Source organism: Anoplopoma fimbria, chromosome 13 (assembly GCF_027596085.1).
Source record: "Anoplopoma fimbria isolate UVic2021 breed Golden Eagle Sablefish chromosome 13, Afim_UVic_2022, whole genome shotgun sequence".
In the NCBI taxonomy this organism is placed as follows: Eukaryota; Metazoa; Chordata; class Actinopteri; order Perciformes; family Anoplopomatidae; genus Anoplopoma; species Anoplopoma fimbria.
The window spans coordinates 18594822-18665723 of NC_072461.1; the positions used below are offsets into that span (position 1 = coordinate 18594822).

At 39.0% G+C, this 70902-nt stretch overlaps 6 protein-coding genes across 7 annotated transcripts in view; 3 read left to right on the top strand and 3 right to left on the bottom strand.

Annotated features, from left to right (window-relative positions):
* Positions 1-3936: 3936 nt before the first annotated feature.
* On the top strand, positions 3937-11271 carry LOC129100681 (potassium voltage-gated channel subfamily V member 2-like). The gene is made up of 5 exons (XM_054610121.1): positions 3937-5133; positions 7081-7296; positions 10409-10463; positions 10875-10973; positions 11246-11271. The coding sequence occupies exons 1-5, from the start codon at positions 3949-3951 to the stop codon at positions 11269-11271; spliced, it is 1581 nt and encodes a 526-aa protein (XP_054466096.1). The 5' UTR covers positions 3937-3948.
* A 3265-nt stretch (positions 11272-14536) lies between these two features.
* LOC129100682 (purpurin-like) lies at positions 14537-16017 on the top strand. Its single transcript, XM_054610122.1, has 5 exons — positions 14537-14650; positions 15043-15179; positions 15298-15410; positions 15496-15708; positions 16007-16017. The coding sequence occupies exons 1-5, from the start codon at positions 14537-14539 to the stop codon at positions 16015-16017; spliced, it is 588 nt and encodes a 195-aa protein (XP_054466097.1).
* Positions 16018-16444: 427 nt separating this feature from the next.
* Positions 16445-23654, bottom strand: idua (alpha-L-iduronidase). Of its 2 annotated transcripts, XM_054611038.1 has the most exons (15): positions 23352-23654; positions 22854-22994; positions 22622-22704; positions 22170-22277; positions 21611-21706; positions 21048-21250; positions 20605-20784; positions 19910-20126; positions 19471-19680; positions 19216-19337; positions 18629-18754; positions 18252-18328; positions 17953-18053; positions 17750-17831; positions 16445-16635 (listed from the first exon to the last, which is right to left on the bottom strand). In XM_054611038.1, the coding sequence occupies exons 1-15, from the start codon at positions 23486-23488 to the stop codon at positions 16626-16628; spliced, it is 1893 nt and encodes a 630-aa protein (XP_054467013.1). In that variant the 5' UTR covers positions 23489-23654; the 3' UTR covers positions 16445-16625. The 2 variants fall into 2 exon arrangements, with proteins under 2 accessions (XP_054467013.1, XP_054467012.1); XM_054611037.1 differs by having other exon boundaries at positions 16445-17831.
* A 684-nt stretch (positions 23655-24338) lies between these two features.
* Positions 24339-38238, bottom strand: LOC129101071 (poly [ADP-ribose] polymerase tankyrase-1-like). The gene is made up of 28 exons (XM_054610685.1): positions 37752-38238; positions 36793-37017; positions 36447-36542; positions 35972-36008; positions 35647-35722; positions 34155-34175; positions 32470-32564; positions 32319-32385; positions 31874-32060; positions 31588-31709; positions 31288-31379; positions 31024-31102; positions 30725-30896; positions 30478-30557; positions 30014-30159; positions 29635-29800; positions 29240-29459; positions 28866-28975; positions 28508-28696; positions 27990-28236; positions 27765-27847; positions 27394-27514; positions 27100-27197; positions 26710-26784; positions 26392-26497; positions 26101-26287; positions 25759-25915; positions 24339-25643 (listed from the first exon to the last, which is right to left on the bottom strand). The coding sequence occupies exons 1-28, from the start codon at positions 38227-38229 to the stop codon at positions 25557-25559; spliced, it is 3819 nt and encodes a 1272-aa protein (XP_054466660.1). The 5' UTR covers positions 38230-38238; the 3' UTR covers positions 24339-25556.
* A 2813-nt stretch (positions 38239-41051) lies between these two features.
* On the bottom strand, positions 41052-56778 carry piwil2 (piwi-like RNA-mediated gene silencing 2). The gene is made up of 24 exons (XM_054610294.1): positions 56727-56778; positions 55146-55495; positions 54582-54687; positions 54156-54264; positions 53178-53353; positions 52902-52989; positions 51470-51580; positions 51047-51164; positions 50702-50826; positions 49368-49448; positions 49165-49278; positions 48420-48608; positions 48179-48263; positions 47637-47729; positions 47392-47532; positions 46711-46824; positions 46273-46461; positions 45868-45969; positions 45635-45751; positions 45241-45329; positions 44898-45003; positions 43866-44119; positions 43260-43367; positions 41052-41779 (listed from the first exon to the last, which is right to left on the bottom strand). The coding sequence occupies exons 2-24, from the start codon at positions 55482-55484 to the stop codon at positions 41623-41625; spliced, it is 3111 nt and encodes a 1036-aa protein (XP_054466269.1). The 5' UTR covers positions 55485-55495; positions 56727-56778; the 3' UTR covers positions 41052-41622.
* A 6946-nt stretch (positions 56779-63724) lies between these two features.
* The window catches only part of htr7c (5-hydroxytryptamine (serotonin) receptor 7c), a 21691-nt gene continuing 14513 nt past the window's right edge, over positions 63725-70902 (top strand). Inside the window, exon 1 of the mRNA XM_054611330.1 lies at positions 63725-64227. Coding sequence (XP_054467305.1) covers positions 63761-64227 — 467 coding nt within the window. The 5' untranslated portion in view covers positions 63725-63760. The remainder of the gene's footprint in view (positions 64228-70902) is intronic.

Below are 70902 nucleotides of genomic sequence, written 5' to 3' on the forward strand. Positions count from 1 at the left end.
ACTCCTTCTGTGCCAGCTGGAATAAAACCACTTTACACGGCAGATTAATTTACATTTACAGTTCAATCTGGTTTATCTTGATATGATTATTTTTTTATAGGAATATGAGGCTTTTATTTTTAGCAAAATCTCTGGTCCTATTTTGGTGTAATTACCTTGATGCCTCTTTATTGTCAGGCCCTGCTGTGCAACACCCCTGTAGTTTTTCATGAGAATGTCCATTGAGATGTTTAATTTATAACACCTAAGAGGAACATGGTTACACATGTTTCTCTTACACTTTTTTAAATTATGTTTTTAAAAAAATTAAACATGTGTATAGGACAACATGTTTGGAATAAGATTTAAAATATCTTTTACTTTCATAAAATTTTGCAAAAAACAAATTATACAAAACATTTTTAAAAAAATCAGTGACTGTACCGCACTCTGTAACACCTGGCCGGTACCAAACCACATTTATAATCAGAGAAGTACACATTTAACCCTGGAAATATCCACTGCAGTCATCTAGTCATGTCAAAGCAGGGCAGCACAGGTGCAATTAATGGCAGTAATTAGCTCTGACAAAAGATTCCCACCCACACATAACAGCTGTCCAATCAAAGCTTCAGCTGCTCTTCTGAAGGTTAGACTTCATGTAGTAGAAAACAAATTAAGACTGAGATCGAATATGTTATGTATGTAAAATGTTTTTAGGAAAATGCATCTAGTTGAGATAACAGAAAAGGGTACGCCAAGTGGCTGCTTATTTTGAGCCAATCCTGTATGTGTGTAATCACATCAGCAAAGGTCATGTTCAACACAAGCATTTTTTGTAACTGAACATTCTGTGTTTAAAATTCCGGGCTGTGAATAACGAAGAATTTCTAAATCAATGTATTCATTGCTTAAAACTACATTATCTATGATTATTCCAGTGGCAAGAAAATGCAAGCATGTTTTATTCTTTCTTTTATTCTCGACACATTTTTAAAATTAGTTTGTAAAAGCTTATGATAGTATTTTGGACTCGCTTGCCTGTAGAGCCACCCGCTGTAACAAATTACAATGACTTAACTTGGAGGGGATGACGGTAATGGAACCTTGACATTTTACTTTGTTGGAAAAGCACAGGTGTCAGTGGCTCTGCTCTATTCAAGTGCCCCAGTAAGCAATGACTGTGACAGCTAGCCTACATGACAAACCATGCCTGTGGTACCTCAGTTGTATCTGAGATTGCTACCTTTCTACACCAACATCTAAAAGTATGATCAATGCTATATTCAACGCTCTATTTAACTAACGCGACTAGAACCTTTTTTTAAAGGCTTGATCTTGATGGAGCATAAGAAACATTGGATGCAGTAATATACAGGACATCACCTGAGTCATGTACAATTTTCCAATCTCAACAATATTACATTGTTGGTCTGTCACTCAACACAATGACAAAGAGAGCTGTGAGGTTTGGATTATCGTTTTGCCAGTGATATCACCATCTGCTGGAGAGATCAGACACTGCTCTCTCTCTCCCATTCATTAATTTGTTCACAACAACAGATACATTTCCATTGATTTCTACAACGTGCTAATGTGAGGCACATTTACCAAACCTGAAAATGTAGTTGTGAACAGTTCATCCATCATTCAGAGCAATAAATCATTTTTGCTTCTCTTGAATGCTGTCACCATCACAGTTTAAGTCATTTAAATTGTCAACATCTGTCAGGTGAATCTAATACACAATGACACATGTGGTCACGCCGAGCTCACAGGTGCAACTTCTGAACAGTCAGTACCAATTCATTTATACTGCAAGGGTATAAATTCACAATGCTGGTGGCAAAGGAGCAGTCAAATTGATTGTAAGACCTTATTTCAATTGTGATCAGCTGATTTGCACACCAAACTGTTTGTTTTTCATAACTCATGTACCTGGATGTGGTAAAAAATATGTCCATTGGGGCATTACACAGCTGTTATGGTGTAATGCTACAAACTGTTGGGGAGTTTGCACTTGCAATTTCGAAAAATGTTTTCAGGAAATCCATTTAGTTGAGAAAACAGAAAAGGGATGCCCAGTGGCTGCTTTTTTTGAGCAAACCCTGTATGTGTGTAATCACATCAGCAAAGGTCAGGTTTTACACTAGCATTTATTGTAACTGAACACTCTGTGTTTTGATTTCCGGGCTGTAAATAACTGAGAATGTATGTAAGGCTTTATAAACCTACATCAGGGATTATAACCTACGTTCTTGTTTTACTATAACTAGCTTTGAAGGGACTTTGCAAAATTTGATCCATAATCTTGCGAACAACATAGTGAGTGACAGGAAACGTTAGACCTCAAGAGCAGATGCTATTTATCCTAGAAAAGAGATTTCATTTGATGCTTTTCTTTACAATCCTTCCTTCTGGACTGGATCAATAAGGGGAAAAAATGTTGAATCAAAATCAAAATGTATTTATATCTTCTGCATAATAATAATTGGAGTAAGACTTACACACGCCAACTGAACGGCTTGCTTCCCCTCTCTAGTAAATGTAAATCACCATGAGGTGATTGTTTTTATCCACCCATAACTGTAATTTTGCTTGTTAGAAACAAACTTCTTTATTTGATTTCTATCATGTGTGTCTTAAAACCCAAAAGCTAAGACCTGGTGTGAACCTGTGGCTTGCATGACAAATCCAGTTCACCTCTGGTTCTCTTGACACACTACACAAACAAGACTAGCTTAAGTCTTACAGCTCTATTTAAATGTCCTTGCTTTAACAACTTAAATCCTTAATTGTTTTAACTAGTCAGCGGTGGTTGGCAGCAGAAAAGTAAATAAAGACTAATACTGCATGGTTCATAACGTCTTCAGCCAGTTGCCGTGCAGAACGCCATTTCTGGTCAGGTGTCACTGTCAGCAGGACAATATTCTGATATCCAATAAGAGGATTCAGTTGCAAGCAAAGTTATTTTACATCTCCCATCTGATTAAATCACTATGACTGTTAGTTAAGATAATGTTTTTAATGAAATACCACACCTTTATTGATATATAGGTTTTATCTAAAACCTAAATATTATTTCCTGGAGTCTGTGGCCTTGATTCACTTCAACATCTGAAGAATCCTGCACCCCTACCGAATCAGGAAGTAGGCTAATTATTAAATCCTTTATCCCCTTATATGTATCTACCAGCATTCCTTTGTTACCCTGCCTGAAGTATCTGTATTTTAAAGTACTGATCAATAATAACCAAGATCAACAATTTATTGTAAATTTTAAAAAGGACACTTCAATCTTAGATAAAAAAAGATTGCAGAGTTTTCCTAGATAAAAAAAAATAAGACTCAAAACACGCAATAATATTCTCCAATGATAGCCTTCCAGTATGACTTACTTGAGTAATCTGTGGGGATTGCAAAAAGATTAATTTATGGCACAGTGCCTATGCATTCATAAATAAATGTGACAAAAACTATACTGATTCTTAGTCTATTCTGTCTTTAAATTACCCAAATCAGCTGTAGGTACTATAAACTCACATGATGTAACATTTATCAACTAAAAGGGGGTGAATTCATGATGGGTATTTGTAGAAATATGCCACACAGCCAACGTCATGTCAGCCAGGCAGCTCAGCTGGGGATAATGGTATTTAGATGTCCTGTAAGCACACGGATCCTCTCAGTCAGCAACATTAATGGGGCCATGAGGCATCCTGCTCATGTCCTCCATGCTTAGGTAAAGGGGGTATTAGACAGCAGTAATGCTGGCTGGTCAGAGCGCTCTGTCTGTTGTGTAGTCTTGGGGACATCATCATGGGGAGCAAAAGCAAGGTGGCTAACTTGTGGAATCGGAGGCAGAGTCTCTTCCCCCACTTCAAAGTAGCAGATTCTGACATTAATAGAAGACCCTCGGAAATTGCTTATCCACTCGCCAAGGAAAGCTGCGTGAAGACATGGAACTCCATGCAGGAGCTGAGCAGGGACATCTACGACATTTATGCAGAATATGAAGATGAAGAGGATGACAATATTCTGTACGGCTTCCTCAAGCAGAATTCACCCTCTAAGAAGAACTACATGATCAACATCAATGTAGGGGGGAAGCCATACCAGATAGCCTACAAGACGGCCGCCAAGTATCCCAAGACCAGAATAGGACGACTGGCCACCTCCACAGACCACAACATGAAGCTGGAGCTGTGCGATGACTACACTGTGACTAACAATGAGTACTTCTTTGACAGGGACCCAGACGTCTTCCACAATATCTTTAACTTCTACAGGACTGGTGTGCTGTGGATCAAGGATGAGTTGTGTCCCCGCAACTTCCTGGAGGAGATCAACTACTGGGGCGTGAGGATCAAGAACACCCACCGCTGCTGCCGCATCTCCTTTGAGGAGAGGCAGGATGACCTGAACGAGCAGCTAAAGATCCAGCGGGAGCTGGAGGCAGAGGTGGAGATCGAGGAGAACGAGGAGCTCTTTCATGACATGTTCATAGGCCAACAGCGCAGGGCAATCTGGAACTTGATGGAGAAGCCGTTCTCATCTATCAAGGCCAAGCTGATGGCGGTGGCCTCCAGCCTGTTTGTCCTGGTCTCCCTGGTGGCCATGACTCTTAACACAGTAGAGGAGATGCAATACAGAACTCCTAAAGGTCAGCTCAGTGGTAAGACATACTGGGAATTCGTGGAATCCATGTGCATCGCCTTCTTCACCATGGAGTACCTGCTCCGTCTGGTGTCCACTCCGGACATCAAATCCTTCGGCAGGAGTATGCTCAACACCGTGGACCTGATTGCCATCCTGCCTCAGTATGTGCAGGCCACCGTGGAGTTCTTTGACAACGAGGAAAACTACATGAAGCACGAGGCCGACATGCAGGCGGTGGGGCAGGTGGGAAAGGTGGGCCAAGTGTTGCGGATCATGAGACTGATGCGAATCTTTCGTATCTTGAAACTGGCGCGACACTCCACAGGTCTGCGGGCGTTTGGCTTCACTCTGCGTCAGTGCTACCAGCAAGTGGGCTGTCTCTTCCTTTTCATCGCCATGGGCATCTTCAGCTTCTCCGCCATGGTTTACACTGTGGAGCATGACATGCCACACACAAACTTCACCAGCATTCCTCATGCATGGTGGTGGGCAGCTGTAAGTACATCATTGAAAAATGTAATAGTGTAAAAGACCAGCAGGGCAGGACTCTGAAGTTAACTTAGAGGGAAGATACCCAGTAGAGTGGAAGATATATGGAAAGCACACACATTTTAAAATGATAAAACTTAAATAAATCCCTTTATAACAGACCTAAGAAACCTATTTAGGTAAGTGAAAGGAAGTGCCCTCTCCTTGAATTACTTTAAGTCCCTCAATGGTGTGTTAACTGTGTAATGTTATTAGATTACACTCCAGCACTACCTGGCTTACTAAACACAATGAGGTCAGCTCTACTGCAGGATGTCTCACCTAATGCCTTGGTATGTGTGGCTTGTGTGGTCAATGGGAACATTCAACCAAAATATTGTATATTTACTGATTTATTCACAGTGCCTGATCAGTTTTGAAGGGTAAACTAACCTGGTTAATGTATTGAGTTAAGGTCTTTTTTTGAGTTACAAACCTTTGATTTGCTGCCTGTGGCCATAAATAAACCCATTAAACAGATCCTTCCCCCTCCCTCTTTCAAAGAGTGGAAGAATCTTACTTCTAATCCAGGGACGGGAAATGATAATCCTCTGAATGATAGTAATGCTTATGTTGAAGGCATCTGTGAGCTCTGTTTACTGCAACATATTCCTGCTGTATTCATATGAACAGATGCAGGAGAATTGTGTGCCATCTTTGAGTCATTGGTGCACCTACTTCTGGGTCAGTTTTACTGGATTTTCACAAAAGCTTTTGGAAAGGTTATTTTCATTATAGATTTATATAACTTGGGCGGCTGTGGCACATGAGGTAGAGCGCTTGTCCCGTAACCACAAGGTTGGTGGTTCAAACACCTCTACCGGCAACATGCCGAGGTGTCCTTGAGCAAGACACCTAACCCCAAGTTGCTCCCCGGGCGCTTCATTGCAGCCCACTGCTCCTCCGGGATGGGTTAAATGCAGAGAAATAATTTCCCCATTGTGGGACTAATAAAGGATTGATTATTATTATTATTATTAACTTTGGCATGGCCTCTCACTAAAAGTAACTCTCTGAACAGTTTTGTACAACTCAGTCAGACTGTGTGGGAATCAGCAGAAAGAAAAAGTACATTATAATTTTTCCAAAGGCTTAAGGGCAAGGCCTCTTCTATTGTAACAATTCTGAGGTGTGGAGAATTTAACAGGCAATTTTAATTTAAATTAAGCACTTTCTTCTCCTGATGTGAAAAACTGTTGGTAATAATAAAGTTAAGTTATTTTAGTGGAGGTGTGGGTCCTAATGAATGCCTAGTAGGCCCAATTATATGAGTTTCAAACTTACCATCAACAAACTACAGTTGGTCATTCTTTCATCACTTTATAATACCAACAATTTACAACACTAAGTGTGAGGTATGGACGCTGTTTCTTGATCCACATGATATGGCTAAAAACAATTTTCTCCAATTGGTAGCAGTAAATCCAATATTACGTAAAACAGTATCAGCTAACTTTACTGGGTCTTTCATAGTCTTTTATATCAGTGCAGAGTATAGACTCACAAGTTGATCTCCAAATGTTTTGCTCAACTAGAACTTGAAGATCTCTGATTGTCTGCTATCTTGAGACTATAGTGCAGAGGGGCTCCAGAATTAGGACTGGTTGATAGCCACAGCATTACAGTGTGTTCTGTTTGTTTCTTTTTTGACTTTGTATACTTGTTCTTTTTAGTACTAACCTGTTTCAGTGGGTCACGAATAAATCATTGGGGATATCCTGGCTTCCAATTAGAATTTGATCCCCCTGCCTACCTTGCTGTCTAATCCAGGCAAAATGCAATGTTTTTATAAAGGTGCAAAATGCCCAAATTGGCCACATGGATCAGCACAGGTCTGTAAAATAATACACTAACAGCTGGTAAGGTTTGTGAGTCATGTTTCTCCATCACCACTGACTGCGCTCTCCGTTGCAGGTCAGCATCTCCACTGTTGGTTACGGAGACATCTACCCAGAGACCATACTCGGCCGTCTCTTCGCTTTCATCTGCATCTCTTTTGGAATCATCCTCAACGGTCTCCCCATATCCATCCTCTTCAATAAATTCTCAGACTATTACGCTAAACTCAAGTCCAATGAGTACACAGCCTCCTCGAAGAATCGAGGGAAGGTGAGATTTGCCAAGAGGACAGTGAACAAGTTCAACCGCTGTTTTGGAAGCCGCGAATGTCCCGAACATTGATTTCTTATGGGACTTTTTCAGAAAAAAAAATAAAAAAATGTCACTGTAAAACTGTGCAAACGAAATGTTATATGATGGAGGACAATTAGCTGGGGCTGGGACAAAAGATAAGGGTTCAATCCCCAGTAGAGGCACATCTGACCACGTATTTGGTAGCTGATTTGGTTGGGAATTTGGGGAAAACTACTATAAAATTATGCAAAACACAATACAACACACAGTGTTTCCATTTGATGTAATGGTGCAGCTTTTTTCCCTATAATTATCATGTGACTTCAGTGAAGTTGGAACAAGCAGGAATATGCTTATTTTTTATATTGTCACCCAGTGAGGGAAGATGTTTTTGGTACTTAAAATCAAATCAAATGTACAATATATTTTAACTTAATATGTTTTAAAAGCAGTTCCCACAGTGAAAATGGGCAATAATGTCAATACACTATTAGGATGAAGAGATGGAACTTTGGTAGTTTGGTCTTGGGCACTAGGGATTGAATAAAAAAAGCTTTTATTATTACCATAGCAGCTCTCTGGCCATTTCACTTTTTGTTCATCATAACCCTATGTTCGACTGATTTTGGAAGATATACTTTTCAGAGACAGCTTTACCAGGAATAAGTATATCTGAGCAATGACTTTCTTTCTTTTTGCAGATGGCATATTTTAAAATCTGTATATACAAACAGCAGATCTGCAGGTGCTTGCCAAGTGTACTAAAATTTAAAATGCTGGTGCTGCTTTTCATGTGTTTTCAATGTAGTATAGTTCAATGTACTATAGTTCTGCCTATAGAGAAAGCAGTTTGATTTACTTGCATTGCATGCAACTAAGTCAAACCATCCAGTCTGATAAACACTGTCCTGTAAATAAACACTGTACTGCTCCTGATACTAATTTCCTCATTGACTAAATACTACACCTTCACAATGACTGCTTCTCAACAACATTTTGTCTCCCATGGGCGAGTAGTAGCAAAAATACTGTTCAAATATTCAATCTTATATTCAAATTATGGTAAAAATGCTGAAGTCCCTCCAGTGAAACTGTGTATCACAGAACTGACACATTGCACCTAAAGGGAAATAGATTAATCTTGAATGATAAGCTTCAGCAATTTTTGAAAATAAGGCCACAATTTATTTATTTTCTCGAGCAACAATCAAATTGCATAAAACTCAAATCACAAGTAGTGATTGGCGGGCGGGTGAATGGGTGTTGTCTTTTTTCCTTTCTCTCTGTCCTTTCTATTTTATTTAGTAAATTTAATTTAATAATGTAAAAAATGAAGCAATTCCCTTAATTGTACGAATGCCAAAAATCTTGCACAAATGCTTTAACAAAGTCTTTATATAAGTCTCAGGCTACGCAGACATGTTAAACTGCATACATCTCTACTGACCTCTTCTGGATGACCTTTGCTATTGCAGTGGCAATTTATAGATGGTTCCACTGGTAATGTAAAAGGAAAATGTTACAATTATATATATATATATATATATATAATTGTACATACATATATACATAATTGTAACATTTTCCTTTTAAAAGGAAAATGTTACAATTATGTTACAAGGAAAATGTTACAATTATATATATAAGAGATAAGAGAGAGATAAGATAATCCTTTATTAGTCCCGCAGCGGGGACATTTGCAGGCTTACAGCAGCGTAGAGTAAAGTGCACACAAGAGACATAGTAAAAGAAGACAAGATAAAAAATAAAAAATGAAAATAAAAAAAACCAAGTATTATAAATAAGCAATAAAAAAAAAACAGTGGAAAAACAACAATAACTGAAATATTATATTTACAGACAGAAAAAAACTATTTTAACTTTTTTAACTATTATTGCACAGTGTAATGTGTAATGTATTGCACATATATATATAATTGTAACATTTTCCTTTTACATTACATTGTACATTACATTACAGTGGAACCATCTATAAACTGCCACTGAAATGTATATATATATATATATATATATTGTAACATTTTCCTTTTACATTACATTGTACATTACATTATAGTGGAACCATCTATAAATTGCCACTGAAATGGATGCTTTTCTCCAGAAGAGGGCAGTAGTTCAACCAGGATATCTGCTCCAGTGAAACCACAGAAGAAGTCCAGATCTCTCTCAGTCCTCTGGTGGTAAAGTGACCTCTGCTAGTTGTTAGCCTGCTGTGAAACTATGGCTCCTCCGGTTGCAGTGTCGCCTTTGATTAAGGTTTGTGTTTGTGGTACTTGTTGTGTAAAGAGGTAACTCGTGTTTTACTGTAAATGATCTTTGTTTTAAATGACTACACAGGGCACGAGAACCTGCTAACTGTTAGCTGGGAAGAATGCTATCTTACAAATGACGTCAGAGCCAGTTATCAACCTGTGCAATATCATCTGTGCTGCATTATAGATGTGTCTTATCAATGCTTTTGTTGAATGTTAGTTTTTGCTGCAAAGTGCATCATTAACGTTGCTTATAGCTAAGATAGTAGCACTCAGTGTCTCCATTTAATCATGTAGCACCTGCACTGGTTGTTATAAATAGAAATGTCCTTGGATAAATGGACATTAATCAACTTAATATGAAGATATTGCATTGATTATATCACATCCTTTATCTTGGTGAAAACAAAGATTACCATTTGTTATTGTGTTTGGCTTATTCAGCCTTAACTCATGTTTTTAGGAACAATTTGTCCTCCCCGTTGTCGCCCCCTGCTGGTTATTTTGTGGTGGTGACAGACTTTAACTCTAACATTACTTTTCGGTGTTTTTGTTTATGCCGAATTAAAGTTTGGGACAAAACAGCTCTGGGAACTCAATCAATTGAACCCTGTTAGATGTGTAGTTGGTGACCATGACCAAGGTCTCAATACATTCTTGCAGCTCTGAATAGAGTTCAGTGAGTGAAGCAACATTAGACCTTCTAAAGTAAATGTCATTTCCATTTCTGTAGTACTGATGAATAACAGAACGTCTTTTGCCTTAATACTTGATTGGGAATGTGAAGAGACTGCACCACTGGCATTCATTTTTCATGTTTTTCTTTCCTTTTACAGACAGCAAGGTATTCAGCTTTAATTGCTGGGATCATCTATGGCAAAAAGAGATATGGTGAGTTACCCTTATAAGTGATCACTTAACTGGAACAGTGCACTCAGAAAAAAAGACACCGTAATACATAAATATTAGTAATTTGTACTGCATAGGGGAGTAAATTTGACACTTAAACATTATGTCTAAAACCTGATTTTCTTACAAAAGGCATACAAGGTCATTAGCTTGATACATGATATTATAAACTCCAGTTGGGTTAAAGGTTGAAGTGCCAAACGATGACGGCTCTCCACTCAGTTCCTGCTGCATTTGATTAAGGATGATGTGACAATGAAGGACCTTTTTATATAGGGCATTCTTGATTGGTGCAATCTTAAAACGTTGTGCCCTTCAGTTAATATAACTAAATGTAATTTTGAATTTATGGTGCTTTTAAAAAAAATAAAATCAACCTCTTCATTTTCTTAGATAACTTGAAGCCTATTGCAGCTGAGGAGAGGAAGATCGAGGAGGAGGAGAAAAAGGTTCGCGAGGAACAGGAGCGCATCGCCAAGCAGCTAGCAGAAGGTAGCCTCATCAGCTTCAATCATCTGTCAAATATTTAGTCTACAGATTTCAATTGCATAAACCTGCATGCTGCAGTGTTTACAGGGAGCAGATGCAATAATATCAACACCAGTGTGTTCAGTATAATGCAGTTGGTGTTGCATTACACAAAGTCGTCAAACGGCCATTCAATGTAAAGCATTTTATATTAATAACTGTAAACCATATTTAGTCTGTAAAATCCAGAATGTACTAATCCCGCTTTTTTTTTTTTTTTTACTTTTTCCTTACAGCAAGTGAAGAATCTATTCTGAAGTAAAGCTGGTTTGCCGTGTGAAGATGTCCATGTGCAATTCCCAACCTCTTCCTCCTTTTTTCCCGGAGTAACGATGGCAAAGTCGGGTCCAGACCAGTCGACCACTACTGTGTTATGGATGTATTCACTTTTACCTTGTATATTACAACACCTCTCTGGAATCCCATAGACAATGATTTTTTTAGTGAGTTACATGATAAAAAATATAGCTCTTGAACAAAGCATTGTAATACTGCAAATACAGATGCAATCATAAGTTATAAAGCTCATGTTTGTAATGAAACAAATTCATAAATACATAAGTACATGATCACCGTAGTCTTTGTTTTGTTTACAGACGTGTGTCCTTCTGTTATAATCGTTTTTCTCCATCAGCCACTGTTACAGGACAGGTATTACAAACGTTATATTAAAATTAATAATGAACATTATTTTGCATTCAAGAATTTTGTTTACATTAGTTATCATATTAAATGCAGAAAGTTTTAGTATGTTGCTTTTGGATCATGTTCAGTTGCTTCCTATTTGCCAACACCTTTTTTGACCACTGGTTCCCCTTTACTATCTACTTTAATTATATTTTCTTTTAATCATGTGAAAACTTGGCATTAGAAACTTGCTGGGTCTTATTGTGTTGATCTTATTAAATGAAAAAGGTGCGTAAATGTCTTAAGAATAATTTCCAGAGGAAGCTGTTAAGTAAAAGTCTTATTTAATTATCTTATGGAGTATATACTGTAGCTTTGTTTGTTTACGTAAATTGAGATTGGCTTTCTAAAATGCACATTTAATTAGTTTGAGAAACATGAGTTGCAAACGTATCATTTACTGTGTAGATTGATAAGAGCTGAAACAAAATTAGAAGTTAATCTACCTTTTAAGTTTAGTGATTGTGTAAAATGTATGGCCTATTAAATATCAGAAAATAGTGAAAAATGCCCATTATAATTTGGTTAGTTTGACAAAAAGTCTAAAACCCCAAAACACTCAGCTTTTCACAAAAAAAGGTAAGCAGCCCAATTCTCCCGAAAAGTTTAAACTAGGAAGTGTAAACTTGTTAAATGAATGATTTCTACTGTTGAGTTTCTGTATATAAAAAAAAAAACTTTCTTGAGAGAATTAAGGGTAACACTAAAAATGACATTGTCCTAAAATCCTACTATTCCTGCAGTCCCTTCAGGGTCATATGTTGCTCACAGTGAAGGCCACTGTAGACCGGCTTTTTTCCCCAGAGGCTATCAACATCCATCTTTCTGAAGACCAACCTTCAAATCTTAGAGAGGTTTGTGTATTCCTACATCCCTCTCTTGACGATCACCTGATAATATCCATCAGTCAGTGACCTCACATGCCTGGAGTCCAGACATGCAGAACCAGAGCTCACCTCCAGATCAGCAAGTGTTTGTCTAGGATTACTTAAACCTAACCTTTGTTATTGGATTAGAGATGCAGAATTAATACTGTTGACATGTCACGTGTCAGGTTGATCGTGTTGACAGCACCGAACCGCCCAGGATGTCAAAGCACAGAGGCCTTAACTAATATACTCAGGACATGTTATTAGAATAACAACAATGCCAGGGCCGACTAAAAATACAGCTGGACATACTGACATGATAATTCTAGTTAGTTAGCTCTCAACTACTGTAATTAACAACAAACATATCTCCTCAGGACTGGTGAGGGTGGCAGGACTGGGATTATACTGATCTGTTTACAACATTTTTCACTGTTTTTAAAATACAACACAAAACAGACAATGTAATAAAAAACTAAAAAAACATAAGGAAAATTGAAAAATGATGTAAAATGTTATCAGGAACCAAGATTAAAAAAATGCTTGAAAAAAGTAAAAATTGATGAATAATTTAAAGAAATAAAAGGGGAAAAACAATGGCCTACAAAACATACTGATGAAATGTTGTGAAACACATTTCCAAATAGGTTCAAATGCAATTTATTTAGTGATTAAACAGCCCACTGATCTTAAATTAGGGTGTTTTCACCCTCTAGCATCTGTATGCACATTTGCTGGTACATAAGTGGTATGAACGTTCTGTAACACAGCTCACTTCACAGATTACAGGTTGAAACTCTGGCAGCATTTACGCACAAGATGACGGCACATTGCTTAACCGAGCAAATGACAACAGACGGGAACACCTGAGCCTCTGCTGGCATAGCGTGACGGGGCGTCATCAGTCCGTGCTGTTCTCTTGACTATTTTATTATGTAAAATGCTGCTGTTTTTTATTTGGTCTGCTCGTTAATGTGAAAATGCCCCTTTTACTTCCCTCTCACATTGTTTACCTTAGATGTGGATTTTTTTTAATGTTTTACACCCAAATCAAATATTTTGTCTACATGAATGAACAAATAAACTATATATACTAAAAGTGTACTTACTCTCACCGATATTGTTGGGAAATCCAAAAGTAAAAAAAGTTTATTTTTGTCCCTAGAAATGAAAAGCCTTTAAAATAAAGTAGAACAAAACACACTAGTTCATGTGTGAACTAGTTCACGTTCATGAACGTTAGGAACATTTAATCTTAAAACAGACAAAAAAAGAGAGATGACTAGTTTCATGATAATTTTAAGAACAGCAAAACAAACTGGAGAAATCACAATAAAATCTTTTCTCATACTTTTTCATTCCCTCAGTATCACATTACTTTCTCAGCAGGTATGACTCCACACATCTTAATACTTGCACTTGGTTCCATTCAAAGTCTACATGCCTTAAAGACACTTGTCTGCTCATGTAAACACATTCGCCATGGACGTGTGACTTGAGGCTCAGGACACCTCTTTGCCCCGGGGCATCAGCTGTTATGTATCTCTTTATGGAGCTCTGCAAACAAGTACATAAAGCCCACACACTGCTGAATGTGAGGGTTCATCATCAGCTTATAGTGGGGGATTTTGTTAACTGGATTAGCGCTAGATTTAAACTCTACATTTAGGTTCAAGAAGTGAAAATAATCAGTGAGCCTGTCTACACGTCAGATATAAAAAGGCTCACCCGCAGTCTTCTCACCACGGCTCAGACGCTGCTGCAGCTCCGCACTGACAACTTCCTGAGACTACATTCTACACTTCAGGTAAGAAGATGCTGCTTTAAGGGGGACCAACTGATCTTTTTACAAACTAAATAAGAGTTGCAAGAGTTAGATTTTTTTCTTTTAGCCAGATACTTGCATATGTAAATAAGAAAAATCAGACTATCACGTAAATTAACATGTGTTCGACTTGGGTTTTGCTTAGAATGGACTTCCAAATGTTTCCCCTGGTGATGTTGTTCCTGGCCTGTGTGGAGCACAGCCTGGCCTCCTGCGTGGTGGACAGCTTCACAGTCAAAGACGACTTTGACCCCCAAAGGGTGAGTACAGAAATATGTTTAAGTATTTTGTTTTAGTGCAAGGTACTGTATCTTTAATTAGCCTGATACCATTTACAGTAATACTTCTATGTTGGCTCAGGACAGATAGCTAGCTCTCACAGATGAACAAAGAAAAACAGATTAACAGGAATAGGATGATCGACATCCTCCAAGTAAATCAGGACATCATCAGCATACAATGAAATATAGCGTATTATGTACTACAATCATGGGTTCGAGAAATTGAGCAATTGGTCTATCACCTCATATCCCTGATTGTAGTTCACATACAAAAAATACAAATTTGTTTATGTTTATGTATGTATGCATATCCTTATTCTACTGATGAAATGCCTATCAAAAGAATCAACTTTATCGTTTTACCCCGACAGTATGCAGGAAAGTGGTACGCTCTGCAGAAGAAGGATCCTGAGGGTTTGTTCCTGCAGGACAACATCTCTGCTGAATATACCGTTGGAGATGATGGGGCCATGGTTGCCTCCTCCAGGGGCAGAGTCACTCTCTTTGGGTGAGTTTGTACATCTTTTAGAAACGTATTTGGCTGCAGTCTGAATGTGATATGTTTAAATAATTAAAGGTTAATTGCCGCTCATGAATAGGAATTTTTCTCTTTACTTAATATCCAGGTTCTGGGTTGTGTGCGCTGACATGGCTGCTCAATACTCCGTGCCCGACCCCGGCACCCCCGGCAAGATGTTCATGAACTACCAGGGACTGGCCAGCTACCTGTCCAGCGGCGGTAAGTCTGCTCTGTTGTTTGCACACATTTTCTCTGTCTCTCTCTTAAACGGCTGAGACTAACCTCTCGCTCTATGTTCTTCCAGGTGACAACTACTGGATCATTGACACAGACTATGACAACTACGCCGTCACCTATGCCTGCCGCAGTCAGAAGGACGATGGAAGCTGCGAGGATGGATACTCCCTGGTTTTCTCACGCAACCCCCGCGGCCTCCCCCCTGCCATCCAGAGAATCGTCCGCCAAAAACAGGAGGAAATCTGCATGGCCGGAGACTTCCAGCCTGTGCTGCAGTCTGGTATGTACTGAGTCTTTCACACTGAGCCTAATATACAGTGAAAATGTGATCATGTACCTCGACATGCATTTAAGGGATTTAGTGATGCTCTGATGCCAAAAACACATCTTACATTAAGAGTAAACAAAGAAGTCCGAGTTTCTTTGCAACAGGATTTATAGTTATTTTCTCAAAGAATATTTATATTTTACTTTAAATTTAGAAACACAATTTTATTCTGTTTAACCAAACTAAATGTTTCAAGCTCTGTGTTACATATAACACTTAAATCTAAATCTTGTTCCTCTTTTCTTAACAGGAGCCTGCTAAACTGTTCCGAAACTAGAGTTTGTTGAGCAGCCCTTTATTATACCGGATTGATCATCCTGCCCAGAATGAAGACAAAGCTCTTCTGAAAGATGCAAATATGAGAATAATCAGGTCCTGTTTGTGATTTGCTGTGTTCCAATGTTATTGGAGATAATTAACGGATAAACCAGATTCAAAGCCCCATGAAAAGAATTGTTATCAACAATGCAAAGTTAATGAAAACTATTACTGGTTGAAGGAATGTTATGAAATAACAGCAAAGTGTTGATAGATCACTGCGTAATCATTCTGTATTGGTGACAATACATTTTGTAAAGAAACTTGCTCTTGTCCTTGTCTTTGTAATAAACTACTGTGTAAGCAATTTAGCTTGATCCTATCAAGTGCACAAACACATATAAAACACAACCATATAAAAAATTGGAGACATTTATGTATAAAAAATAGAGTAGAACAAATTTACATATTACAGATAACAAAATATTATGAATGTACCCATTAGTTGTTGGTCTGATTGTAACAGATTCTGTAGATATCAGATAATTACTGCTCTCATTGATCAGTGACATTATGTATTGCACTTCTCCTTTCATACCAATAACGACAAATTATGTGCAACTGCAAAACAAGCAAGAACAATAAAATCTAGTCAACAAATCCAACTAAAAGGCATTTTACAGAAAAAGTATTGCATGTGTATCTAAAACCAGTTATACATTCTTGCAAATTTCCCCGCTGCGGGACTAATAAAGGATTATCTTATCTTATCTTTATTCTTCTGACGTGGAGCTCTATTGTCCAAAATTATTAAACCAACTGTGTATTCATTTACTGCTGAAAATATTCCCAGACAAATGTGCTTTCTACTTCTTGCTAAAAACTACAGTACCCAACTTTTTGGAAATTATTCATCCTTTTCCAAAAAATGAAATGATATATTTGTGACTGGTTTTACTTTCACAAAAAGTAAGAAGAATTGAAAGGCTGACACATTGTTTGTCTTACAATACAATCAGTCAGGATGTATTAAATCCTGTTACTATAGATCTGTACAAACCAATACATCTACAACTGCTTCAGAAATGAATGTATTTGAGATGTTGATCTTTGCCGATAATAATTGTATTCAATAACTTTGAAATTCAAGTCAAGTCTTTGAAATTACAACCACAACTATATGCTATCAAAACAGGTGATGCCTGTAATACTGTTAATTAGAGCAGGACTATGAATAATAAATATATGCTAATAATGAGATTGGGCAGATCAGAAATTTCCTGTAATGTATATTCTATATCAGTGGTTCTCAACCTTTTTTCAGTGATGTACCCCCTGTGAAATATTTTTTCAGCCAAGTACCCCCTAACCAGCGCAAAGCATTTTTGGTTGAAAAAAAGGATGTAATACACAGCGCTCTGCCTTCAGTGTCTGATTTATTAAACTGGCAACACTGAAGATTGCATTGTTGCATTGAATTCAGTTTATGAACTTAAACTTGAACATTTATTAAATAACTATTTTTAAAGGATTTTTGAATGGATGCTAATTTTAAATATATATATTTTTTAAATCTCACGTACCCCCAGGGGTACACATACCCCCATTTGAGAACCACTGTTCTATATAATCAGCACATTGATCCCTATACAATGTTTTCACATTGTACAAAAGTATTTAGAAACATCATAGAATGCCACCAGACTTGATCTTGGTCTAGTACTCCCCTGAGTACCTTTCTGGCAGCGAGTACGGGCCCGGCCTTCCCCAGTAGTCCACAGCTCGGACTCTGTACAGACCGCCAACCTCCTGGTCCACTATAAAACACAACATGGTATATGGTGTTATTTCTATAGTTTGAAAGGTTAGAAAAATTCACTTTTGTTGGTCATTGCCATCATTTAACAATCCTTAGAATAATTAAGTGAAAATTCTTACCAGGTGAATAAACATAAGAAGTAAAAATGGTGTCTTGAGTATTAATTCTGCTGAATTCCTTGTGGTCTGTGGAGAACTCCACTTCAAATGTCTTAATGCATCTGAGAATTCAAATAGGTTAGAATGCATAAATGAAAGCTTTCTTGTTCTTGGTTAAGCATATTACATACTTAATTCCAACATATTCAGTTGTAGATAAGACACGTTATTTAATGAATGAGTCTGTACCCACTTTCACTCCTTTATATTTTCTTGCAGTGACAAAAGCATAAATAAAGAAATAAACCATGTGCACCTACTTGGAATCAACACAGTGGTCTGACCAGACAATCAGGACTTGGCCTTTCGTGATCCTGATGAAGTGTAATCCATTGACCTAATTAAAAGTCAAATGTAATTGAGAGTTCATCATTTTTCCTTACAGTTTGAGTTACTGTCATCATATTCAAATCATTAAAGCACTTTCTCAAATTGCAACTGGAAGAAATCCTACTTGAATTGACAGAGAAACATACGCTCAACTGTACAGACTGACAAACGCAGTCACAGATCATTTATGAAAAGCTCAGAGTTGGACTGTGAGGCACATGCAAAGGAGGAAAACAAGTTGTCAAGTCATTGTTTTGTCAAGTCAAAACAATGACTTGACATTGTTATAGTGTGTTGGTATACCGACCTGGTCTGGCTCTGCTTTGGGCTGGGCACAGACATGGACAAGGAGGACAGACGGCACAGACAGTTTGGCTTTGAGAGTCAAAGTGTCCGCTGCAGGAACTTCCCAGGGTCCTTCAACATGAGGGTCCTGACACAATGACACATCATTAGTGGGTCAAAGCATGACTAACAGCACTTCGAAGAGAAGTAAAAAGAAGCAAGTTGGCTTTCTCACTATGGTAAAAAAACAGGTATGTTAAGTTGATTATTGATTTCTAACAATGATTTTGGCAAATGACTAATCACAATAGTTCTCAAAACTGACAAATTCATCTAGAATGAAAAAACAACCCAACAATCATTTAATGTAGATTTCTTTTCTAAATAAATTCTAAATGAATAAAAACAAAAAAAATGTGGAACTATAATGTAGTATGTACTGCACTTACAAGTACTTTAATTCCCACATGAAATTACAGACGCAACACGCTTCCTATTCAGCATTGTAAAATTACTGTACACAACTTTTGAAAAATAAATAATGTATTATGCAAAAACAAAACTATCATAATGTTAATTTGTATGATTTTGTTAAGCCCTCCTGTTTACCTGCACACTCCTGAGGCGTCTGAACTGCTCTGCCATGGGGAAGTCGGGGCTGCCCATGCTCTGCCACAGCTGGTACGGGTTGGTTACGTTGTTGTCAATGTAATACGTGGTATACATAAGACCTGGATAGCAAACAGAAAGATAAAAGGCAGCACTGAAATGAAGCCCTCTCTTTCAGAAATAAAGACCATTTAAGATATAAACCTTACTATAAACACCTTTTAACTTAACGCAACAGTATCTTGTTACACCTACTCTTCTGCTCGGCCAATCCTTTCAGTGAAATGGTGACATCATCAGTGTTAGTAGAGGTGCTGTTGTCGTCACTGTTGTAGATCAGCACCGCTGCCTGCCAGCTGTCTGAGCCTCCCGGTACTGCAGGCGTGTGGCTGCTGGCAAGAACACCCACCGTGCTGTTGTTGGCTCCTGCTGAGCTCAAAACCTGAGCCCGGATCTGGGTCTCTCCTTAAAGTACATCATATACAGGAGGGGCTATTAAAATACGACTGGGGCAGATGAGACAGCGACATCATGGAGACCTGAGCTTTGTTGCACAAGGCGCTGCTTTACAAAACACAGACTTATTATGTGAGAAAGGAATTATGTGAATGGCTCCTAACTCAACCATTCACTTCCACTGAGGCACATATAAAACCCTTGAGGGTCACCTGTTCTGAAGTAAAGAGATTGTCACCTAGCAAAGCCAGCAGGCCCATGACGGTGAGGACGGGCTTCCTGATCAGCTGGACGTGAGGCGGCTCGGTGTTGTTGACCTGGAAGCGGGCAGTCAGCGTGCGCTGGGTGAAGGGGTGTGGGTGGTAGCTGAGGAATGCGTTGTCGTTGCTGAGCAGGGTGTAGTTCATGGTGCTGTTTGGGTCAGCCAGCAGCAGATCCTGGTGCTGGTTTATTACCTGTTGTAGAGAGCAGGACACAAGACTCATTGAGTGTAAATTAAGATATAGGGTGAAGAGCTAAACCTGCCCTGTCAAACCAGTGACAACACTAACTGTGTTATATTTCTATTTGAAAACGGTCTTCGAACTGTACAAAAATGGGTTACCTGGGTTAACTAATGATAAAAGTCAGAATAAACCACTAAACACCTACTTTATGTATTTGTTTCTCATTTGAGTTGGCATATTAACTTAATATTTAATTGCAGCGATTAGAAAAGTTTGCTCTAAAACTATCAATTAGCTTCAGCCAATAGGAATCCTCAGTCACTCATTCAGAAATAAAATACTAAATGAATTCAAGATTATTAATAATGAATGCAAATAAGTAATTGTGTGAATCAACATCTTTCCATATTAATACAATATTTGCTCTTCAATTCAAATATGATTCTAGGTGATTTTCATGTTGCTCTCCTCCGTCCCTTCCACTCACCTTCACCACCATCGCAGCGTAGGTTACATCGGCCCTCCACTCCTGAGGCCTGGACCAGCCCACCAGCGGATCAGCCTCATCGTTGTAAACAGGGAGGCTGCGAAACCGGGGGAAACGCTCCTGGATCTCCCCCACTGTCTGGATCTCCTGCTGGAGGATGGGCAAGGAGTAGCCTCCTCCCTGAGGAACAGAAACAGACAATTAGCTTCCAAAAAATGATTCTGTTTGCATTAATTTTATAATTAATTAATAATGTGTGCATTACTAAATATAGTTTTAGATAACTCAGGCAGTATGTATTTCAGTAACATCACTATCTTTGTGTTTGTTCATAAAAGTGAATATATATACTAGATTGTGTCATCCTATAGTGAAAATAATATCTTCACAGCAATAGAATGTAATATTTGTTCTAGATATGCTTTGAGTCCAGAAAAGTCAACCTTCTTGTGCAGGGCGATGTAATCGATCCTGACCCCTGTCTCTCCAGTGAAGTAGTTGGTGCCGTTGTAGCAGTGCTGCAGCATGGCCCAGCAGTATGGTGAATGTGGGTGAGAATGACAGGAGTCTCCTGGACCCCCAAACCTCAGGAGACTGCTGGCGGCACGCAGACCCTCCGAACAGGCATCATAGTAGTTTAGAAACCCTTAAGAAAAGTCGGTTATATATATCAAACTGCAGGTAGACATTAGTGACTAATTGATGTCCAATCTTGTTTAATGTCAATATCAGCCTAAAATAAAGTATGTGTCTAATCATGGATGTAGGTTTCCAATAAGCATTTTTCAAACATTTTTAGATTAAGTAGTAGTAATATAAACATGTATAAGATAAGATACGATAATCCTTTATTAGTCCCGCAGCGGGGAAATTTACAACAATATAATATAAGTAACAATATATCTATTAGATTATACATTTGCATTTCCTTATACCAATGGCTACATTTTGCAACAATTTCCACTCAAAAAATAACTGATATAATAAATGATAATTATGGGTTTACCTTGAATTGACACAGTGACATTATCAAAGTCATGGTTGTTGGGCTCATTCCATGTTTCAAAGTTCCACTGAGAGACAATTCCCAGGCCATACTTGTCTGTAATTAAACAAAACACAATATTAAGCACATTATGTAGGCAGGATCATACAATGCAGTTTAAGTGTGTTATAGTCTAATTATTGTTATAGGTTATGTTAAATTAAAGAACAATAAATTGCACATAATTTTAATGAATATTTCTGTGAGGAAATTTCCCTTTCCTGAAATGGATAACCCCTTAACCAAGGCTGAAATTATCCAAGAATGTATTATTTTTAATAGTAATACCTCAGCAATCAAAAAGATCTATAAATATACATCTTGCCTTCAATTTTAATAGTAATCCCCTCCCACGTAGGTAGAAATAACTGGCAATAACCATTGTAAACATTTACTTAAACACTGCTTCTCAATTACAATTATTGTATTCTTCAGATTCAGGGTTTTATTGACTATGATTACAAGGTATGGAGTGCAAAACACTTATTCAATACAATAGCTAAAAAACATTGGCACTCACCGATGTACCTCTTGGCTATCAGATAAACCAGATTTCTCCACTCGACCACTTGTGATTTGTCCTCAAAGTCAGTGAAATAGTTAGAGACACTGCCCATCAGTTCAAAACCTGACAACCAGATGTGCAGGAATGAATTACAGTTCAGATATTTACAGCCACATGTCACAAAATCAACCGAGACTTTTGACTCTAGTCTTTTATTAGCTTTATATTTATCTTTTAACACGAAAGGTTTAAGTGTAGTATAGAAAAGGCTATCGAATGAACTCTGCTTTATTGGGACAACAGAGTCTCAATAATATTCACTTAACCATATAACAATCACTGAACAATGAACATCCAGTAAGCAGTAGGGCATATATCCTGTAAGCACAAATCTGGAAACCAGATGAGAATATGAAGACTAGTGAGATTTATTTAGGAAGAAGATGTCTTTAAATGTGGTTCAATACCTGGTCGGAGTCCATTAATCCACAAGAGTTCTATCAGCTGGTCTAGTTTAGTGAAGTCGTACTGGGGTTGTCCTCCAATATCTCTGCAACAATAAAATCAGACAGCAGTCATTTATTTTAAAGGAACACTATCAAAAACAAGCAACTGATAATCATACAATAAATACATGTTATTAAGTGGCATGTTTTCATTATCATGGCTGTAGAGGTCTTCGCTTGCTAGTTTACTTACTGTGCAGTAACCAACTCCAACATCCAGTGTATCCTGACCTGCTGGATCCCTCCATGGGGGACTGAGCCCACGTAGGCCAGGTTGAGCTGCTGGTCGATGCTCAGGTCAAACTGGTGGGCCTGGGTGTGAGGGAGGGGGGGACTAAAGCACAAAGAAGAGCCTCCTATTTAATATTGTGTGATGAACCAGTGACACAAAAAGGCATTTCAAGAATGACAGTATTTACCAGCTTGTTCATAGACTTAATATTAAAGTGTGGCCCAGAAATGCAGATTTGTTTTATCTCTTGAATTATTTTTTTACCAATCTCCACTAGAAAAAAACAAAACAAAACAAAAAAGATATTTTAGAAATGTCTTTGCTTTGATAAAGATTAGACAACATTATTTAATAGCTCTTATTAATAACAGAGGTCTTATCAAAATAAGACCACGTTCATTTCTCCAATTCAACAAAATGTCATGCTTGTAAATAAAAAATAACTTCTATTTGACATACCAGAAACCAGTGCTTCTCCAGAAGTGTTTGAGATCTCCTACTGGTCTCCCCACATCCACTTCTATGACATATGCATTTGCTGAAGTTTCGTTAATGTTAAGAAGTAAAATGAAGACGGAAAAGGTTTTCAACTTCATGACTGCAACTGAGCATGGCCACTTTGCCCATAAAAACAATGAGAAGTTAGTACCGAGGGGTTCACTTAACCACTATGAGCATTACACATTGTATGTAATGTGAATAAAGGAAAAAGAGGCTTTTAACGCAATCCACAAAACAAACTGTGGTGAGAGCGAGCGGGCTGTCGCGGGTCAGCTGAGCATGATGACGTTTAATGCGCGCGACCCTAATGTTGTTGGTTGTTGTAGTTTTGTACATGTGCTAATGTTTTTCTAGAAACAAGCACCATTTTAAAATATGCATGGACCAATTTGTGACAAAAAATGCCACATTTGTTCAGTTTAAATCCTTAAAATGTTACGAACATTTTGGGCAAGTAGTAGTGCTTTTTTAAGCTCAGGTGAAAAAATGTAACTTTTAACTGGAAGAAAATGCTTGAATTGTAAATATTATTAAATGTGTTTCCCATGAAATATTTACTTGTTAGGAGTTCATTCATATACTTAAGTGTGCTCCTTGTAGTTTCTGAGATAATAATTCTTATGTAATATATTTAGTCTCTGGGCAGATGGGACTATTGTTTTTTTAATGGTATAAAATGCCCTAGAATAAGAAATTGAAATATAGGGATTTATTTAATTTTCAGTACACACAGGCAAAGGGCTCCTATCTATATTTTATATATAAATACAAGTTACACAGAACTATTAGGCTTATAGAAGTCATACTGCAGGTGAATAAATTTGAGTGTGGACTTGAGGAGCCATTCTCTTTAGGTTTCAATGTGTTTCACTGCACTTCCATGTAGTATAAATGAAAATAAAAGATCTGTTGTGAACACAAAAAGGGTCAAACGACAGGTAGCTGTTAATGGGACATTTATTAAAAAAAAAGTTGGGAGAATCAAGAAGGCATGAAAGGAAAATTCGAATGTCATTTACAGTTGAACTCAAAGATACTGTTAAACAGCAACAGTTATACACAACCATTTACACAACCTGTACAAATATTTTTTCCCGAAAATTTGCAATTTTAAATTCAAAATAACTTAAATAGGCTTCTATGTAAAAGTGCAAATCCTTACGCTGGGATGTCCGTGAGTAACATATGGCGACTGAAAGGAGCTTTGTTGAGTTCACACTGGCTATCGGGTGTTAACTTGTAAGGCATCACAAGCACATTTCAACACTGTACGTTTACTGACTCTACTGTCTTGAAGCACAGTCATCTGTATATATATGTATACTGCTTTTAATGTATAACATCCAGGTCTTTAGTATAGGATTGTGTAATTATGATGCCTTACATTGCATTTCAGCTTCGATACTGAGCACACTTCTTCTCTCAAAGTCAATATTGTAATGACAATAAAATAGTCTCAAATTTTGCGATTTGTCAGAGAGCCCTTTCTCTACACCGCATGTCCAGCCCTGAATAAAACAACTAAAAACAATTCAGTTCAGTGTTTGTAGTGTTCTTGGGGTGAAAGTACGGAAAATCAGCATTACAGCATAGCAACAATACAATGTTACCTGTTTGTAGTGTTCTAAGTTAACATTAAAATCACAGTTACCAGAGGCCATTCTATACAGGATGAACCCAGATGCGGTGGGGCAGTAGTAGTCCACAGGTTTCAGGCATTGATAGAGAGACAGACAGTCTGTGAGTGTGTGTGTGTGTGTGTGTGTGTATATAGAGGTGAGGGTTCGTGAATCTGCACAGTCACAAGGCATGAGACGACAATAAGTGGCAAACCGTTAATGCTGATACTTCAAAAGGCTCTACAAGCATCCCCCTGATTGATGAGGAGGGGAGGGGAAGAAAACTAACCCACGCACGCTTTTGGGCCTTACATGCTTCTGTATTAACATGCAGCCGATGCAAAAAAAAACAACAAAAGGGTGTCATCACCACGTGTAGGAGAGTATTATACAGCATATCTGCTCATGAAGCACTGGTCACCATGGGTTCTACTGGACAGGAGACTGGAAATGTGTTTGGTAAATTAAAATGTTTAGGCATTTGCAATACAAAGGAGAAAATAACCAGCATCGGGTCCTTTTGTGTGTGTGTGACGTAAAGTGACTATGACTTCTGCTCAGATCCTGCAGCAGACTGGGCTGCGCTTTCAGGTTTAAGGATCTGGTAGGTGATGAGGTACTCCGGGTAGGCCTGAAAGAAAAATAAAGCAAGAAATAAGATTACACAGCAAATGGTTAATGTGTTTTTGCTAATGTCATAGGATGAATAGTATGTAGGGAAAGAAACTGGTGGTGTCTGTGTTTACCTGCTCTCCTCTGTAGATGACGTACTCTGCGTAGGCCAGGCCATTAACACTGGGTCGCCCGATCACTGAGTGGTGTCCTGGGGGGGCGTGGGCCATCTTCATGGCACTGAACTGTAGGAAGGACTTCCCCAGGGTCACTCGGCAGAACAGCATTTGCCTGAGAGGGCAGGTGAGAGGAGACAGGTCAGAAACAAATGTCGCACAATATTGCAAATAAATCCTTTACCTTAATTAAGAATACATGGGTACAAAGTAGTTTAACAACCAAAATAACTTTTAGTATCGTGGTTTGAAAATGCAGCTAAACTTTGATAGTCAACGTTTATCTCAAGTGGAAGTTACCTGTGGCACAGGTAACAGGATCGGTCTTTGTGCGTCGGGCAGCCTGTGCCTCCACCGATGCCGTAGACATACTGATTGCTCTTTGAGGAGTTCTCTGCAAAGTAGATCCCTGCTCCAAACATCCCTCCTATGTAGGCGTGACGCTCATCAAAGCCTTTGTGGATGATGGCGTTGATAAACGGGGAACCTGAAGAAAGACGTGACATTGTTAAGAGTCATATTATAAATAGCAATTGACATGCAGTGCTTTATATAATTACAAGTACATGGAGTGACTGTGGGTGTGGTTACCGTGAAACAACATCCGCTCATTGTGATGGTTGTGGTTCTCATCTGCAATCTCCTTCTGCCGATGTGTGTAACGCTCCCTCAGCTTCTTATTTACCACCTTCTGAATCTGTGGGGGACGATAAGAAACATATCAAACAAGATGTTGGGAGTCAAGCCTGCTTTACACCAGGAATTTTATATTGACTCACCACCATCACATCAGATTGCTGTTATTAGTTTTCATTAATACTATCTACCAAAGAAATAGTCCCTATAAAAGCTGTCCAGTGTTCTGTTGGCTATGTTAACAGATGGTACAAAGGGATTCCTGGTTCTGACCTTAATGATGTTGTATTTGCTGAACACACCGCCAGCGTTGCCTCCGTCTCTGTGCTCCCTGATGGTGCTCTGCAACTGAGCGACACACAACAAAAAAAACATGAATTATTACTTGCCATCAGAAAATAATCTGTAAAATTTTGCATTTGCTTCTCAGTTTATTAATCAACCATTTTTGAAAGGCATGTACAGTGGCTGCATCAAGCACCCTGCTTGAATCTACTATGATATGATCCAATTATTTATAATGCCTTTACATAGGAGTTCTATGCACTGTACAAAATCCGAGCAAAGAGCATTTGCATTGCAATTCAGTACCTTTTAAAAAACAAAATGATTGACAATACCAGTTAAAAGACATCACAAACAAAGAAAGTGAACTTAACAAACCTCCTCCTCCACAGACTGGTACTCCTTGTCGTCTGGAGCGAGGTCTATCAGGATGGTGCCATGGTTAGCACAATGGAATGTCAGGTAGGGGTTGCCACCTGAAAAACAACAATACAGTTAATCTCTGAATAATGTCTCTTAAACTGTAGTGCCTCCTTTTTCCTGATTTTCTTATTGGGTTTGAAAAAGTCTGATTTCGGTGACTACTTGTTAAAAAAGTAAATGTTGCAGACATGACAGCATTTTACCTTTCCTAGGTGATTCTTCCCAGAAAAACAAAAGAGGACTCCTTACCTTGCTGGCCGCCAATCAGCCTCTCAACACCCTTGATAAGCTTGTGTCGGTGGCCATAGGCATTAATTCCAATCTCCTTCAGCTCCTCGTGACCCATATCAGCCAGCACATCCAGAGTGATCTGGAAAAAGGAAAAAATATAACAAGTTGAGAAGTTAATACAAGTAAAATCAACTCAGTCTTGTGCTGTTGGTCCATTTGCTCCAAATACCAGACACCAGAGTTGTACAGATCTATTCTATGATATTAACACATAAACACTATGAACAAATCAATCTCATCTCAGCAAATACTGATGTGAAATTAAAAGGTAAACTTGTGAAATTCATGACTGTGTTAGCTGTGTATTTAATATTTCTGCAATGACTGACCTGCTCCCTTTCAAAGATGTCCCTCAGGTGCTCAAGGCACAGGCTCTTCATGAATTGACTTATATTCATATCCAGTATGGCCACTGTGGAAAACAGGGTGTTACAGTTCAATGAAAAGTAGTTAAATGTCAAACAGGGTTCATGCACATTTTGGTTATAAAAAAATCCCACAAATTGCCCATTGTAAACTAACCAGTATTTATATTATAGATGCAATAAACTTACTCTCCCCTTCCTTGCGGTCTGTGCCTGTGGCTCCATCTGCCACTCCAGAGGACCCGGAGGCAGCGGCGGCGGCCAGCTCAGTTAGCGGTCCGGCTAGATTGTCTATGCTGCTGGCGGCCGACAGACAGGATGGTGTGGAGGCGGGGGAAATGACTGAGGCGCTGACCACTGTGGCCTGGGGCTTAAAGCAGCTGGGAAGGGCGTCTGGTGGCATGGCGTCCATCAGCAGGGCACGGATATCATCAGCCTGCAAGGATGGCAAAGACGAACAAGTTGAAAGGATTTAAGTTTGTTTACTGTACATTCTCTTTCCTATCTCATAACAGTAAAGTAGTCAGTTCGGGGCCCTCTATGAACAACAAGAAGTAGCAGCGTGACGCTCATAGAGAACAATTAAGGGAAAACATTTGCGGATTTTATGATGTGTTTTTATATAAATAATAAGCCCACAATCTATCTAAGCCTGAAAATAAAATTCCTAAACTGTCAATGTCTGTCTGTTCGACAGAAGCGCTTACCGTGGCCAGGTCCAAGGCAGTCTGGCCCTCTTGGTTCTTCATGGTGGGGTCGGCTCCATGAGCCAGCAGCAGAGCACAGAGCTGTGTACGACCCTTCTGTGCCGCCTCGTGAAGGGGTGTGAAAGCCCATTTGTCTGTAGCATTCACACACGTATTGTACTTGATCAGTAAGGCTGCGATGTCCACATGCTGTGAGGAAGAGAGGGCACAGAGGGTGAGTCAGTCCAACAGCACAATAAATATTTTTCTATAAAAATGTTGGTTAGTTAGTACCTTTAAATTTTTTCAATGTGTAAAGCAAACCCCACGGAGTCTGTATTTGATTTAGTAATGCGTTTTTTTTTTTGTTGAAACTGACCCCATAAGAAGCAGCGTTATGAAGAGGGATAAGGCCTCCTTTGTCCTGGGCATTGACATCAGCTCCATGCTCCAGCAGATACTCTGCCACTTCAAGGTTGTTGTACCCAGCTGAGGAGAAGGATCATGAATTAGTTTAGCATGTTAGTGTACATTCTGCATAAGAACAGCAGATAGAAAGAAAAAACAAACATAGCCAGACCAAACAAAAGCACATAAAGCATCGGAGAAAATGTTTAAAGCTTTTCACTTCCTAATATTTCCAGAGTGTACAAGACACAAGATATACAAATCTTCAGGAGTGTTTGTCATTACCTGTATTCAGTAAATATAAAACAAAATCAGAAACATGTCAAAGCAGCTAATGTTGATTACCTGCGAGGTGGAGTGGTGTGGAGTTGCGCCCCTGTGTGTCTCTGCAGTTGATATTCTCTGGGGAGCAGAGTTTCTGGACTCTGGCCAGGCAGCCCTTCTTGGCAGCGTCCAGCAGGGCAGCGTCACCCCTCAGCAGATCCTGGATGTCTGTGTCTCCGTCTTTCACCATATCTAGCGGCATGTTGCCGTCACGGTTCTTCTTGGATGGGTCGGCTCCGTGCTGAATAAAGAGTTTGAGTTTTTTTATTACACTTATTTATATAAATGTTTGCTATATATGAGGCTTCACCAGTCAAAGTGATCTATTTCCCCATCATGATAATCATCATAACTAACAAAGGACAGAAATGAATGTAAGACAATACTTGTGAAATTTGATAATAATGGATCCTCACTTTGAGCAGCAGTTTGCAGATCTCATATTTGCCTTTGGCTGCAGCCTCGTGAAGCGGGGTGAATTTCCACAAGTCGGCCACATTGACTGAAGCTCCATGTCTGACCAGAAGCTCAGCCACTTCATAGTGACCGTAGGAGCATGCGTTGTGGAGGGGAACCAGACCGCTGGGGGAGAAAAAACAGAAGTGAAAATCTTCACACCAGAAGCATGATGTGTTGCCTAACTAAGGCTTTGTATTTGCGTCTGCTGAATCATAACAGTACTGACAAACACGGCTTTGCAGAAGAAAAAACCCCAAAGCTCAAAATATCTTAACACAATTGATTCAGTGATTCCATTTGATACAAGCTACAGATGGGTAGGATGGCAGAACTTACCCCTTGTCTTTGGCATGGACATCAGCTCCATGGTGAAGCAAGTATTCAACGACAGCCACTCGGTTGTAACCAGCTGCAAAGTGGAGAGGAGTAGAGTGGCGGCCCTCCAAGTCCCGGCAGTTTACATTCTGGGGGGTGCAAAGTTGCTGAAATACACAAAGACAATATGACAATTAGGAACTCAACAGGGAGGTATAATAACAGGTTTACAAGACAATTAAAATGGCGCATTCACAGTTATTTCTAAACCACTTCTGCTAGCGAGCGTCAGACATTTCAGTGCCACAAATTCCTCAAGAAACTAAAAAACAGCTCCAATGTACAATAATGATTTTATGACAATAACTGATGCCAAAATTGGCAACTGAACATTGTCTTAAAAAAGAAAAGAAAAAGGAATGACCTATAAAAACGAAGCTGTAGCCACTGCTTTAACAAAACTACAGAAGAAACAGTGAACTTACTTGTACTGTGTCCAGATCCCCTGCTTTGGCCGCCTCCAGAAATCTGTAGTCCACGTCAGAATTACGTGTGGGGACATTTTCTGAAAAAGCAAAAGAAAAGACATTTAATACAAAGCAAAAGGTTCATCCTATTCAACAAAAGCGAGGAAATGAAATGTTGTTGAGAGCATTTTCATTCTTAAACTTTGAAAATAAAACCTAAAAGCAAACAATGTTAAATAGTCAAAAGGGTGGAGGGTGTGATTACCATTAAGAATCTGTTGTACAGCCTCATTGCCCATCTGAGCAGCAGTGAAGCCCTGCAGAGACACGATGGAGGGGTCGGCCCCGTAGCTCAGCAGCAGCTTGCAGGTCTGGATGTGACCAGCTAGTGCAGCTCTATGAAGAGCTGTCTGACCTAGTGTGTCCACAGCATTTACCTGGAGTCAGAGGAGGTGAAGTTAAGTTTAAGCAACTCACACTTCTTAATCCTTCCAGATTGCATTATCTAATATAATTTTCTGGCAGAACAGAATTGAAATTTGAAAACAAAACAAACAAACAGACCTTTGCTCCATGTTTCTGCAGCACCTCCAGGATATCGTTGTGAGCTCTCTCAGCAGCAACATGCAGTGGAGTCATAAAGCTTAAAGACACAACGGGAAACAGTTATCACTTTTTTTCTCTTCTTTATAGCAGTTAACATTTTTTTTACTTATTCATCTTTTCAATTAAGCTTGCATGTTTCAAAATCATGATTTCCTTAGTACCTTGATGGTAGTTTTTTTTGGTCTACATCAATGTTAAATGTTAAAATGTTTGTGGACTTACTCTTTGTTCTTCTCGTTAATGTTGGCACCTTTACGCAGCAACAACTCAGTCACCTGCTTCCTTTTTGGGTGGGGGGAAGCCACAGCACAGTGCTAAAATACACATCAACATTAGATTAGTGAAGGGCAATCTTGACATGCAAACCCACGACAAATGTTTTAAGTAGATGCCAGTTTGCTAAAACTAACTGTCTATACATCATTATCAATTATACCTGGCAAGATCACTGTTTATTACCCATGTGAATTATATTTAAAATTTCAACAGAATTTGTAAACAATGAGGAAGTTTGGTTCTGACCAGAGCAGTCTCGTTGGTCTGAGGATGTTTGAAGCTGATGATCTCCAGAGCCAGCGTCTTCTTCACTTTGGCCATGTCTGCCTCTCTGGCTGCCTGAAGCAGCGAGTGACCTTTAAACTCATCTACATGAAAGACAAAGACAGGTAAATGGAAAATGACATTTTTGAAATGCCAACAGCTATTGCTTAAGCCGTGAATCTATCTATTTATTGTTAGTGTATTGTTCCAATCATGACTGTGAGTATACATGTAAACATGTCTGCTGTGTGATTGAGATAGAACTCACAGGTGAGCCTTTCTTTAAGTTCTGGAGTTGGGGCCATGTCCACGGCGCTCTTGCTGTGACAGTTCAGCAGGGTGGGGTCGGCCCCGTGGCTCAGAAGCAGGGAGCAGACCTCCACTCGGTTCTTGGACGCTGCCTCGTGGAGAGGAGTGAACTGCCACAGGTCCATGGCGTTCACACAGGCTCCATGCTGCAGAGACAAAAGCACATCAGATCACAGAATGTGTACAGAATTTTTGCTTCCAAGATCTCAGTATCTGACTTTATCAAAACATATCTAAAAAAAAAAATGACATGAGGGAGTGCTAAATTGCAGGCAATACAGCCAGACACGTTTGAAAAGCAAAGAGAAAAAACAGTAGATTTGCAAATCTTGAGGCAAAATTTTCTCTTTGTTGAATAACATTCCCACAGTCAATTTGAAAATGAAACCTTTGGTGGGACTTACTTTAAGCAGAAGCTCAGTGACCTCAAAGTGGCCATAGGAGCAGGCATTGTGAAGTGGAACCAGGCCTCTGCAGGGACAAGATTACCAGGTTAAATTACAACTGGATGACAAATTGAGTTTTTGTGTGTTTTTCTGAAAAAGATTGCCTCACCCTTTGTCCTTGGCGTGAACGTCGGCTCCATGCTGCAGAAGGAGCTGGACGATGCGGACCCGGTTGTAGCCAGCAGCCAGGTGGAGGGGTGTGGACTGTAAGAGAGGACGGCTTGTTAGCACACGCAGATCGCTGGCTGGTTCACTGTGTGCTGCCTTCGATGGCCACAGGAGCAAGCGGCTGATTAGGGCCAGAAGCATTGTGCTACGGCAGGCTATGCTCAGTGAGTTGCAGATGAATGGGCAGATATGACGATGCAAGGTCAATGGAGTTTGTAGATAAATCCAGCGACAACACTCATTTGCTGTCGATGCTGTGTCTGACCTGAGTGAGTGACAACAAGCAACTTTAACCTCATTACTTATCTACCCCGGCTGCCATTTGACAACGTCAGCAAAATAAAATCTTATGTCTTAAGAGCTTAATATTTAGTTTTATGAGGTTATAGGACAAGAAATTATTGCTAGTGCAACTGTTAAGACTATTCAATTCAAAATGACTGCGTAGGAATTACGGTTGGGTGATGACAGCTTGATCCTCATGTCTGCTCTTTTTTATTAAGAATATTGGACATTCAGGAAGTCATTTAGCCAATCTTTGTTTGTTATTTATAGTGCTTTTAGTTAATGTAAAAATGCTGCCCTGCAGTAAAGACAATAAGGGAATACAATACTGGATTAAGATGAGATAAAAAGCCATCAAACCCGACCGTAATAGGATGCAAGGAAGCTAAAATAAGCAGGCTGAGTGTTTGAGAAAGCATCTCTGCAAGCTATAAGAGGGTCAAATCAAATGGCTTTTTTTTTTTTTAGCCAAGGAAAATAAACGTTAGTCCAAGAAAAGCTGCAAATCCAACTTCAGTGGCATTTGTTCTCTACTCAAAAATCTAGCTCAGGTCAAGCTTACAATCAAAATCGGAGTGACATCATTCATTTCAATTTCCATGCAGTGATATTAATATAAATCCCAAGAAGCCAACTGTTAGATCTCAAGGCGCAGTGGTAAAATCAGATGGATGACAGAGTCGAATCATGGAGGCATCATTCAGTGAGGGATGACACGAGCAATCAAAAGTCATTAGCATGGAAGGTAGCATAGCACTAGAATGATAGGTGACAAATGTAGTCCATTCATTACTGCATAACAACGGCTCCAACAGGGAACGTGAAGTAGACACAAATTTCACAGACACGTACTCAGGATGCGCTTGACACAAAGCAGAGGAGCAGGCCTTCAGGCATGCATGAGTGATCTTCAAAAATTAATTATTGAATAAAAATAAAAGCCAAATCGGAAACTGGCTGAAGAGCAAGTCATTGAAAGTTGGAGAAGTGTGGGTGAGTGTGCAAGGAGAGGACAGATGCTGAAGAAAGCAGGCAGTGGACATTGTGAGCTCCTCTCCAAATCCAAAAAAGATGAATTGTCACCGTGACACCAACCCAAGTCACTCACTCCCTCAATCACATGCCACGCACACACACAAACAAACACACACATACATACACAGAGGCGCATCAGGTTAAGGATACATGGAGTGACCCGTACACCCAGGTCCATGATGAGCAATTAACAAGTGACAGCCAGCTTATTGGTCAAATTAAAACAATGGATTGAAAAAAATAACAAAATTTAACAAAAATCACAACAGTGCATCAATCAAGTGGCCGTTATCAAGGTCAACTTACCAGCATTTTTTGGGATGTTGACTGATCGACAAATGTTGCCAGAGTCACACGGAAAACAAAACGAAACAAAAATTACAAAATGACAGTATCTTTTCACAGCAATTCTTTTCTTCCTTCTTAAGTCAATGAAACACAAGCCCTAGTTATGAATCACTGGTTGATCTGTCAAACATGGTTTGAGATTAAATAAATGTGACACCCGGCCATAGAGGGTAAACGGATGAAGGGTAAGTCTGACTTCTCCTCTCGGTTTTCTCCGTTGCCTTGTAAAAAAGGCAAGGACTGGTTAATGGTGCCCGCTGGTTAAATACCAGGCCAAATCTACACTGGCATACTGGCTCAGATCATGCAAACTTTAAATACACTGCAAAGGAGACAGGGAAGGACTCTCACTGCTGTTGAAAAAAAATGTGGTTAGGAATGTATGAAATATGCAACTGCTAGATGTACTGCTAGCGACATGGATTTTTTTATGACATAGTGGAGTTAGTGATTATGCTTTTTGTGACACATTTACAAAAATTTTGCTTGCAAAAACAATTTTACACCTAAATAAGCAATGTTTAATGCTGATGTAACAAAATGGGTGCCAAATGTGTCCTATAAAGTGTGTCTTTGTAACATTATCCCTCTAGTCTACACGCTCACAAAAAAGAAAAAACACAAAATGAATGTCCAAAATACCCTAACATGATCTGAACACTGCTTTTGCAAGTTCCATGAACCCAATTCAATAACATGGGTTTAGTTCAGAAGAAACACTAGAAATTACACAGAAATAAACCTACATCGATTCAAGAATACAACTACATATACCTACAGCATCTGGCATGGAAAAAAAAAAGATCAACATGAAGAGTGAGTATTGCTACCATGACACCTGGTCCAAACAAAAGTAGGAAAATTGTTTAAACTAAACTTTAAATCATAAGGAATGGGTTGTCTAGGTTAGTTGCAGAAAATGAATACAGAATCAACTAGCCTAACTAACTGGATCCAAGTGTTGTTCTATGGTGAAAAAACACCTGACAACACAAAAAAAACAAAACAGAACTTGACACTTAAAAGGCTGACCTAGAGGATTAATGTGGTTGGTTAAGGAAAAGTCAAGATGTTATAACAGAAGCAAGTGGATTCCAAGTATGGTCTGATGAGAGTCACACATGCAGAATTAGAGAACAAAATATCTACAATATGTATGTTGCAAAGTGGTTTGTCCGAGGTAAGGTGGTCCCCATTAACATCCACCATCAAACCCAATGACATAAATCCTCTTTATATATTTGCACCACTCAAACTAATCAAGCCACTATCACAATGTTAGTGCTTTTACTCACACACTATGACTCAGAAACCTTCTTGCTATTTTTGTCAAAAACTTTAAAAATAAACTACAAATATTTTGCAAGCCTCTACATCATGTTTTATGAAAGGTGTTGGGGAAGATATCTGTCTGGTGTGTGATAAGGTGCGGTGCTGGTGGCTCATTTACCTTGCGCCCATCGCTTGCATGACAGTTGACATTTAACGGCGTCAGCAGTGCCATCAGCTTTTCTTCATTTCCACTCCTGTAATTACATGGTTGAAAAGACTGAAGTCATTAAGTAGTTCCCATCAAAAAAAATTATTTCCTGAGCTCATTAAAGAGATTTCATGGTCTAAAAGTAATTCTGCAGGCTTTCACAGATGCTACTTTTTGAGCTGGTCAGAGTCGTACATTGTGAGTATATCGGTGCCCTGATGAGCAGAACACTATGTAGCTGTTTGACTCTGGCCAACAGACTATATGAGCACTGAGCAGTCAGACGGATACTCACCTTGCGGCTTCTAGAAGTTCATCCTTCTTGTATTCACCTGGATGAAAAAAATACTATGATTAGAGTGAGGAATGTAGTATTAACAGTGTTTATACTTAGTTCAGTTGGAGTAGCTGGAGTCTTGTTAAAGAGAAAATGCAATAAAGGCTGTTGACAAAGCACCTTACTGCATTTACATGCTTCTGCTCCACTAATGTACCCCCAAATCAAAGAATAGGAAGAGCAATGGGTCCCTTAACCTGGTGGTCATGATTATCCTACAACAGTATTGCAATTATTCATAATTATGGGTACCTTATCTTTTTAGATTGCAGTCTATCTGACCATTACATTTAGACTCCTGGTTGCATTTAAAGATGCTTATCTGCCAACTGAAGCTGTATTTAGTCCTGTTTTCATACGTCACTTGCTGTAAAAGTGAGGGTTAAATGTCTACACTGTAAATGTGAGAGATAAGCAGCTGAGGGGGACTGACCAGTGAGAACAGCCTTGGCTGAAGGGTCGGCAAGGTCCAACGCAGATTTTCCATCAGTGTTGCGGATGTTTGGATCAGCTCCGTGTTGGAGTAACACTGAGAGAGAGGTGCAAGTAAAGAGAAGACTTTAATTTTCACCACAAATCATTTGCATATTGTGTCACCAAGTACAATGGTCATATTTTAAAAAAAGCTATGTTGGTTACAGCAAAGATGTTATTGGTAAACAAGTCAAGCTTTTCAAGAACCCAGGCTAAATAGGAATTTATGACACATAAGACTAGCCCAATCTTGAAAACATCACAGAATTGCCTTTCTTTTAACATAATTGTCAGGGATCCCTTACCAATGCAAACATCAATCTTCCCCTTGATGGCAGCCTCATGTAGCGGAGTGTAGTTCCAGTTATCTCTGGCGTTGGGGTCCGCGCCCTGACACAAGAGGAGGCTGACAACTTCTGCGTGGCCAAAAGAGCAGGCGTTGTGCAGGGGGATAAGTCCTCCATCATCCCTGGCGTGAACATTGGCCCCCGTCTGCAGGAGGTGCTCCACCACATCTTTTCTGCCAAAACCTAAAAAAAAAAAAAAAAAATCGGATTACAATGCATTTTTAACTTTAACTGGGTGTTCCAATCTATAATTGTTGAAAATTACAAATGTAGGATTAAACAGAAAAAAACCAGCAAAAATAAATAATCCCAGTAGACCACATGACAATAAAAACCTCTGCAATACAAATACACTGTGCAATACAACATATTATGTTATAATAGTTTCTGTCTCTATATATAATATTTCAGTTACTGTGGATTCTTTACTGTTTTTTACTGCTCATTTGCTTATTTATAATATTATTTATAATATAATATTCTTGTCTCTTGTTTGCACTATCCTCTATGCTGCTGTAATCCTGTACATTTTCCTGCTGCGGGACTATAATTTATAGTATACTTATAAATCCTGAAATACGACTCTCATTGATAAAAAAAAAAAAGGCATCATCAGTATAGTGTACAGACTCTGACATGGTCACATGACGTCAGTGTTATTATTGCAAATCTGGCCCAAAAATGAGACTAAAGATAACTGTGTCGCATTCCTTAATAAAAGTGTTGTTTACATCTCTTTAGAGGTGATTTATCTGAATTAAATCTCGTGTTGTTATATATCTTTATGTTATTAGGGATTAGGTGACATGTAGACGGTCCTTGTTTACTTTAACGTCACAAAACACGGAAGATAACAACAACAATAACGATGCAAAGCACGACGCCACTGTGTCTGTAGCTTTTATTTATTTTTTTACCCGCAGCGAAGTGAAGCGGGGTAGATTTCCGTCCGGCCATGTCCTTCGCGTTCACGTTCACCGAGTCGACGAGCCTCTTCACCCGGGACACGTCTCCGTTCCGACAGGCCTCGAACAGCTCCCTGAACGCACCACCGATACCGCTGCTCCCGTCGGCCGGGCTGGTGGCTCCTGAACTGGGGCTGGAGACGCCGCTGCCGACGCCGCCGCTGCTGCCGCCGGAGGTTGTCGTGCTGAAGCTCGCACTGCTCGCCAGCACCGGGGCGGGTGAGTCCGGGGAGGCCACGGCCGCCTCGATGCCTCCGCTGCATTCCCTCTCGCTCTCCGGCGGCGGTGCGACGGGGGCCGAGGCCAGCAGAGCCATCGGCGGGGAGGCCGGAGCCGGAGGAGGAGCGCCCGAAATAGAGCTGTTTCTCGGCGGAGACTGTAAGGTATTCTGCTGTTGTTGCTGCTGCGAGGAACGACGAGACACCGCCATTACAGCAGCTCTCAGACGACAATAAAAAAAAAAAAAAGCATGCTGCTGCTCCTCCTTTCCGGTGAAAGTAGTCGCGTTTCCTGTCAGCTGTTTACTGTGCAGTGGAGGCTTGGCTGGCTGTGCAGAAACACCTTGATATACCTTATTATTTATTTACACGACCATGTGGAGCTCATACACCAATAAAGCATGCAGCAAAGTTTACATTTGAACTGTAAGCAAATCTACCAAAAACACTGATCAGCCAGTTGGTGGCAGTATGGAAACCACTTTTGCAGTTATGGCCCATTTATTTACCTCTATTTTGCACAAGGAATAGATTAAAATAGACGATGGCATCTGAGCCCTTACTAATATTACAACAGATTGTGCAAGTAATGAGGAAAAGTACATCCATACTTCATTACATCATGATGCAGGGGCAGAGATCTTGTAATTTCTTGAGATACAGTAGATTCATTTGCATTTTTCTGGTCCTCAAAGCTGCTTAGTTGACTTTTCTAGATAGTGACATAAGCAATTCATTCCTGTTTGGTCACCATAGTCTATTTTTTTTATTTTGTGTACATACAGCTGGGATAAGTAATCATCAGAGTTTATCAAGAGCATCCAAAGAGATACATATATTTCTCTGCTCTGGCCCAGAAAAACAACTTGTTAATCATCAAGTCTTTGAAATCACTGTGCATGATTAGATGATGAAGGGGGATTTACAGTTTTTCACAGTGCTGACCTCTCTCCAAAAAATATTGTCACAGCTTCTTGTCAGCCATAAGAGTACTTTAATTTATGCAGGAGATCACTTGTATCTTATATATTTTTACATTTCCAGATTATGGTTGCATCTCTTTAGGAAGTATCTTCCCTATTCAAGTTTTCCTGCCATTATTGATGTGATTGATCAGTCAAGTTCATTGACAAAAATAAAAGTAATTGCATTTGTTGTTCAAGAAAACTTAAAATGTCCTCACATAAAAAATAAATAAAAATCAATGCAAAAAAAATGTCTAAAAATAAAATAAAAATCAATGCAAAAAACTAAAATAAAATCTGCAATCTGTGTATGTCAATATGTGGGTCACAGGAAACAGTTTGGTCTGCTCTGTCAAGTCTCCTCCAAGTCCCTGACTGCAGAAACATTCACTGAAGCAGAAAGCTACTCTCTGGTGGCGACTGGGGGCTGAGGGATTGTTCCAAGATTAACAGTCAGGAACAGTAGCAGACCCGTTAACATCCTCAGCCTACAGGGTTTCGGCTGTAGTGGCCAGGTCACTGACACAGAAACCACCATCTTCAGACTCAGGCAGGAAGTTCACAGGCTTGATAAGTTTCCCATGGGCCACTTTCTCCTGGTCTGAAGCGAAGCTCCTGATGTGGGAGGTATTTGTGTTATCCTGTTTGTCCACAACATGGTAGAGGCGGTTCTCCCACTGAGCTTCCCATTTCCTCTTCCTCAACTGTTTTTTCACACTGATATTCCATAATATCTGATCATATCAAAGGGTAAGGATTTGATCAGGACTTAATGTTCAATCAATTACATTTTACAACAAATGTGGAGTACATGGTACATTTCCTACTATGGAAATTTTTTAAGTAAGAAAATGTCAGTAAGAAATCCAGCTCAGAAACAACTAAAGCAAATCCTAATTATGAACGAAGTCCAAAAAGATGATACAAGTAAATGAAATAAACGATATTGCATCTACATTATCATTGTGAAATCTTCAACCAAGCTAAAACGATTAGTACTGATTAAAATTTAATTACACAATTAAAAAATGTTTTCTATTCACTTATAAATAAAGAAATATACCACAGCCAGATTCACCACCAGTGGTTAATATACTGGTGTTGATGGTGACATTCTCTGCTGTACACAATACGAAGATAATATGATTTAGAGTGTAAATTTCATTAAAACTGATGCAGCACAGCCGTTAGACATCTGAGGCCACTCAGAAGCTCCTGGAAAACAAAGACATAAATACAAATATATGCAAAAAAATAGAGTCTAAACAGTTGGCAACTGGGAGATCAGTCTTAACAGCAAGAAAGACATTGTACTCACCAAAATAGGAGGTAAAATATCTCACACACACAAAAACATATATATATATACACATACATATATACATATATATATACACATATACACACATATATATATATATATACATACATACACATATATATACATATATATATATATATACATATACATATATATATATATACATACATATATATATATATATATATATACATATATACATATATATATACATACACATATATACATATATATACATACACATATATACATATACATATATATACATACATATATACATATACATATATATATACACATATATATATATATATACGCCAATGTTTGGTAACAAGTTAACTTTTCCTTTCCATTTCAAAATATCAAAAAAATAAAAAGGCTCCATGAGGACCCCTGGTATCCAAATCCTGTTACTGCAAACCAACCTCCTCAGCGAGTAGGGGTCGTTGATCTTTCATATACATTAGATAGTACCTCCACTTACACATTTTTGTATTTCTGTTACAGGGCTGTTTAACTGATGAGGACAAGCCCATCAAACAACTTCACCAGAAATGAACATGAAGTATTTTTTTCTCTGAAATGTGTCCTGCAAACACCATGTCTTAAATTTGAGAACGAGTGCCTTTTCATTGGACAACTGATTATAGAGACAGAATGGAGTGATTATGATGATGGAGTGTCTCGGGTAGAGAAAAAGAGTTTCCCAGTTATTTAAGCTTTATTTTGACCATGCACATTTCAGTAATAAGGACATTCGAAGCTGAAAGCTGTATAATGATACATTCTGGGATCTAACTTCTAAACCTGCATAAACCAGTACAGAATTGTAAATAAAAATCTGTCACAGTGGAAGGATCTGAACATTAACAAAACACTGACTTATAATTATGCCACTGAACTGGGGCAATTAAATACAGACAACTTAAAACTTTGGGCAAATTCTGACTTCAATCTCAACAGGTATACTTTTTTTCACTAGACTTCAAATTAAAATACGCTTGTATTAATATGTAACACAATTATTGCAGTGATGAAATATGGTGTTACCTTCACAAAAAGAGTAAGCTCTTTTATCACAGTGTGAGGGGAGAGGCAGCCTTCTCAGAAATATCAGTAGTAATAAAGGCGTGATTAATAAAGGAATCAAAGGTGAAAATCGACAGTATACTTTAAAGTCTTAAGTGACGCATGTCAATAATCAATACCTCATTAATTCAAATGAGTCGTTTGTCATTGCAGTCTTTCAGTAGTGTTTTTCATCACAGCTGGTTTTGCTGTGACCGAAGCAGATTACTTGTGGTAGTCACTGGTGCAGCTCAAAGGAAGAAGAGCTTGTCTGATAGCTGGATGGCCGGCTCTGAGTGCAGGTACTGGCCAGACAGGAAGGCCAGTTTGTGGGCATACTTGCATGGTGCTGGAACACGAATGGTGCCCGGCCAGTTCCAGTACAAATGGCACATCTTGAAAGTCAGCCTGGCGCGGGAACAAAGAAACAATGTTAAATTGTCATGCAATTTATGAGGTACACCTAGCTCAAACTTATGACGTGTAATCCAACAGCCCTCGCTCCTCAGGCTCCGGGTCACTTAGGATGGGCTGGCCTACGAGGTGGACCAATGCCATTATCCTTTGTGACAGAACGCTCCTCTGACTTTTGGTTTTCTTACATTTCTTTAAAATGTTAGCACTGATAGAACAGTTAACGGTTAATTCCCTACATCCCAATAGTCAGAAAAGTGAGGAACATCTGACAAAAACAAACAAAATTTCAAAGTTGTTGTTAGAACTGTAAAGGTATTATTAAGTGTTCAAGGAACAGTACTGGCACCGTTCCTCTTCACTCTCTACACCTCGGACTTCCGCTTCAACTCTGGTTCCAGCCACCTCCAGAAGTTTTCCGATGACTGCTCCATTGTTGGCTGTATCACAAGGGACAACGAGGAGGAGTACAGAGGACTGATTGAGAGCTTCATCACATGGTGCAGCAACAACCACCTGAAGCTCAACATCAGCAAGACCAAGGAGCTTGTGGTGGACTACCAGAGGAACAGAAGCCCCCCTGTCGCTGTTTTCATTCAGGGAGGGGAAGTGGAGAGGGTTGAGTCCTACAAGTACCTTGGGGTGCAGATCAATAATAAACTGGACTGGACACACAACACCGACGCCCTCTACAGGAAGTGACAGAGCAGGCTGTTTTTCCTGAGGAGGCTGAGGTCGTTCAGTGTGTGCAATAAACTGCTCAAGGCATTCTACCAGTCCGTGGTAGCCAGCGCCCTCTTCTTTGCTGGGGTGGTGGCATCAGGACTGGAGAAGCCAACAAACTCAATAAGCTGGTGAGGAAAGCCAGCTCTGTGGTGGGTCTGGAGCTGGACAGTCTGGAGTCAATGGGTGAGAGGAGGATGACGGTCAAACTCAAAGCCATCCTGGACAATCCCTCTCACCCTCTCCATGAGGAACTGTGGCAGCTCATTCAGCCATTGGCTGATTCCACCAAAGAGCAGGACGGAGCGCTTCAGACGCTCATTTGTGCCCACTGCCCTCAGACTGTACAACAGCGGAGACCACAGTCTGTCATCATGCTGACCAGCCCCCCCCTCACAATAACACTGTAAATGTCTACTCCCCCCACTTTCTCCTGCACTGAACTCATGTGGAATATTGCACACATGTAAATTTACAACTTACATTTTTATTTTATTGTATATGTTTTATTTATTATCTTAACTTATTTCCCTGTACTTGAGCTGCTGCAACACCCGAGTTTCCCCCATGGGGATCAATAAAGGAATATCTATCTATCTATCTATCTATCTATCTATCTATCTATCTATCTATCTCTATCTATCTATCCATCCATCCATCCATCCGTACTCTGTATCGGCAAGTATACAAATGTAAGTACTTGTACTTGGTCTGAAAATAATTGGTATCGGTGCATCTCTATTATGAATACCTTTGCAAATGGTCTGGTGTGAGATTTGCCGTGTTGTAGAGAGAGACGTAGTGTGTAGGAAGTCCACAGCCTTGACGAATGCTATGTGCCAACAGATAGAAGTCCACCCTGAAAATAATAAATAAATAAGTGTTATAAAAAATTGAAATAGCTGTAAGCTATAGTCTTTAATAGAGTCCACATCAAAGTTCACATATTTACTGCTTTTGCCGTGAGATGGTGTTGCAGTCAGGTAAAACGAAATAGCAGCGTCTCTACCCTGTTAGGCTGCTCATACAACACTTCATCTCTACCACCTTCTTCATGTAAGAAGAATCTTTGAATGATATACTCACATTATTTTTATTCCTGAATTACATTCAGAATGCACACACAGACTGGAACCATAATAGACCACCTTCTTCAGGTGTATTTGTGTGGTTTCTTTGCTGGCACCTTTTTTCAACTAAAAGCTTCATTAAAACTAAACTCACTAAACTCAAAGCCACTTAAAGTGTCAAGAGATGCAACATTCTCACTGATGTTAACAGGGACCACTGATTTTTTTTGCTGCAGAGGGATCTGACAAGAACATACAAATAAGACCGGGTAATTTTGCTGACTGACCAGTCTTTCTGAGTGAGGGTGTGATCCAGAACAGTTCCAGGTGGAGGTGTGCCCACTCTGTTTGCAGTCCAGGAGTAGAGGGTGGTGCTGATGCGCTTTTGGACCACAATAAAGACCAACTTGGGCTCATAGCTGGGGAAAGTCTCAAAGCATTTGATCAACTGTGGGATCTCATACTGCTCCACCATCTTCAGCTGACCATCTGACACACCATCCCGGTACACCACAATCTTCTCTGGCAAGTTGTGGTTCACCTGTTCAAATTAACATACACATGTGATGTGTCAGCACCCTGTGTCCTTTGATATGTGGCAGAACACATTTATTTCTTACCTAAATAACATCTACATACAGATCAAATGTTTTTACTCCAGTAAATAAAATCCAGTATTAATATCAGTGTCAATGTTGATCACAGTGACTGATCAATAGGTTGCTTTCTTCCTAAGGCCATTGCTCTATTTAGTTAAGGCATGCCAATCTTGCCTGCTAGTAGGGTTGGGCAATGTGGCCAAAATCTTCTATTACAGTATATGTAATTTTATGTCACAATAACAGTATATATGTTGATACAGAAATTGTTCTGTAAATTGAATTAAGAAATGGTTTTAATCAAGTAACCATAGAGTACCTAATCACATTTGATCAGTTTCTTCTTTCATTTGACACTTCCATACAAACAAAACAACTGCCTCACATGAGAAAACTCAAGTAAAAACTCAGAAGACTCCAAACAGTAAAACTAATTATTTCAAAATGGACGCATTAAGGTTCCTGAGAACAATCATTTTTATCTGTTTCAGATTTTAAGGTTAACAGGTGCAAATCCAACCAGCCTGACTTCAGTCAGTACAATATCAAAATCATACAGACTTTTATTTCAGAGTATTACTTTTCATGCAGTATTTACTCATCTTTCATTTAAAAAAAAAAAAAAAAAGGGTGATTTTTGGCCAAAGGTTTAGGGTGTAGTTTAGAGACAAGGGGACTGAATTAAAAGACATTTATGTAATGCATGTTAGCAGTACTTACCTCGTAGTACTTCTGCAGTGCAGCCAGTAAGCAAACTCTGAAGCCATTGATCAGTTCCTCATTGGGTGTCTGGAAAGTTACTCGCGAGTACCAGCGAGTCAGTGAGCTGAACAAGAAAAATGCTATGATTTCTGTTAAGATATTACAACTATTAGCACAAGTGAATGTTACAAGAGAAAAAGTGAAATACATGGTTATTCTCTGAAAAAACATGTTGTTCTCTAATACACTAAATTTCTTTAGTGCTAATCTGCAGATATCTGTGTGTAGGGACATGAGCAGAGAGGCTCGGCGATATACAAATTCAGGAACGGATCAAAAGAAAAACTAAAAAAAAGTTTACCTGTTCACACTTGCGACAAAGCCCATGACTGATTGATGCGCCTTGCTGGTGTCATGGTGGACATCAACTCCCACCACCATCAAGTGTTTCTATTAAAGATAGAGGTTCATTATTTCCCCATTGACTGCACTAATGATATAACCTCTTATCATTTTCAGATGAACCACAACATTTGTATAATGCTCTTCAAATAGTAATTTGGTATCAATGTTTCCTTTAAATAAAAAAAAATAAAAAATAAAATATATATATATATACATACATACATACACACACAAATGTAGTATTATGCTTTTAATTAATAGGACCTACCAGAAAAATAGCATTTTCCCAAACCCATTCAGCCCAAGTAGATAAGGCGCCCTCTTACTGTACTGTAAGATATGATACTCACCAGAGGGACATTGACAGTCCACAGTTCTCCTCCCAACTTGCTGTTCATCTGCAGGAGTATCTTTTGGGCTACACTCTTTAACTTCTGTTGCTGGGAAATTGTCCGGATGTTGATGGCCTGTAAAACAGAAAGTGACAAAAATCTTTATCTGGAATAATTTATTTTAAGAAGACCTTTCTTTTCATCTAATTCTAGACCAGCCATACACAACCACATTGACAATCTTTATAAACCTGGGATGGGATGGGACTTTTGACACAGCAGAGCTTCTTGATGGCACTGTAGAGATCGTCTCTGTTGCCAACCATGATGCACACTACGAGCTGCATATTGGGCTGTAAACAGATCAGCAATGGAAAGTTACACAGGAAGGACTTCACTTCATTGGGACCAGACACAGTCATCGTTTTAACATTGTCCCCCCCAAAAATTTATTTATTTATTTGTGTGCTAACATCAAAAGATATAATAGTAATGACAGAGAGAGATGTATCTCTTGATCAGGCTGGCAGCCGGCAAGGCTTAAACCCACAAATTGGTTTGTTTAATGCATGCGGGCAGAGCATGACAAACATTTGATGTGGTAGTATTAAATTACTCATAAAGCTACTTATCTAAATCTATATTTTATGTCATACCTCATTGGTGAGCTGGGAGTGGATGCTCTTGATGTACGTCTCAGTGCGATCATCCCTCAGCTCCACACGAATCGGTCGCTCCAGACGGAAACCAATAGGCCCGGCCACCTTGTTAAAGGTGGAAACCAGCTCTTCAGCCTGCTCGGCACAACGCCGAGGGTAGAAGATGGCCCAGATGTTTAATGGGATCTAAGAGTGAGATAATTCAGTTGGTAAATAAACAAATAGAGCAGCCATTCCTGGGTCCAAGCCAAATTAACATAGGTGTTTACACACCTATGCCTGGTAATTAGGCCTACACTGATCACTAGATCATAAACTCAGAAAAAATGGTCAGCGTCTGGACAATGTTGCAGCCTTGCTTTTTCAGTTTGCCAGTTGAAAAGTTTAATGTTGCATGAAGCTAAATTATATTCCACAAAAATTAGGAGCACTCACAGAGCTGATAGAAGCATCCCTAACAACCTCTCTGGACCAGGACAAATCAGCACCGCCGGTAAAGGATGAAGACTGCAGACAGATGGTTTCAAGCGGAAGAGTTCTACCTCTAGTCTGCAAGAGAGGAAACCAATACACAATATACTGTTAAAACACAAAGGAGGAAAAGAATGGCTGAAGAATACAGGCAGTATAAAAAGGAATAAAAAAGAACTAAAATCAACACTAGATTCTAGTGAGGTCCTGCCTATCTGACAGTCAAGCAGCATTTGAATATTCCACAGGTATTGTCATACTTGATGTTTTTTTTTTTTTAAATTGTTCCTCAGGGTCAGTCAGTTCACAGTTTGATGACTAGAGTGGGCTCCAGATCCCTAACCAGGATAATCACTGCTTTTAAAAAAGACATTTTTTACAGTGACTCTTTCTTCTTTTACATCTGGTCGTGTTATGTAGGCGGACATAAAAAGAGTGGAAGTAGCTTAAATTTAGTAAAAATTGACTGTATTGTTAGACTGAAAATAGAGGGCATTTAAAAAAACTTGCACTCTACATCACTGTCTTGTGAGGAAATTGATTTTCATTGTTTACAATATTTGGACTTCAAAAGCAATACTCTAATGTGACATTAGAACGAAGTTGGATTGAAAGTTGAAATAAAACTTAGCAGCAGAGCCTCACCACCATGATTTCTGAGTCAATGTCCAGCCCCCATCGGCTGAGCTCCTTCAAACTCTCAGGATTGGTGCTGATGTTCTTTAGAAGCTGTTTTATCGCGTGGGTGTACTGCTCACCGTTCACATTGATGTGCATGGTCAGGTCCTACAACACATTAAAAAAGGATGGCAGTCGCATGAAAAGAAAAACACCCATGGGTGTAAAGGCCTGTTGAGAGGAAATAATTTGTGTTAGCTCATTAAAATTACCTTCATAGATCTGAAGTCCTTCCTCATTTTCTCTGGGATTCCCGTCATAAAGGAAAGCTCTGGTACTAGAAGGATCTCTCCAGTAATGATTTGCTGCAATAATTCAACATTAAGATATTATCTACAGTTAAATGTTTACTGCTCATATATTTCTTTATATAATCATTTAATTTTTGTATCATTATGCATCTGTTGGACTTATGGGCAAACTACAGTATTGTGGATTTTTATTATGTAGTATGGAGCAAAGTATTACTGATGCCTGAGTAGGTCGATCAAGCAAAAGCAGATTGCCTCTCACATGGAAAGCATGGGACAGCTTGATATAACAAACATTATTCAGTTTTTAAAAAGCAATTGCTTGTTGTGTGTTTTAAGTCCGGAAAAAATATGCTCCTTGTTAGACTTACTGTAGCCACAAGGTGGCATTCTGATGCAAGAATTCAGGTCATGACAACTGAGTGGATTACTGTAAAGAGCTTAAAAAAATGTGTTTTGAGCTTTTATTATGTTAAAATAACAGATGTTGAAGAGAGTTTTACCTTCCCTCCTGGCTTGGACCTCTCCTTCGGCCGATGCATGAGCAGAGGTTGGTCCATCTCTTTGATTGTAATCCCATAGTTCTTGCTGTTAAAATGTGCAAGCCCATGCAATGCAATGGCAATAAATAAGCGTTTAAAATTGTATTTCAAGACTTTTATTGCAGTTCTGAATCAAACCACAAATACGCCTGCTATACTTTCCAACTCAGTTCGAAAGAGTTCATCGACAGAGCAGTCTCACCTGTAGTATTCCACAAAGGTGGTATTTGTGCCATCCATCAAAGTGAAGGTGTCTTTGGGCGATTTGTTCCATTCAATGGCATCAATGCGGTAGGTGCGGTTGTTGTAGCGGGTGATGACGATGCTGCCGATGAGCTCCTTGGTGCATTCGTCTTGGAAGTTCTCTTTGCTCTGTTGGTACAACGTGTTCCTGGCAAACAGACAGTGAAGGTCAAAAGGTCATAGCTATTCCATTTTCAGTTTTAATAGAAAGGGCAAAGCTAGGGCAAGACTTTTATATAAATAATCTATAGATTCAATTAGCCTGTTGGATTTGCCACTGCCCTTAAAATACAACCTCATTCCCAGAGGGAATGGTTATAGTGGTTGAGGGTATCTACAGTTCTGTCTCAGAGGACAGATGCACTATGAACGTGTTATCTTACAACCTGGTATTCAAATACGTATGACTATATCACACAATATGACATTCATATAGCTCAGTGTGGCTAGGTCATGGCACGTTCAATATTTAAACATGTCTGCAAAGGACAGACAAAATGGAATAAAAGATGCATTCTGTATTTTATTATAAAATTTATTTCTAACCTTTAGCATTCACAGCTGAGCATGTAATGCTTTATAGAAATAAAAGCAGAAAGGCCCTAATTATTTTACCATGAAAATGTATCCAGTTTGACTTATATCAATGTATATGCATACATGCCCCTCTTGTATGCTACTGTTGATTTGCTGTGTGAACTCACATGACATTCAGCACAGAGTCATTTCGCAGGACTTTGTGAGACACATCCACATTCAGGTACAGGCCTCCATCTGTGCGCTTGATACCGGTTGAATAACCCGGCCACACTTGCAACCTTCAAAGACAAACAGGATAAATAATGGACTAGATCATGATATAAGCTGGCATATGCCCTCTGATGTAAAGATGCAATTCAGTACTAACCGATGCTTTCCAAGAATGACTGCGCTTTCTGGATCGTAATGATTTCGACCCACCAGCTTCAGCCCGATGATTTTCATTACCCTTGAAAAACAAAAACAACATTCAGTCATGTCCTGTCATTTGCCATCCTTATAGTAACACATGATGTTAGCATACTTGTAAAATAATTATGGTTGCTTAGGTTATTCCATTAAAGGGCTTTAATGAATGCAAGGTAAAATGTTACATTTTCTAAAGCAATCTGTCTTGTTCTGTAAATTGAATTAAGAAATGGTTTTAATCAATTAACCATAGAGTACCTAATCACATTAGATCAGTTTCTTCTTTCATTTGACACTTCCATACACTGACACTTCTAAAGCAATCTGTCTTTGTGTCAAACTGATGAGAAAGAACATATCTTAAGGGCACTTAGTGACCGGTTTGAGACATGAAGAGAAAAAAAAAAAGGACATAAACAAATTAGTCAAAATACAAATGACCTAGAAACTGACACAGCACTGATGGGAAGCAATGGAATGGCTGAATGCTTTCTTCATCGAAAGTAAGAAAATAAACATAGGCGTAAATCCCTAAATGTATTAGAATAATGTTATTGTTTGTGAGTGGATGGAGGGCAATTCATGCATTTTTCTTTTTAAATTCCTAACATCACTTGTGAAGTAGAAGATTATTGCCATTATAATTTGTCAACAGCATGAAAAGTATGGAGGCATGGGCGATATGGCCCAAATCATCTTTTTCTTGTACAAGTAATTTCATATATCAATAACGAAACATATCACCTTAAAGCATGTTTTTGTGAATTCAATAAATTGTCTTTATAAAATAACCACACTCTTGTGTTAATTAAAAAATACTTTCCATTTGTAAAGTACTGAGTATTTTCTCATTGTATTAAGAATTTACATGCAAAAAGAACACAACTGTTTCAAGAGAGAAGTTGTGACTTGAATGCTGCCAGTTCGAGTCCAGTCTGTTAATTGAATTGAACTGAGTGTCAATGTGAAGTGTGATCAAGTGTGATCTAAAAACAAGACTGCATTCCCAGAAATGATCTCACATCCGATTTTCTGAGAAATTTGTGTTAGTATATGCTTGTTATTATAAATGTAGACAACATAATTATGTATCATAATATGGATATGATTTCATCACGATATGATTCCATTAAAAGACAGAAAATTATCATATTAAATTATTTCCAAGGCCAAGTTATATGGCAGTACAAAATACTGTTGCAGATGTGTCTCATTTTAATTTGATTTGTGTACAATCTAAAACTTAAGTGATCAATCTCTGACCAAAGAGTGCAGGAACCTTTTTTTAAATACCTCCTGAGCACCACATTGTAGAATGGGATGCATAGATCCGAGTTGGGTGGCAAAATCTTCGTCATCTGGATTCGTATCTCTATTTCCTCATTATCGGTTCGTCTCAAACTCTTGAGAACAACCACCTGCATGTCATCAAAATATTATGCAAAAAACAAGCAAAATAGGAATCCAGTGTTCTGTTGAGCAATGTGAGATTTTTTTTCAGTAGTTTTCAGACTTTTGTAGGAACTCAGTCATCTACACACAGATTTCGAATAAACTCATAATTAAAAACTGTCCCACTTAAGTTAAAACACCGTAGTCAATTAGCCACACATTTTTCACAGTAACTGTTATACCTACGTCATTCAGTTTAACAGGCAGGAAGAGTATGGAGCCATCAAAAGCTACTACTTCTCCTGTGGCCGAGCGGTGATCCTTCATCATGCCAAAACGCATCGCCATTGATTCAACATTTGGACTGAAAGATATTGAAAACACTCATGACTTCCAAGAACACAAAAAGCACTTTTCCAATTACCAGTATCAAATGACAATATTAATTCAACAAACAATTGCTTTGAAACAGCTTCGCACTGAGCATGTCTCCGACGGGATTTGTATGTAATTTTAGCATTGGTTCGCTATGTCCATTTTGGTTCAAAAATAAATTCACCTAACACATGAAATAATTAGTTTTTCACTGGTAAGGTGGCTTAAACTTCACACATTCATTTTTTTTGGTTGCTGAATAAAAAACAAAAATGAATGATACAAGATACTTACGTGAATGTAACATGGTACTGATAAACTGCTTCATTCTTACATCGAATCGGGATGTAGTTTGATCCAATAGTTATAGGAGCTCCTTTTGTTCCAGCCTTATTGAGTGGTTCACTGACCAGATAAGGATATAAATACACAAAAAGATAATTTCAGCACAAGACACACAAACAGTCAGATACTTTGTGGTACTGAGTGTTATATTCTCAGTGTGTAAAGCTGAAGGGAAAACTGGCCCTGGTACAATGACCCCATCTCAAAGAACTAGCACTGAAGCGCTAGTTCGCATCTGAAAAATGTTGCACTCTAGCACACAAAAACCTTCGTCAAAGGCCTGCTGACAGCATAAATGTAAATGCTGAATTCATTGTGCATCTTTATTTATAATAAATAAAAGGGTTGTATCACATACTTGCATAACAAATTGTTAATATAACATTTTACTTAGTTTTGCAATGGCATCCTCAGTCCATGGAATGGAAGAATAGTGGATAAGTAATGTAATGATTATACTTTACACATAAATAAAGCTTTTGATAGGGTAGATTCACAGCCGGTTAGTGATGAGAGAAAGGCTTGTGTGCCTGTTTAGCCCCTTTAATCAGCGCAATTTTTTAATCATTAATTGCAAACCAGTTTGCCTTTTCTTTCCCATGGCTGTGACGCCCCACAGCTCCGTTCTCCATATCCACGTTCACTAAACCATTGCCCTGTGCTCCATGAGAGTAGTTGAGGTTATGGATAAGATTTGGATTGGGAAATTGAAGATACATTGCAGACACATTGCAATTAAATAGATTTTTTTATGTCTAAATATGTTTAATAAAAATGTTTTATAAATGTTTATTCATGTAACTTGAACTGTTTTCTCGCAGAGAGCTTAAAAGAGGTCCAGTCCTTGGGATTTAGGGGGACCTTAGCATCTAACAGAACTGAATACTCCTCCCCCAACCCTCCCCTTGCAACTTTAACCACGCAAGGCCCTCTCTAGAGCCAGTGCTTGGTTTGTCCATTCTGGGCTACTGTAGCAACATGTGGAACCGTGGAAGAGGACACACTTCCTATATAGATTTAAAGGGCTTATTAAAGGATATATTAACAAAAACATAACTTTGAATATGTAATTCCTATTCTGCTGATAGATCACCTAAATGCTACACATTGGACCTTTAAAGGCTCCATTATTTAAAATCTCCGTCAGAAAGGTAAAAGTCAAATTCTAATGCAAGTTTAATAATTTAAAACAGCAAAACCGAGAATAAATAATTAAATACAATTGAATAAATGCCGCCGACCACCACAATAGGACAAAACTAAAACAATTGCCCAACCATAACAGCTGATAGTATGCTATAGACACATTATGGCAGCTGGAGGTCAGCTTGGTGTGTCACGGCCCCAAGAGGTGAATATAAAAAAAGAAAAGTAGACTTACCGGACTGCCTCCATTTTCAGCTCCATCTTTGCCGGTCCAACAGCAGAAAGCAATACATCTTGAGTAGTGGGCACCGGGGTCGTGGTTCCTTCACATTATTTACATTTTAAAATCTTGTACCTATACAAAAGTTATTTTAACTCATATTTTCATATTAACTAAATATCCTTAAAACATAAAAAAAAAGTCTTAACTACTTTGACCTAGCTGAAGGAAACACATTATCTGTTGCATCGTTTCATGAATTCTCAGAAACTATTTTTAAAGTTTCCCTACCTGTGTGGGAGGTCTGAGTGTGTTGGGCTGCTTGTTGCTCAGAGGCTGGAGAAACAAACTCGACAGGACCTGGAGGAAAAGGAGGAAGAGTGCGTCCTCTTGCTACTCCAAGGTGAGGCATTGCTGCTCTTCCAAGCCCCACCATCGTCTGAGGGGACAAACCTCGGCCATGGTCACTGGAACAGGTCAAATTACACAGTAGGTTGCATATCTGTTTTTCAATATGGACAATGGGTGCAATAATGATCTATCAATGATAGCTTTTAAATAATAAGGGTCTTAGTTATGAAAATAATTAAATCCTTTTTTGACAAATATTTATAAAAGCTACATGGCTCTTAAGACTGGCGATGTTTCATTGATTTACTGCAAATATTTTTATGACCAAAAAGAAGCCTATGATGCCACCAAAATGGGGGGTTACATACATAAACTCAAGACTTTTATGAGAACCTATTTGTAAGACAAATGCCCAGAAAACAACCACACCACTTCAGTTACACCAACATCTGGCTTATAAAGGCTGCAAAGCAAAAGCACCGTCTCAAGGCTCAACACACAATATATGTACTCAGATGCATAAACCAGAAGACAACAGACTTGAATACAAAAGGTTGATTCAGATCACATTTGCTTGATTCTACTGTAAGTGAGGCATGGAGTGGGTGTAAATAGCAGCTAATTTGAGTTGCATCTGTTTTGTCAGATAAACATTAGAAAGGCGACTGAAAAACATGGCTAAAAGCACTTTCTGCACCCCGATCCCAGTTTTTTTAGGCAAACCTAGCTAAAATTAATGCACTAAAATATAAGAGTGCTGTAATAAATTCAACCTTCATAAAGGCTACAATGTTCAGAATTTTTGAAACTGCCTTTTTTGGAGGGTGTAGTTTGTGGTACTATTGTGTTGCATTATGATAACAGGTGTTTCTAGTTTTAGTGCATGTTAGTTAATGCACTGTAACCACTTCTACTTACCCTCTGCCCATCACATCTTTAAATTGGCTGATGCTTTCTGGACTGCTGATGACACCTACTGGGGCACCTTGCAGCTTCACACCACCCAAATCTCCAGCTGCTCCTCTTCCTACAACAACATGTAACAACTCAGTACACAAGGACATGTTATGGGTTAAACCCTAATTTGCAGTGGATCTGAATGGATCATGCCATTTAGGTTTGCTAGCGTCTTGGCTTAACTCACTTACTGCCTGCCTTAAATGGTTGTCTCTATTTGAGGAAGAGACTTAATATAACGATATTGATGTTTAAATGTCTTTTAGGCAACTATGCAACAGAGCGAGAAAGAGACAAAAACAAAGTGTGCACACAAGTGTGCCAGTTAGTCCAGCCAGGGGTGAGCTCATTAGCCCTAAAAGGTAAAAAAATGTTTTTAATACTGACCCACTGGTGCTGTTCCTCTTCCCCATGAAGTCATTGAGGGCTCAATGCCCATTCCTCTAAACATTGAGACCAGTGCTGATCTTGGACCAAGGGTAGGCATGTCAACCTGTAGGGCAGACAAAAGCCTTAGCAGCTCCTAAAAGTGAGTTTGGGTGCTTTGAAGTGGGGTTGTATGAAATACATATCCATAGTGTATTATGTACAGTAGATGTCGGTTGGCACACGCCCACTTTGGAGAAACTGAAGCAAAGCCATATATAATAATTTTGCTGAGGGCAGCAGCAAAATAGAATATTTTCAGACGGTGGACTGGAACATAACGATACTCTATACTGTTACAAATGGAGTCTGGTGGCTTTGAAGAAAGCATTGATAGGTTTCACTTGAAGTTCAGTTCTCGGTCGGAAAGGGCTCTCTGATGGCAATTCACTATCCATGGATAAGAACCTCATACAACCCCACTTAAAAAGACCCAAACTATCCCTTTAATGTTAGGAAATAATATCTAGAAAATGGAAAAAACATGGAAATTGTATATACATATAGACACTTTTTTGTTCCAACCTCTTTTCTTGTCAAAGCAGAGGTCCCCTCTGTAAGGTCTCGCGTCGTAGTTTCAACTGGAGGCGTCTGTCCATGCTGCGGCTCCAGATTATGCAGGATTGCACCTCTCGCCACCCCTACCTTTGGTTCAGCTGATTGGAAGAGCAGCCCTCTGGCTCGGCCAACCATAAGGTCAGTAATTGGTAGAGTCACTCCTCGTCCTTGTGGGGTATCGCCAGATGTGGGGAAACCTCTGGCTCGTCCGACACCAGGCCCTTCTGCAGAGAGCAGCAGCCCTCTACTACGTCCCAACCAAGGAACGCCTGGCATGCTGAGCTCGGGAAGCTTCTTTGGATCCATTTTTTCACCTTCTGATATAACCAATCGACACAACAATGGGTTGACTGCAGGGAAACACTCATAGGGTAAAGTTAGCAGTATGTATCATTGGTGGCATATTACAAAAGAAAATAATGCACACAAAAATGTAATGACAAAATATTTTAATGCTTTATGCATTAAGGCTGGGTGTTGAATCAAACTTTATTATCAAATACGAAAATATTTATTGTGCCACATTTAATTCACAATCATGCCCTTGTGTTATAAATCCAGCGCACCCCACCTTTCCTTTACTGTTGTGTGCTTTTGCTGAGTTAATGACTGGAATAAGTTTTATAATAAAGTTTACCAATATGTTGAATATTCGATGATAAGTTTTTAGCTTCAGGTTCGGTTGTGGCAGTGCATTACGATATATGTGATCGAATTTATTTTTACAACCTTACAACATAGTTGATTCATATGTATTATTTTATTATAATTTAACCAAAAGGGTGTGTATGTGTATAGGGCTGCAACTAACAACTATTTTGATAATCGATTTATTTGTCAATTATTACTTCAATGAATCAATTTTTTTTATTATGTTCAATTCTCTTTAACTACACATAAGAAACACACTAAGAAAAAGGGAAATGTAACAAAAACCACATATATACTTATTCTCAATTTCTTATTCTTATCCATTGTCTGTTTTTTTATTTCATTCATATTTTAGCATCTGCTTTCTTAAATGTGATGCTTTACAATTTTGAGCTTTGGAAAATTTTATATAAATAAAATGCATTCTTATTCTTCAAAGGAAATAAAGGATGCACTGTCCCTGACAGATGAAATATTTAATTGATTTGCAAAGACATTGCTCATGAGACCGCATGGAAACAGTACGCTAGCTAACTTAAGCTATAAATGATGGGAGTTGCCTGACTTCAAAATAATAACACTAAGGTTAATTTGGCCTTATTTCACCAGTCTGACTTATCTTCATTACATTACTATTTATCCATTCGTTTAATGACGTCAGCTATCGAACACTGGACTGTAGCAGTTGCGTGGTTAGCATGGCAACCCAGTTAGCCTAAACAGTAGCTAACGTTCTGCTAACTGGCAACACGTGTTTAAGAGAACGACACAGACCACGTGACAACCACTGGAAATGACATGAAACTGAAATACTTCCAGAAGACCCAAAAGATTAAGAAAACAAGAATAGACTGTTACATGCAACACACTAACATGATAGACGGATACACATCTCACCTGGCACAAGGTGTCAAGTCCGCACTAAATTAATCCACCTGCTGGATTCAATGGATTCAAAGATAGTATCCTCCCTCCCACTCCCTTATTGGATAATCAGTAGATTCTACCGAGACATTGGTCTACGGAACTGTCAATCTTTTAATGTTAATTTACATGAGGTTTTGCTCCACTACATTTATATGACATTTTCTACTTACTTTGCAGATTTAAATCATTAATACAATTTTTTTTTAATATACATTACCAGTCAAAATATTGGACACACCTTCTCATTCAATGGTTTTTCTTTATTTTTTTCTACATTGTAGATTAATATTGAATACATCCAAACTATGAAGGAACACATATGGTATTATGTGGTAAACAAACAAATGCTCAACAAACCAGAATATGTTTTATATTTTAGATTCTTCAAAGTAGTTGAATGAGAAGGTGTGTCCAAACTTTTGACTGGTACTGTATATTAATATTATAATATATTATTATAGGTTACACAACCCAGCACTATGTAAATTAATTCAAATTAGCTCCACCTTTATCAGCTACCAAAGTTAAATATAGGTTATATATATATAAAGTTATGAAATGGGCCACAATGAGTGCTGTTACTTGTACATATTGATGCTAATAATTTTGTACTTTCACTTAAATAACAGGTTTGATGCAGGATTTGTGCTTGTCGCAGAATATATCTCATAGACTGTATAAAATAATGATATCTACTGTGGTATTGCTACCATTACTTAAGTAAAAGACCCAAGTACTTCTTCTCCCAATGAGTCTTGTGAAAGTGAAATTGTAATGTGTGCAATAATGGAAAATCTGTGTCACTTCATGACAATTGCATCAGTCTATTAATGTCAGGGACCTGCATGTCCTGTACTAGACTTTTAATGTTGACTCATGAGGTGCATTACAGTTGCAGTCGAAGTGAAGTAATCTGCAAAACCAATTTTACAAATTTACAACATTAGTAGCAAGTTTTTCTGGGCTCTGATTCAGCATGGCTTGTTTCATATTCACAAAGTTCAAATACATTTGAACCTGGGAGATACAGAAATTTCTGCTGTTGGCCATAGCAGCCCACTTAGGTCACTGGGGCTAAAGTATCTTTGTGCAGCTTGGTGATGGTGAATAATGTGTTTAAAAGGCCTGACCATCTGTTGGCAATAAATCTTATTTACTAATATTTTATGTTGGGGTTTTTTTCAAATCATGTATAATCACAAATTAAGCTAATTATGCCATTGAAATATGTGGGATACAACAGTCACCACACTGACTATGTAAACAACAATTACACAGGAATAATGATTGGTAGAAGCTGTGCCCTTTTGTACTTTTTTTTATCAAGGCTTGTGTCTCTGACCGACACATAAAACATCAAGAACAATGTCCATATTCTAAATGCTTGAGACAAAGGTAAATATTACTGTGTGATTAAACAGGCTGTCTCTGTTGTCTTTTGGGAAATTACCCATAGTCTGTATTTGCAGTGTGTATCACAGCTATATACAGTATTCAAGAGAAATAAGCAATAAATGGCAAATCTAACAGATCTTGGCTTTCACTAATAGTCTCACATTATAATTACAAAGATTTATTTTAGAAAGAAAAGGCAGAACTAAAAAGATAAACATGATCAAAAGATGCTTTGCACACTATAGAACAGCTGCTGACAAGCACTTGTATTGATTTGTGTTTATTTTTTTCATTTGAAAACTTTTTTTTTTCAGAAGAACGCTGAAAGAGGTGGACTAAAGTTCTTTAAAGTCCAAACGCCCACAGAGCTTTGGTTTTCAGGTCACCGGTCAGGCATATTGGCAATTAGCCTTAAACTCTTCTGAAATAATCACAAAAAGGCTCTCAGAGGTATTGAGGTGATGACTTTGTGCTTGCACCAGGTCTATTTAAGCATAAATGAATCACTGTTCCAGAAAGTTACTGCTCCTTTGGTCCTTTTATATTAACCACTGTTTTTTTTAGGGAGTTGCTAGAGGGGATAGAGCATTTAAGATAAACTCTCCTGAAGTCGACTTTTAAGAACTGAAGGGAAAACAGATTTAAGCATTTTGATGAACATGGCTTTTTTTTTTCTATTTCTTTAAAGTCAGTCTTCAATGGATTCCTTTTCATCCTTGGTCCTTGGAGGACATCATATAAACAGCAGCGGGTTGTAATGCCATCTATTGACATAAATAGGTAACTGACACGAATATGAGAATCAAATTGACCTTTCATAATGACTTGAAACACTGCCCCCAAAAACTTTCTCCATACCACAAAACGACTTCAGAATCTGTCTTGATATTATTTATGTTAAACTAAATGCATCATGTCAGTATCAATATGTTGTTTTTTGACTCACTTTTCAGTGTATGTGGCTCAGAAAAATGTCATTGTAAAACAGTGTAGCCAACAGTTTGTCAGTAGGAAGATTTAATTTAATTCTAATTAGAACAAGCCTTGTTTCAAATTTGTTGTAATCAGCAATTAGTAATTGTTTACCTGTTGAGAATAGAGGTGTTGTGACCTTGAATTTAGACTTCCTGCAGGTGGAATAATCATAAATTAATAAGAGTAGGGATGTTTTCTTTCTCAAAAGCTATCAGTGATGTTCCTCACTCTGAGGGTTTTCAGTGCAGCAGCTCAGTGGCAGCTCAGCAGAAATATGTGTGAGTTTGTAGGTGTTACGTGTACCAGGTTCAACATGCTTACTCAGCAAACCCAACTCTCGCATCGCTGAAGTGAAACTCTCCTGTTAGGTCTCTCTAATGTGCATTTTGTTACTACTTGAAAAACAACAACTTTTCTCTACTTCTTTAGTTACAGCCACTCACAGATGCTACTAACTATACCCAACCTGTGTAAAACAACTAGCAATCAAACAATCCAAGAGGCCAGTTAAACTGTTATGAATGCTTATGGTTGCATATATATTGTCACAAACTGGGGCCACACAGCCATGACAAAAGAGGGAGATGCACACAATCAAGCAAATTAACAAATAATTTATTAACTTAAAGAAGAAGAAGACTGTGAGAACAACTTATTTATTATTATGAGCTGATGAGCTAGATGACCCTGTACACATTCCATGTCAAAATAGAGCCTACGCCAATAAAGGTTAAGATAAATCCATTACATTTATGTTTTCTCATCTGCTGCTGTACAACTGTCCAGTGGACTCATAACAAAATTGGCAGTTATGGGAATTGTGACTGGCTTTGACTAAGAATGAAAATCAGGCCACGAGGCTTGCTGTAATTCTCTTTCAACAATTTTTTGAATTTAATCACAAAGGAAGCTACTAATAACAGCTGAGAATATAAAGTCTATGGTCAGAGAAGAAAAGCCAAGTTACATTTATTGACACAAAGCCTGAAGGCCTTTTGTTGCTATGATCTCGTGTAGCAAATGTGATTTTAACTTTTGTTCGTCCACATGAAAATGTATTACATAATATTATTGCTAATGGATCTATTACGATTTTTTTTCTTCTTTTTTACAAAGTCACATGACCTCTTTCTTTTATGCACTGTGATACGTGTTATGAATACTTATTCCTACTTTCTGTCAAATCCTTTTTTGGAATTTGTTTTTCTGTACTGGAAAAGAAAACAATCACATGCAAACTTTGAGTGAACTCTACTGTTTTAGACATTACACTCAGAAACACACTTTCAATCAATTGGGTTCTACAATGATGTGGATTAGCTTGATTTGGAAGTGTGACCTAATCAGAATGTTTATGGCCAAACCAATTAGTTTACCTTCTTAGGATGTGATGAATTATCTTTGGATTGATACTGACAATATTCACTTGTGACTCTGAATACACAAATGTTGATAATGCATTGAATGATATGTTATGAGATAAGATAACATGAGCCACCGCTTGGCTTCTGTACTGAGCTTGTTTTATAGTAAGCAGAATCATACCCATTTAAGTCACTTAAATTATACAAAATATGGCTTACACTGATGTTTGCAAGAAAACACTGTGGTCAGGTAATTCTGAAATGCATGTGTTTCTCTATTCTGCTCCTCTTACATATTGTTGTCATGATGAAATTAGCTGTTTGTTGCCCAGCTCCTGCTCTGTGCCCGATTGTGTCACCTTATTAAGGTCATGTTCGCAAATCCTCAATTTGCTGCCAAGAAAACGAGATAAACAATGTTTATCTCCCCCCGGCCTGTGAAGAGGGACAATCTCCACCTGTCTGCCTTCAGCTGTAATCTACATCTAAAGAGCAGACATTTGACTTCAACTGACTGACTGATAACATTATGCCAGTTCATGTCAGGGGCACAGACGGGCTCCAAGTCGACATAGTCAATAGCATTACCGATCATGTCTAATGCAACATGTTTGAAAAAGACCTGGAGGGATGCTTTTGGTAGTGTTCTCCCACATTTAAACCTTAGAAAATGATCGACATGCTGGTGCAATTACAGTTCAAAATGTAAAACTTGATGGCAGCCTGTATCAATCCTGTGAAAGGACATGTTTACTTAATATGTTGGTTTTATTACTGTCCTTACTCCCCAATTAAAAAGGAGTTCCCGGGCTTGTGAGCAAAAGTCACATGCATTCACATGTGGCTTGTTTATTGGGCTGAGTCTTAAGAACCTGACATCGAAACAGGCCACAGGGGATTTTGGCTGCAAGGGGGATCAAAACAAGTTTTGCATTTTGAGTTCATGTCCTCTAATTGGTTCAAATACTTTCACTTCTGGCAAACCACACATTTTAAAATAGGAGCACACAGATCTGCATTTTCAGCTGTCTCAGCGTGTTAACCTAGATACACCAAAGTCCAAGACTTACCCAATCTCACAACTGAATGTACTGTAGGGGGCCTCTGGGCCAGAATCTCTGTTTGAAGGGACTGTTTCTTGTTGGGCATTCAATCAAACGACTACAAAGATACCAAAAACTACAACCACGAAGACAACAAACACATGGACAAGCAAAACCACCACAAAGAGATGGAAAATGACCATAAAGAGATGCAAGAGACATAATATGAACACAGAGATAAAAAACAACCACACTGAGATGCAAAATGTCCACGCCTGTCGACGTAGTTGGTTCCATTACATTTACATTACATTACAGTCATTTAGCAGACGCTTTTATCCAAAGCGACTTACAATCAGTAGTATATTACATATCATTCACCCATTCACACACTGATGACAGGCTACCATGCAAGGTGCCACCATCAGACTCTAACTAACATTCATACAACATCCAGTCCACACCGATGGCAAGCCTTCGGGAGCAACTTGGGGTTAAGTGTCTTGCCCAAGGACACATCGACTGCCGAAGCCGGGTATCGAACCACCGATCCTCCTTGCTCTCCACTACGCCACAGCCGCCCCTCACAAAGATGAAACAGCTCCATTAACTGTGAATAATTTGCAGCGGTTTGATTTGAATTTCTGCATTCTTCTAACAATCTATCCTCATTGCTTGCAAAACAGGTGTAATCCATACCTATTTAACCCCTCGCATTACAAAACCCTCTGAGGAGCTAAAGAGACACTGACATGTTGACAAGTTGATTTGCATAAGCCCTGAGAACTTGCCTCAGAGGCTTTCCACCCTGGAAACATGACCTGTCTCCTCTCACTTCCAAGCATCTGTAATATCCTCATAGCTTAAAGGTACCACATTTCCTTTACAGCAGAGGGTCCAGCAGAAACTGCCAATGGTCAGTGGCATTAATCTAATGTGACAATCATTACTGACCTGTCTGTCCAATGAAGTGGTAGGTAATGGTGACTAAAAGGCCAAGGCTGTGGTGGATGGCATTTGAAGTGTGGGGAGAAGCAGTGATGCCTGTAAGGGAATTGTGGGAGACAGCGCTATCCCCTCCAGAGCCAGAGGGACAAACACACCACAGCTGTTGCTGCCTGGACGATGATGCAAGCGACCAAAATCCTGGGAAGCTTTCCCATATGTCCTCACTGTCTTAAAGGATCATCAGCAGAGTGGGACTTTGTCTTTTGATTTGTCTTTTGGCACTTACATTTGAGAAGCCAAGGCAACCAAGAAAGGCATCAGCACAGTAGAAAAAACATATTGTACACTACAAGAGAGTTGAGTTTGAGTGAGTTGTTCTATTTATAAGTTGATTTTTTCTTGTTGGAGGCACTGGCAAAATGCCATGAGGTTAATTTCCTGTCTCTTCTTTAAATTCAAGAGGAATGTGGGAAAAGCGTGGATGTTAAAGCAAACTTTGCTTTATGGATTCTTTTTCTCCCCCCTCAAGACATGTTTGGCTATGTTTAAGGGCTTCAAAGCAAATATATTTCTCAGGGGTTTCAAACCAGCTCATTGAGACTATGATAATAAAACATATAGATGTGTACTGAGTAGGAGATATTATGTCTGACCTAAAATAGACAAGCGTTAGATTGAAACGACACACAAGAATCTGTCTCTGATTAGTAGGATTCCCTACATCCACTAACAAGGTGAGTAGGCTACAGCTTTGGGAGGGAAGCTTAAGTGCAAAAAAAATCATAAATAACCATAAACCATTCATGGTTTTGCACGCTTAGCTCCTTGAATCCACTTTGAAACCGCTGCCCATATCGCTCATGTCTCCTGCTCGGTTGGCTGTCTGTGCGTCACATTGAGAGGTGCGGTTTGCGCAGCGCGTCTCCCCGAACAGTCCTAATGTGTCCGGTTAGTGAACCGACACACAAGCACTTCGGGAGATAGATATGTTTATATTTTGTAACTTTTTTTTTTTTTTTTTTTTTTTTTTTTTACATTGCTTAGTTTTGGAGTAAAAGTGTTTTTTTTTCCCTTGTAGGGATAGAGACGGATCATTTATAGAAACCAGTCGAGAAACCTAGTGAGTTGTTGGCAGATGTGATGCGGTGCAGCTGCAGCAGCCTCGACCTAAAACTGCTGGACAGGAGCCGAGAGCAGGTTACACATATCCAAATATGCGCGTAATTGGAGTGCACTGGCGAGGCGTCCCTTGCAACCCCTCCGAGATAACGTTGTCGTGATGTACAATACTTCGGAAATTGAGCTCACTTTTAACAAGAGGGAGGATATTTCCGAAGTTATCAATGGCACTCTGCAGCTTTTCTACAACGTCCTCGTCACCATCAGTCCCACCACCATGTGGAACGAGTCGTGCGGGGAGCAGCTGCAGGATTTCGGGTACCCGGAGAAGATCATCATCGGGGTGATGTTGGCGATCATCACGGCGGTCACCGTCATGGGGAACACGCTGGTGGTGATCGCTGTGTGCGTGGTGAAGAAACTGAGACAACCTTCAAACTACCTTCTGGTCTCTCTAGCAGTGGCGGACCTGTCAGTGGCCATAGTTGTGATGCCTTTTGTAATAGTGACAGACCTGACCGGGGGCAAGTGGCTTTTTGGAGAGGTGTTCTGCAACATCTTCATTGGCATGGATGTAATGTGCTGCACTGCCTCCATCATGACCCTGTGTGTGATCAGCGTCGATAGGTAAGTTGAAAAAAGTTAGCAACCCAAGCAGCTTTGGTAACGAAATAGCTCCAGAATTACGCATGCTGTGCACCCTGCGTTTAAACATGAGACCGAGAAGACAATTATATGGCGTTTTGATAAGCTGCTCTAAACCACCAAGAGCAGGAACAGTCAATGTGCCAAATGAAGGAGCCTAATGAATTTGTTTTGTGACAGAGAATTACATTTAAATGCCTCATTCAAGATCAACTGTTCCCATACGCGCGTTTGAAACCACTGAACCAGAAAATGAATACGCAGACTGTGATTACTTTACAGCACGCTTAATTATTTTAGCTTGACCTGACCATGAGCAGTGTTTCCTGCCATTAGGCATGTAGGATCAGCATATCATCAACCTCACAGCTGATGACTTTGATACGTGGTTTACATCGTCCTACATTACTGTTAAGGACACATTGCACCTGCTCTCTATTATTGCACCCCCTTAACAATCAAATTAAATTGTTGTTGGCAAAGTTCACTTCAGAGAAAAACAGAACTACATTTGATGTTTTTCTATTCTGCAACATAGAAAAATACGAGCTTTAACATCCTGGTGTTCTAAATTATTCATTCAAGTTAGTTCCCAAATGCCCCACAGTAAGTTGTTTTAAATTCCACATTAAAAATGAGGAAAGTAAGCACTCATCCCAACCCACCAAGACCCACTCTGCATCTCAGGTATTCTACATGTCACAATGAAGAGCTCAGCCTGAAGACTTGTGACAGATGAGCAGATGTCCACTGCTCCCACTAAGCCACAATTAAATGAAAGTCAAATGAACAGTATCCTTGTTCTGCCTCAGTAAACATAATGAAGACAGAGGCTCATTGTTGTATTGATAATCTGATTATTCCTCCTGGTTGCCAATCAGGCATTATTACCTCGATGCATTACACCCAGAATTATGCATGTTTCTTGCACAAAGAACTTAAGTATGCCTGAGGAGCTAATGATATTATGGGAGGAAATGGATCACAGATATCATTCTGTGTTGTATTGTGATTGACAGAGCTACGGATGTGTTTTGGAACTGATGGGTATCAGTATTAGTTAGGAGGCTAACAAGTCCTTCAGGGGGTTAGGTTAGAGGTCACAAAGGTCACAATGCTAAGCTGTATGGACAGCGTGCGATTTTGAACATAAATGGCCCCTCACTCCCCAGTCAGGTCACAAGCTGGTCTCTCCAGTCAGTAAGGAACCAGATAATCATTGTTGTGCTACACCCTCCTATAGAATAAATTTTATTCCAGTCATTAACTCAGCAAATATTTGAGGAGGACATCATGGTATAAAATAACTAACCTGAGTAGAAATAATTAATGTCAACGTGGTAAACCAGGCCTCTCTTTGTATGCTGGATGAGAATAAGTGGGTGTGTGTCAAACAGGCACTGTCAGATCTCATGGCCATTGTCTGTAATAATGGAAGTGAGTTGCTTATAGTATAAACTCAGACAGGCCAAATGCACCCATCTGTGAGTGCACATGTCTGAAAAGAAAGGGAAGGTGATTGAATCTCGTACCATACAAACAAAGTGTGCACAAGTACCAAACTACATAATTCTAAAGGATCTTTTCCATGAACCTGCTTCTTTTGGACCTCAAGACTAACTGAGTATTTGAAATAATTATGAAGTCAGTTTGGGATTTTTTGGGCACACAAGCTGTACAGAGAGCTCTGTAAACTGTTTGTGCTGATCTCCATGAAAACAGGCTTGTTTTAATTAAGCAAAGCAGAGTGTGTTCAGTATACGATTCACATTGGGAATCCTAGAGATAATTCATTAGAATGGGAATTGCCAATTAGACACATGATTAGCTGTAATTAGGGCTCACTCACTGTCATTTAGGATTCCCAAGGACATGCATTGTAAAAATTAGGCAGAACAGAAGGGAGAGCTTCAGATTAGGCTCGGGGTTGAACAGGTTTGTTTGTAGGGGTTATACAGTCCCTGAAAACTAGGTGCTCTGCTGCAGAGGGATATTGATTGTCTCTCAGCGCTCCTTTGGGTTTACAGGGCTGTGGCGTAGTGGAGAGCAAGGTAGTTCTCCAATCAGAGGATCGGTGGTTCGATACCCGGCTTTGGCAGTCGATGTGTCCTTGGGCAAGACACTTAACCCCAAGTTGCTCCCGAAGGCTTGCCATCGGTGTGGACTGGATGTTGCATGAATGTTAGTTAGAGTCTGATGGTGGCACCTTGCATGGTAGCCCTGTCATCAGTGTGTGAATGATATGTAATATACTACTGATTGTAGTCGCTTTGGATAAAAGCGTCTGCTAAATGACTGTAATGTATATGCCAGTATGAACAATGTGGTGCTAGAGTAGTGGGCCCTAGTTTGTAGCGCCAATGAATTTCAACTTCAATAGAAAATCTCAGAGAAACTTTCGTCATTCTGGTGAAATACAGAATCTCTGAAAAAGGAGTTGTAGGCTCCCACAAAATAAACTGAAATAATGAAGACACTTATACTTTACAAGACAGGCTCTCAAGATTAGTTCAAGGGATGTGGCACTTCCATGTAGTTGGAGGACGAGAGATATATTTAAAGAATGAATATAATGGATGCAGCAGAGCATGAGCTATCCTTGAATGTTAAGGGGTTGGTAGAACCCTCAAAACACTGAATCCTACATTTCCCATATTGTAAGTAAACAGTGTCTTTTTGTTAGAGCACCCCTGTCTGGTAAATGCTCATGTCTTTCAAACTCCATGCCTTTAGAAAGCTCCCTCTAGAGCCAAAGAATACTTTTTTCGCAGACTTTAGGTACATACTTTGAGGAATAAACTGAACAATTGCCTCTTTAAAAAAGCAGGAAAGAAACAAATTACCACAAACAATAAACATAGGTCTGGGATCCTGGAGCAGTTGTGCACTTTGCCCAGTTGGTAATCCAGCTTTGGTCTAATTCTAAAGTCTCACTGTATTGTGACTCAATTTGCATTGTGACTCAAGTCATTGTGTGGTTTAATGGTGCCTTTCAATAATATTCCAAATATTTTAACAAATGTTTGCAGACATTGAAATACTATTTATACTCTCTGAGCCATCTGTCTAGTGACAGTGGTTCAATAAGAAAATAAGATTTGCGGTTTTAGTAATCTATGTGGGAAATAATATTCTCACAGTGGTTAAACAGTTGTAAGCTTTTCACATGCCATGTACCATGCAGTAACATCTAGATTAAGGGGATACATACAGTATGCTATTTAATATTAGAGGTGTGTGATATAAATCCAATTCTCTATCATGGTTTTATGGTTTTATATATCATTTTATGGAAAATAACCTGAGGAATTGTGAATGGATAAAATAACATGTGTGAAAGTGTTGATCTAAAGTAAGCTAATTAAAGTACTCCATCACATTCATACAAAAAACATATGAACAGTCCTTCTCTATATGGCAAAAATATCTGTTGTTTAATACATTTATTTTGTCGATATTGACTTTGCATCCAACTCTACTTAATATCTATTACGATTCTAATTGAGGTGAAATTACCTTTCAACTTTTTAAATAATATTTCACTTAAATAATAAACAAAATAATCTTACATTAATTCAAAAGCTGAATATTCAACCTATTTTCTATTGTTTTCTACTCATCTCCAAACCATCTACTATAGCAATAATGTCCTTTATAAATCTGAGTTTGGTAACCATTTTTCACCCAGTAAAAGCAAGCTATTGACAGACGTGAAGAAAAGGTTACCCATCCTGTGGCCTGGGTCCCGTCAAAATAACTGCAGAATACTCTTCAGTGGTATTGATTTTCAACTGTATGTGCAAATGCGGATATATGGCCGTGAAAGCCATGCTTATGGATGAGTACCCATTCAGCACCTCCAGCCTCTTTAAGTGGAGATTCAACACTGCAAATTGAACCTAACACACCCCAGCACTGACCCAGTCACAGCAGAAGAGTCCAGTCTGAGTGTTGGGAAGTGAATATAAGAGAAACTATATATGGATGTAGGTCTGCTCTTTCAGAAGATATCCCAGCATGCAACTTCGGCTAAGGCATAGTCACTTTTGTGCCCACATCCCTAAAAAGTTAGGATCTCTTTTGGCTACCCTCAGTTTTTACCTTCAGTGAGAGTAATACGCTGTATGTTCAATAATTCAAAAGTAAAATATGAATGATTTATTCACAACAGGGGGAAGAGAGGGTAGTCCTTTTCTGTAGTTTCTCACACATCTAAGAAAAGACAGCGCTAAAGGATTGGAGGAGCTTGGTATAGCATGACACATACAGTAGTTACATTTGAAAATCAAATATAGCCTGGCTTGACTACCAGTGAACTTGTGGAAGATGGATGGGATGTAGTCCAAGAAAAAAAAATTCACATAACTACAGTAATGTAAACTTTTCCACCAAGGTTCAGACTAAAGAAAACACAGTGTAGGTGTGATCACACCCGTAAGCTTCTGCAAGGGATTTGAGAGAGGAAATGACACTAGCTGAGACCCTTAGATGGCATCAGAATTAGCCACAGCCTTCGCATGCTTTCTGCCAACTGGTGTGTCAATGATGAGCCGAGTTCACACACAGCTCCCCTATTGACCCTCTCTCCACATCTGACAATGTTTTTGTGAGGTCGGCGAGTAACTTCCTCCCAGGAGAGGCAGAGCTTGGTTAGTGCAACTGGGGAACATCCACCCGCAGCAGCAGCAGACACAGATGACTTGACCCAGCTGACGCATCCTCAGGTAATGTGATGTGACGCCTAGGCTCCACTCTCTCAGGCACTATTCACTTCCCACTTGTCGAGCCATCTCGCTGAAACGCGGAGGATTGGACATCTCCTCCTAGGCCAGTGCGATTAGCTCAAAGACAGTTCATGCTTGTAAAGGAAAGCTAAATCGGGACAGAAAAGTGTGTTTCGATACTAAATAGGAAGTAACACTGCGTTCTTTAATGTCGTGATCACAACCATTTTACAGAGACTGCTTCATTTTAGAGGGTTAAGAAACCACAAGAGACACATTTATGTTTCACGCCATTACAGCTGTTTCATACAGAGAAGACAAACCACTCTCATCTTTAAAGAGGAAACAGTATTTAAATTTAAAATCCACCACCCACATCATGTAAACAAGGACTTCTTCCAGAGCAAAATTGCTGTCAATGAAAACATTTCAGACCAGCATTAAATAAAAAATGCTGTCAGAAGGCATTTGGCAAGTTAATCATTGATAAATGCTGCTTGTACTGTCAACCGCAGCTCACTTTACGTGCTGTTTGACTCTCTGTTTGACTTCTTTTACAGAAGCACATCAAGGGAAAGACAAATTGTCCATCAATCATGTGGTCAAATAGGATGATATGTGTGGGAATGGAGCCAAAGGGGGTTGAAATGATTGAGAAAAGAAAGTCAAAGGTGGGAGAGCAGAATGATGACAAGCAGTTGCTTGTAGTTTGTCTTTTGACTCTGTGATTTGTCTTTAGTTTTACCAAAGTAATTGAAGTATTTGAAGGCTTGTTGTTGGCTCATTAGTAAAAACAAACATATCCAGGTCAATGGATGGGTCCACAGTGGAATGCTGCAACCACGCCTTATGGAAGTTATCATATTTGGCAGATTTCAACATGTTCAGATTTCAAGTTTTCTTCTTATATGCAATAGGAAGTAGTACATTGTAATGGATAAGATGCTTGTTCTCTGTTAACCTCCTGATGAAACGTGTAATGAAACGAAGAAAAAAAGAAAACCGTAACCAACAACATATACTTATACACAATGTTTATGCATCCAAGTGTTTAGGACAAGGATTCAAATACCTTTAAAAACAAGAATCAGTGAGTGGTTCATTACAGCTCAAGTCAATCATTCAAGCTAACTAAACCTTAATTATATAGAACATGGTCAACATTCATCCAAAATGTTAATTACACTTTTTAGCACTATCTGGATTTGTTGAATGGCACAAAAGCATGTCATGACTAAATATGTCCGATTCCTCTCCAGTTGCTTTCTCACTCTGTACTATTTGAAGAGATCCTCCTAATTTGCAAATAGTTCAAGAAAAAGTGTCGGCTTCTAAACCATGGGCAGAAATGCAACATTAAACTGAATGTGATCTGATAAACAAAACAAGACGAAGAGAACCAGACCAAGAGTCTACAGCCATGCCAGCAGCTCTGTGAGGCTGTACTTGGACCCAGTGGTGCTTTGAGCTCAATGGTAGTCTTCGTAGTGTTCATCATCTCCCCCACCCACACCTTTAGAGGAAGAAAAGTCTACATTCTTCATATCGGATGCATTGTCTGTTTTTCCACTTTGTCCTTGAAAAATACCTATCGGTTCTGTAAACCTACAGACTCTCTGTCTGAATGATCACCATTGCTAAAGCCACACACTTTGAGAACGACTGGTTTTACCTGTTAACATGCAAACATTTACATGCAAAACTTAATGTTTAAACGTCACAGAGATTCATGTTTCACTGACACAAGGTCGTTGATTTGATTTATTGTGTTGATTTATTGGTTGTCTCTGTAGGGAGCCACTTAAATCAGATTTGCCTACGCAACTAATCAGTGAGGTCTTGAACCAGATCCAGCTATGCTTCATATTTAAAAAGTAGAATTGATGGATCAAACACTGAAATTAAAATATTCAGCCAAAGTGTTTCACAAATT

Coding starts and splice junctions, on each gene's coding strand:
- LOC129101071 (XM_054610685.1), bottom strand. CDS start 38,229: ATGGCGGTGTCTCGTCGTTCCTCGCAGCAGCAACAACAGCAGAATACC. Junction 28,976..29,239: donor CACACCACTCCACCTCGCAG/GTAATCAACATT, acceptor CCTTCTCCTCAG/CTGGGTACAACAACCTTGAA. Junction 26,498..26,709: donor GCAAATACAACATCATTAAG/GTCAGAACCAGG, acceptor CGTCCCCCACAG/ATTCAGAAGGTGGTAAATAA.
- LOC129100681 (XM_054610121.1), top strand. CDS start 3,949: ATGCAGGAGCTGAGCAGGGACATCTACGACATTTATGCAGAATATGAA. Junction 10,464..10,874: donor CTATGGCAAAAAGAGATATG/GTGAGTTACCCT, acceptor TCATTTTCTTAG/ATAACTTGAAGCCTATTGCA. Junction 10,974..11,245: donor CGCCAAGCAGCTAGCAGAAG/GTAGCCTCATCA, acceptor TTTTCCTTACAG/CAAGTGAAGAATCTATTCTG.
- LOC129100682 (XM_054610122.1), top strand. CDS start 14,537: ATGGACTTCCAAATGTTTCCCCTGGTGATGTTGTTCCTGGCCTGTGTG. Junction 14,651..15,042: donor ACGACTTTGACCCCCAAAGG/GTGAGTACAGAA, acceptor TTACCCCGACAG/TATGCAGGAAAGTGGTACGC. Junction 15,411..15,495: donor CAGCTACCTGTCCAGCGGCG/GTAAGTCTGCTC, acceptor ATGTTCTTCCAG/GTGACAACTACTGGATCATT.
- piwil2 (XM_054610294.1), bottom strand. CDS start 55,484: ATGGATCCAAAGAAGCTTCCCGAGCTCAGCATGCCAGGCGTTCCTTGG. Junction 54,265..54,581: donor AAGAGGAACAGCACCAGTGG/GTCAGTATTAAA, acceptor ATGTTGTTGTAG/GAAGAGGAGCAGCTGGAGAT. Junction 41,780..43,259: donor ACACCAGACCATTTGCAAAG/GTATTCATAATA, acceptor TTCCCGCGCCAG/GCTGACTTTCAAGATGTGCC.
- idua (XM_054611037.1), bottom strand. CDS start 23,488: ATGAAGTTGAAAACCTTTTCCGTCTTCATTTTACTTCTTAACATTAAC. Junction 21,251..21,610: donor TGTCACTGTGTCAATTCAAG/GTAAACCCATAA, acceptor ACTTTTCTTAAG/GGTTTCTAAACTACTATGAT. Junction 19,681..19,909: donor GGGCCTGCTGGCTTTGCTAG/GTGACAATCTCT, acceptor ATGTACTTTAAG/GAGAGACCCAGATCCGGGCT.